We start from the raw sequence: 59,927 nt of genomic DNA, 5'->3' as shown, positions 1-59,927 counted from the left end.
CATTTTTCTATCATATCCTTAATTGCCTTATTTATCTAAATAATCATTTTTCTAAAGATGTCGCCAAAAAGTTTCGAAACGTTGTATCACAGAGCCATGAAACAATATCATTGACCTCGTCCATGAAAGGGATATCCAAGTCTGTAATAACATATGGGGTGTTCCAATTGAAAAAAGGAAAGTTTGGTGTAACACAACTTTATGAAATGTCCTGTATATGCACATTTATTAAAAAAATGATTTTAACCAGTTCTTCATCACTTTTGTATTTAACATTTCTTTAAAACCTGCTAGGTATCCAGGTAAGAGGGTGGGGTATCGGATCCCGGACCCCTGTCTATAACTCACGAAAAAGTCTCTTAACACACTCGCGAATTGTTGCCCTCGCCTGTGGCTCGTGAACATTATATTACGTTCATGCGTTAAGAGTGACTTTCTCAGATTTGTGTGTGATATCTCATTAAGTACAGTTTAGTTTATTAACCGGACACCGGGTACAATTTTAAGTTAGGCCTTGTAATATTATTGCGTAAATACTTCTCATTGAACATTAAATAAATTTCTTGAACTTTCAAATCACTAAAATGGTACATGCAGAGTAACAAAAAAATAAACACAATCAAGATCTAACATTAACATTTATACTTCACTTCCATATTTAGTTTAGATTGCTAAACTCCTTTCAAACATAAATAACCAATTCTAAGATGTTTCCATTTCTTAGCTCATATCAAACAATTTCGTACAACACAGAAGAATGTTATAATAGATAGGAACTTAAATAAATTTCTCCATCCTAACTCCTTACAGCCTTTCCTCACGGACACTTCCAGGTTTTTATTGATTCCGAATCCTCAAAAAAAGACACATATAATGGTAAATCTGCTACTTTTATTATATCGTAAACTGATTGCAATTTTACAGCCATATAAATTTTCTTTATTATTAAAGGTACTCAAGATGTTGTGAAGTCCGAAGTTGCCCGCGGGCCATTTAAGTACCTTTATAAAATAAAATGTTTAATTAGTTTAATTTAAGACTTCTCGAATGTGCGTAGCATTAAGTACGAGATATAGTTGTCCTCATAGCTCTTTTCTGTTCTTTTGAACCAGAGCCTCATAAACCGTTACCCCAAACCCTTTGAAAATATCGTAATTTTTCATAGATATATTGATATATTTTCATCAAGCTTATAATTGATTTCTTACATAAACTTTATAATATACTCTTCAACTGATAAACGAACACTATGTCCAACATTGATAATGATTATTATGATTTTATGTCTATATCTACAAATTATACGACTAACATATTTGTATATGTACTCGTTTATGTAGGAGTGGCCTTAGTTAATAAGTCTCTTGTTACCCCGTTGGCCACTCTATTTGACTAATAATAGACAATAATTTTTAATTCAAAATACTTAGTAGAGTAGGCTTTAATAAGAAGGTACACGTCAATCATATTAGCGAATACGTAGGTAGGTTGTTTTGTGTGAATTAGTGACCGATGAAATAGAGATAATTTGTTAAGAACTAATAATGACCCCTACGTTATGCTCAGTAGCAAAAGCAAGGAATAATTTTTTCCACTTCTAAGTTTTTGATGGTTTGCTTTTTTGGGAAGTTAAAATGAAATCAAGAATAGTCTTGTTGCATCAAATTTATTCCTTACTTTTTTGGCACAACAATGTATACTTGTGCACTTAACATTAGGAGGAAACATAAGTTTGAAGCTTATTTGTTGTCTTGCTTATTGGTCGTCTTTAAGGGCAATTGTGAGGGGGTTGCTAGCTGGTCATCGTCGAACATTGGATTTTTCACTTCTAGAGGACCCTCAATCTATAATAAAACGTAGGTGTAGAGAATTCTGATTTAGTGAAATATATAATAAAATAAAATATACCGGGTGTTTTAGAATTGCACGGCACTATTTGAGGCACGTATTTTTCAGTACAAAATAAAGAAAAAAGTTCATATAAATATATGTTCAATCTCAATCGGTAGCGGAGTTACAGGGCGTTAAAAGTTAAGAAAAAATTACGTTTTTATTTTATTATGCTTGATCTACTAGTTCATGCTACTTGATACAATAGTAGATTCCCTCCAAGTACTATACAAGATAGTGTATTTTCTATAAAATCCCTTAGAAAAATTCCTTCAGCCCCCACTGGGGAATTTCAATATTTTTCTTAAGTTCTTTAACCTATTACCTAATTTTTATCTCTCTTTATTTTTAGTTGAAATCTCTTCATTTTCCTTATAAATTCAATAAAACCTAAGGACTCCAGGGTTTTCGTTTTTTTTTTCAGAATTCTATGATTCTTTGACTTTTTTTCACCATTTTTCAAAAATAAAACGAATTTCATAGTAGGACTTTTAACGTTTCATGTTAGACAAGTTACATATTCGTGTGACCGAATTATTTATATGAATTTACTTGACGTTAACTATCGAAAGTACATTTGAAACGATACGGTACGATTACAATCAAAAATAGCATAAATAATAAATATACATTTTCTATTAATCGGTAACTCTCATTGAAGGAACATAAGCTCCTGACTTAGATTTTCCCTGTCTTAGGACTAAAATGCAGAATGAAGAGTTACTTACAGAAGCCAGCCCAGGACATTCATAAACTGTATAATTTCCTTCCTCATCCTCTTCTTCCTCGCTCTCCGACTGGGAACCATGTCCTTGGGTGTTTCTGAAACATACTTGAAAGTTAATTACCTCAAACCACTTACCTTCATATCTGATTTTATTGTTATGTTAGAAAAATTATCATCGAGTCAAACTCGATAATGGAACACAACAGTTAATATCCGCAAAGCAGGTGTATTGTGACAATATCAGATTGCCCCAATCTGTGCAAGAAAGTGATTCCTTCAAGTATATTGTATAAAGGGAAAAGATCAGCTCAAATTTGGATTTCAACCAGACGTGATACGGACTTTATTGATCTTTGTTTGGGACATTCAGAACTCTTGGTCAGACTTGAACTAAATTTTCTTTTATCCGAGACTTAAGAAAGTCCAGTCCTTATATGTATATGAGTAAGAGATGTTTGATTTTGGAGTGCTTGATTTAGATTAGAAAATTCTATTTTTCTAAAATCAAGCAAAAAACACAATTTTTTACTTCCAAAAGAGAGCGCAAAATTGTGGTTTTGTGAGGAATTTTTCCTGTTAAAAAAATGATATTTCTAATGAAACTGAAGCCATGAACATAGTAAGTTTGAGTTTACAACCCAAAAGTTTATATAAAAGGGCACGAAAGAACTTTTTATTTTCGCGTGTGGGAACGAACACTTTACAGATTGAGATATAAAAAAATCTCTAACATTATTGTAAGCTACTCCAATACGTTTCCTAAGAATGTGGCAATTATGTTTGTCCATTACCACTTTATAACTATTCAGCTTGTTGTCTGAAATTGAATTGGGATCATAAAGTATCATATGAAATAATGAGAGATTTGTGAGATATACTCTCGTTATTCCCAGCAGTTATTTAAGTCGCACAAGTTGCCATGACAACCCGTTCGCTCATTCTATCGCATACTGCGTTGATTGATTGCGCAGCCGCCAACGAGCTAAACGTCAGACGTCGCCAAACATCAAATATTAATTACGTTTTAGTAGACATTATCGTTGGTAATGGATAGTGGCCCTGGATAAAGTATTATAATTGCCTTTTTTTGGCTATTGTTTTCTCAGTAAACTCTTATATAAAAAAATCATATAATTAACATACTATGTATTTAATATAAAAATTTACCAATAAATCCAATTTTTAGCTCTCACTTGCAAACAAAAGATCAAACATTTTTAATCGCTCCATTAAACTTCTCTCTAAAAGAGATATAGAAAATACCCTATTCGGTTATCTGTAGTTACCGAGATTTTTTTTTTTTTACATTACATTAACTTTCATTAACTAATAAAATTTTCTACATTAACATTAATGTTAATGTAGGAAAAAGTGTTAATGTCTACCCGATAGATCTCCATAAAAAAATATAATAAAAGTAGATGCTTTCCAACCTCTTCAAATTTTGTCCCCTGACATTGTCCAATTTGCTCTGAGGCCTCAAATTAAGGAAACATGGGAAGACAAGCTCTTACCTGCCCATGGCAATAATTTGTTGCTTTTGATGCTGATAGTGGTACATTTGAGCAGACTGCGCAAGTTTTCTGTCGCCGGCCTCGTTTCTTTCCTTCTTCTCGTAGTCCTTATTTGGACCCACTATACCATACGAAGGATAATCGGTGTCTTCTGCATTTTTCATGTGCTTTTGCAAGCTGAAATAAAATTAGCTTGTAATTTAAGACAATAAAAAGTACTTTATAAAACAGTAAACGTCAAGGGTTAGAGCAATTAAGAAAAGGGACAGGGGACAGACTACGGTTTAAAAATGGACATAAATTCGTCGCAAATCGCGATAACGATAAAAACGTCAAGGAGAAAAGGGTTTTCTTTGCTAATTCGTGTCAGGTAAATCAACACATTCATGTTACAAATATTTTTCATAACTTTTGTGATTATGACATTCACCGTTTGGTTTTTGACAAAGTGGCTGTCGTATCCACCAAAATTATGTATCATTTTTGAAGCAAATATTCTATAATTATATTGACTATTATATCCATTTTAGCTTTTTCATGTTTTTATATTAATGATAAATATGACAAGTTTAAGTTGTTAAATGATATATTCAAAAACTGCGGGAAGTTTTGTCTATAGCAAGTTTTTGAAAACTGAAAATCGAAACTAATAGAAGTTAAGGCTGCGTTCAATTTTATAGGAAAACTTCTGAATTGTGTTTAATACAAATGACCACAGTAGCCATTTTGGATTACAAAATACTGAAAAAAATTTCCGGCACTTCCGGTCATACCGGAAATGAATGTTTGCGGAAAGTTCTTACTTTCACCTCTAGAACTTCCTTAAAAATCTTAACTTTTTTTAAATGATCTTCTAAGACTTTGCTTGCTGTTCGGTAGCAAACTGCCGCCTCGCTTGTAACATATTCATTACTATTCTAATAATGTAACATGTTGTTACAGTACGCAGTAGCAAGATCAAAGTAGCATTTATTATCATAACGTGAAACGAGAACCGTTTTGTATATAAATAGATTGCTGTCCCAGTAGAGGCCTACTGAGCGAGCGTATATAACTATTTATTAACTTGCACGGATTGTAATTCATTAGAAAAGTTGGCATCTAAAAAATATTTATGTACGAGGTAAAACTGTACTGGTTAAACCATAAGTGAATCACCCGGTTTAAAAATGAAATAATTTTTAAGGTGCGCTTGTTACGCCACTGCTATCAGCCGAAGTCGCCGATAATGTTGATTAAATTAATCGCTGTAGTGCGTTTAAAATTACGACCAGTTTTCAGAGCTCGATAGGAAGGAGTATTGCACAATCTCTGGTATTGTGTTTGCAAGGTGTTATCGCTGTAAGTACGTCACTGTTTCCTACGAAATTGGAAACTTTCTCTACCGTAGACATTTTAAGTTTCTGTGTAATGGCTTTTAGTCCTAACGGTAAGCTTATATAATTACATTAAGTTATCTTAATCTGTAATGTTTACTTTCGTCAAAACGTGTTGCGCAGACGAACGTCGACTTTAAGTCTAAGATTAGCAGCAGGCCAATGCGCTTATCTCTGTTAAACTGGAAGCAGCTACATGTTCTATGTAGTACAGCCATTAGTAATTACAGATAAATAGTAAACAGCACTCCATTTTAACAGTAATCTTGACATTTTTTATTAGTTCGATAATTGGCTATTTACCTGATTACCAGGGGCGTGCATATGATTTTGGGACATAGAAGCTGGGTGATCATTTATTTTTGACCAGTTGATTTGCAACACTCGATGTTTTTAATGGAGTTTCATGCAATCTAGATTTGAAACGCATTAACGGTTTTTTTCACGCGACGCAAATTCGGTTAACAAACTTATCCTTGTACTAAATTAGGGGTGTATTTAAAACACGAGATATTGGAAAATTACTGTGGAGATACATACCATAGGAGGACTAATTGAAGCAAAGCAAGTGACTTGCTCGATTCACCCAGACACATGTACAAGGTGTTTCCTGTAAAATTCAATCCATCCCCCTCCCCCTTAACTTCTTCTATAAGAATTTACTTTTGACTCTTAAAAAATGTGTGATATTCAATTCTTCTATTGTTACTGGCGATTTGTTTTCGAGGGAAATATACTAGGTGGGAAAGAAGTTGCTTTTTTTTAATGGAACGCCTTGTATTTTTTGCATTTTTGTGCAGTGTTGCATTAAAAAAGCAACTCACATCCGATATATTTCGGTTGGAAACATATCGTTAATGACAACACACTGTATGTTATTTATGTAATAAACCTCTAACACAAAGCAATGGGAGTTTGCTTAATTGAGAATTATGAAAAACATTCATATGAACATGGCTATAAAAATAGTTCAATTTTGAGTTACGGGATGTTAAAGTTTCACATTTTCGAATATTTTTTCTCTATAGTTTCTGCAGATTTTGCGATATTTCGCTGAAATTTTGAATGTACGTTAACTCTCATGGTCCCCACATTTCGACATCTCAAATGTATTTTGGTCGAACATGGAATCTAAAATCGATTGAGTTCACTATCGGTGCTGTAAAAGAAAAGAGATTAATAGGACAAACGACCACCGAATCATCCTTTCGATTTTCACAATCAGTTGATGAGTATAATTTCATAAATTCTGTTAACATATATTCAAAATTTAGGTAAACATCTCAGCAGCTGTAAGAGCTATGAAGAGAAAATACTTGAAATTTTTGAAAATAAAAACGTAAAACTGGAACACCCTGAAACTTGAATTCTGAGCATTTTCGCACATGTTCATACGAACCCTTTTTTCATATCAGAGTGGGGAATCTACCGTATGTTTTCGTTACTTTAAATCTGAACCATCCTGTATAATTATTTAATACGTCGAATCAGTATTTTTGGGTTTTCTTGTATAATTAGTTGATTTGTTCTCCTTGTCGAGAGATATTTTCCTATTTTCAATTGATACGGAACTCGGTAAAAAAAACAATTTATTCTTTCAAATGCTTTTATTGTCATTTTCGAACATTCACAGAATAGTATTTTTAGAATTTAAGATCGGGATAATAATTGATACCAGAACATGGGTGAGCTAAGGGCAATTGCACCAGTAAGATGTATTTATGTCACATATCCAATCTGTAAATGTTTTATCAAAATATACGCAAGTGCAAATAGTTATTAATATTCCTCATTTATAGGGAAAGAGTTAAGATATCTCAAACTTACAGTTAAGAGGAACTATCAGTTAAAGTGTTTATCAATTGCGGAGGTATTGCCGATAGGTGTTCCCACTATAACTATTGGTTAAACTTTAACTTCAGTTTCAAAAAGATTTTATCTGCTGATTAATTGTTAATTGACAGAGTTGTACTGGACATTAACGAACTGGTCTTATGTCAGTTCGATTATATCGGGCATTACACTTACTACCAATTCGAACGGTTGGTTTAATAGGTAATTAGTGCATTGGCCCTTGACGCCACCCATCTTTCTGATGCTACTACTACAATACAAATGTGAGTATATTGTTAATAAATAGAAAACCCAGGAATGCAATACAATATAACATGTATTTACATTTAATTTAATATAATAATACAATACTTAGACTATGCACCACTCACACCGATATGAAGTTCAAGACACGTTGATATGATTATTTTTGTATATTATTCTGGGGATATTCGCGGGTTATTTTTATTCGCCGATGCATCCATCAAGTCCGTTCCGTCGCCTTCCGCTTACAAATCTGAAACCAAAAAACGACATGATGGAAACTGATCGATGGATGCATCCATTAAATAAAAATAATGTTAATTTCACTGCTAAATTGCTACTACAAGGCCAAAAGATTCATGAACAGTAGGATCATAAAATATTGTCAGAGAAAAAATATTTGACTTGACCCAATTCAACATGAACTAACATGCTGAGTTCATGTTTTCATAGGCTGTATCGGATATGACGCTCTAGTCGCTCTAGAAGTTCTAGATTATATCTTTTTATCAAATTACATCAGGATTATAAAAGACTCCGAATTGAATGGGGCTTAACCTTGGGAAAGTTTGGGAGCTCTTTTGAAGCTTTGACGGTTGTTGAAGCTGTAAACCACTCGTTCGGGTTTAATAACATCATTTTTTCGCCACTAGCTTTAAAGGATTCTATTATCGATTGTGATGAATCATAGAGAAATACGTTTTTTTATCCTGTTTTTAAATCCACTAAAAACAGGTTAACGTGAAATAATTCATTATTTACCTAGCCAACTAAATAATATTAGCTATATACAGGGTATTTGGTAACTCGATACATTCCTTTAAGGGAGTGATAGAGCATGAGGTAAGGACTAAATTTAACCCAACTTAACTTAGTACCAAAGTCAATAATGATAAAGATACAGGGTGTCAAAGTTGAAAAAATAAATCATACGTATTTTCTTTAATATCTTGCGATTTGATTGATTGTGGAATGAAAGAGATAGTTTATGCTTAAGAAATGCAGACAAGAGAGCAATTAATATGGTGTATTGAAAAAGCTACCGTAGCTCTTAAACAAACATTTTCGGTCAGAGTAACTCATGCAGAAATTAGAAAACGGGCAGGTGCGTGTATTAGAAAAAGGATCACTTTCATCAAGACCTTAAATAATTAGAATAAAGTAAGTATTACTTTCACAGAAAATAGACAACGGTCCTTTTAAGGACTATAATATTAATGGACATAAAGAAATTCAATAAATGCTGAAATTATTTTTACATCATTAGCTTTAGATGCGTTTTTCTCGGAAACCGTTGCTTCTAGCAACTTCAATAAAGTATACCTTTTTTTCTCATTCCCAAAAAAAATCCGGATACACAATTTTACAAAATTAGCTGGAAGAAATCGCAAGATATTAAAGAAAATATGACTTATTTTTTCAAATTTGACACTCTGTATCTTTGTTATTATCGACTTTGGTACTAAGGTAAGTTGGGTTAAATTTAGTCCTTACCTCATGCTCTATCACTCCCTTAAAGGAATGTATCGAGTTAGTAAACATCGTGTATAATATACATATACAAATTGGAAATTTTGGATGCAACAGTCCATATAACTAAGATGTCGATCATATGTGGTGAAAATCCTCGGACACGTCGATTTTTATTTTTTTTTGCGGTTTTTTTTGTACGGTACTTGATTTTTGGACTACTTTGTATGCATGAATTTACCCATTATTATTTTACTTGCGGTTGCCATAGAAATGAATGTCAAATGAAACTTATCGGATTTAATTTATGCTCAATTTTGGCAAATTTACCTCAATTTTATCAAATTTAGTAAGTACATTAGCAGTTGCACCAAAAACCCAAAATTTCCTTACTCTGTGGTCAAACTAGTTGGCCAAGACTGCCTTTCTCCTAAAATTAAAATACCTCCCTAATACCTTAGTCACGTATTAAAATAAATTTATGTCCATTATTCAGTATCAAGATTGAAGAAAATTAGTGTGGATGAACATACATGAGGAAAAAGTCCGTAAGAGAGAAAGCGTTCAAGTGGAAATGATTGGGCAACTCGTCTCCGGACGGGCTGTCTAACGTCCTCTTTTCATTTCTATTTGAACGCTCATATCTTTTGCCGACTTTCCAATACTTTTTTTCCATTGTTGAACATCACAGAAGGTACCTAAGACGATGCTGCCGTGAAGCTAGTAAGCTGAGTTGATGCCTGTTTGTGGTTCTCTCCTTTTCCCTGCCATCTGTTGCAGGCTACGCCCGCATGGGTGTATGTCTTCGGATAAGCACAGCATGCCCAAAGACATACACTTTCTACGCACACACTTTGTATCCACACACTTTATACGCACACATGCCTGGTGAAGCCAATAAGTAGAAACATTTCCTACATACAATAGTATATTCTACATTAGAAGCAAAAATGACATTCTTCATGAAATTTGCAGGTTTCGGCGACGCGAAAAGCTGCAATCGATGCTATAACGATCCTTTTTCGATCACTTATGGTATGGTTATGTTAAAATTGGGGAAAAAATCTAATTTTTTTGGCCTAATGACCTTCTGACCACTTTGGCATATCTACTAATCTCTATCTTTTTTAAGATTAAGGGTTGTTAGAAACGTCGACTAAATAGACTATATTGTTGATAACTTTTGGAATTTCATCCACATACGTATGTGAGCAGAATGTTTTTGAATATGGTGATCCTACCTCGAAAATATTTCATGCGTTTTTTTTCTCATAAGGTCTTTTGCTAAAATAAATCCAAAATTACATTTGAAAGTAACTTTCTGTAATATGCGGTCCAGCACAACTAATAGAATTGAATTGATGGAAAGTATTTATGTTAAATGTCAAACTTTGGCAGTATCAAGTTTGACATAGACTCGCAGACTATAGAATTTAAATAAAGCGAAATTGCTAGCTAAATGATGAATTCAACTTTTTGCTTTTAAATGAGAGTTCAAAAAGGCTACTTTCCATGTTAGCCGTCTAAAAACGCATTATATTATATACCTGCTTTACTCTAATAGAATAATAATTTCAGCTACTTTATTGTACTAGGACCATAATGACTCAGTTTGTGGTCTTTTATAATCCAATTGGGCAGAAAAAATGTAATACTTCATTTTTAGATATCCTAAATAAGCATCAGTTATCGGAGTATTTCCTTTAAGTTAAATGCTTGCCAAATTAGATTATTGAACAAATCAAAAGTAATAGAACATTTCTTTTTAAATAAAAAAATCAATTTATATCAAGCCATTTATTTTAAGCATTTTCCTACTTAAGGAAGATTCATATTATCGGTCAGGTAATGGTCACGATTAGGCCAAATTACACGAGTAGATATTACTCAATATGAAAATTTGACATTCTAAAATCAATACAATGAACTGCTTGATGCAAGTTGAAGGTCCATTTCAATTAATGCTACATTTAGTTGATAAGATATATAAACAAAACTGTAACAAGAAAATAAACTTTCTACATTAGCGAACATATTATCTTGAGCCATGTCAGACATTCGGCTCATGTCGAAAAATAAGCCAATAATCGCTTCTACTTCGTTGAATGTTTCATATCCGGGGTTTATTAATAAAAGAACTGCAACAACTAATTCTCTCTCAAACCAATTAACCATATAAAATGTTCTTTTGTATCTGGAGGATTTTCGATCGAACATGAAATGTTTTATGATTTATGGACAATTTAAGTATACGTAACAACATGACTTATTAAATGATATCGAAATTTTTATGCCATCTTAAGGGTATTTTATATGAAAGAATAATTATTATATTAAGAAATACAGGTGCGTAGATTGAACTTACTATGACAATATTCGGATAGTTAACAGAACAATGCCATATTACATGGGAATCTTTATGAAAGTATTCAAATACAAATTGAAACCTCATTTTGTTTTCAGAACACCAACACTTGCGATACAATCCTCTTAAAGACGAATGGGTCCTGGTCTCACCACATCGGTCCTTAAGACCATGGAGTGGTCAAACGGAAAACTTAGCAGTGGAGAAAATTCCACGCTTTGATCCTAACAATCCTCTATGCCCAGGGGTGACCAGATCGTCGGGCATAATTACCCCCCAATATGAAACAACTTACGTGTTTACTAACGACTTTCCTGCTTTGCTGGAAGAAGGGCCGGAAGCTGAAGAATCCGATGACCCCTTGTTTCAAATCAAAAGTGCTAAGGGTACTTGTCGCGTGATGTGTTATCACCCCTATTCTGATGTTTACTTAACTAGGTAAGAAATAATATTCTCAGCAGTAATATGTGAAGTACTTATAAAATTACCGAAAATCATGCTGGAAAGTTTGTTGAGTAGAAACACTGAACACCATTTGTATTGTGTATTAATCAAAAGTGCCTGACCTGAACTAGGGAGCACTTTCTAGGAAAAAAGGCTTTTTTTAGGCCAACAAAACTGAATGCGATATTTCTTAAAATTTTAGTCAAGAAATAAAGGGTGTCCCGTAAATCTTCGACAATACTTCGCCTGATGAAAGGCCCATCCTTGAGAAGTCAGAAAATGAAAAAATAGCATTAATGAAAATATCATAGATGTCGAGATATTTACACTTTTTTCAAAATCGACAAAAACTAACATAACTTGATATTTCGTATTATCACACCCTGTATATTATAAAAAATATTTTCTAAATAAAAATATAGAGGGTGTTCCAAAATTGAATCTTTTTTTCTGAAAAACATAAATTTCTTATTCAATTCAAGTCTTGATCTGTGAGGCCATATGCCTGAAACTGTCCTTACAACATTTAAGCATAGTAAAATATTACATTGTTCCCATTGGTCACCACCCCAAGGCAGTTCGATAAACCAGAATTATCTGAAGAACTTAAAAACTATCCAGAGAAGCTCAATAGACCAGGACTAAGTCAGTGTCCAGTCTATACATGCATGCCAATACTCATTTTTGCGTACCTTTGATAATACTGCTTCAAATTCAATTCAGGTAAAACATTAAATTTGAATCATGTAATGATAAAATATAATTATTAACAATTTTTCCAATTAGCCCAGATAGAATCGCGCAATCAATCAAAAATCATTACAAATGTGGACCATTCGCTTTTACGAAATTAAAAAAATACTTTATGCCAACATTGATTGACTAAACCGTAAAAAAACATTTAATTTCCAATTACATAGAATTCAAATATGTGTGCGTTCGTAGAAAATAAAACGAAACTGGGGCAGATTCGGATTTATGCTATAATACTACATTTGCAGATGTATTGCTAGATACATCTGTAAACATAACACTGCACCTTCAAACACCTGGTCACATTATCAATAATGCTATAGGAGGTGCAATAGAATTACTTAAGCTAAAAGTAGAGCTAGGGAACATGGAAACATAAAGGGAATTTGCTTGAATCTAACGTTATACATTACTTTAGTTCTGGTCCTGCTCGAAGAGATACAAGAACATTTCAGTTCCTGAATTTGTTCTATATGTAGTTATGTGCTATATAGTAGTGTTGCATAGTTAATGCCTCGAAACATAATTTTCAACGATTTTAATTGTATTTAATTATAAACACATAATAAGAATCTTCTAATTAATATCAAAATAAATATTTTTGAGGTTATGATGAAACAAATGAAAGAAACGCTTGGGAAAAAGCCTGTCACTCTCTGATCCGCAGGACCTAGTAAGGCGAGACAAAGATAGAGATCTGATTTGATAAATTCGGCTCCAAGCATACTCTCATGTTACAAATATTGACGTCCTTATCTGACTTTCGTCTCGATGTTCGCGTTCTCTATCTTACCTGCGGTGACTGACTGACCTACATACCTTCAGGCTATCTCTTTATTAAATAGAACATCCCCTTTAACTGGCGCTAAAACACTTGACAGTGGAATGTCTGAAATCTAGGTCAGTAGGTGAAGTTCTCGGAAGTGTTATTGTTTTTTTTAGAGGGACGCGACCATTTAAATATTAAAGAGACTTTTAAAACACTTTCGAATTAATTTTACAGACATTTAACATACACAGTTCGTTATTATTTCGGCCTCGGTTTCTGGTGCCTCTGTATAAATATCAATATAAAATGTTTAGTACTGTATATTCATTTATATTGATTTACTACATGATTTAATAATATTTTTGTTTATACGAGGTGTTCAGTTTTCGCCGGGAAGCATATGATTATACTTTTTTAAATAGCATCCTACAGCTTTTTTAGTACTGTTCGATAAAGCCTTACTGGCCGATAAAACTTCTGACTTTCATCTATGAATTCACAAAGCAAATTTTGAAATTTCAAAAAACGCCAGTATTATGACCATTTCTTTCTGATGCTGCATTTTAAAAGAAATTATTCTAATATGGCAACGCCGCAATCAATAAAAAAAATGTAACGTATATTTCATCTAAATTCAAGCTTTATCGATCGGCGTAAAAAAACATGGGTTGCTATTTGAAAAAGTATAACTTTATGCTTCCCAGTGAAAACTGAACACCTCGTATAAACAAAAAAAATATTAAATTATACAGCTTTTCAATACAAATGAGTACAGTACTAAACATTTTATATTGATATTTATATAAAGGCATCAGAAACAGAGGCCGGAGTAATGGCGTACCCTGTATATTTGATATCTGTGATGTCTATATCATGTCCAAATATACATATGTTACCATGCTCCAGTGTGCGGCGTGGAGAGGGTCAAATGAAGAATGTAAATTATAAAAATAAAATTTCCATTTTTTTCTCAAAACTACTTCATTTGGCTGAACCCTTTATTTAAATGAACATTTTGATTATTTTCATCCAAAAGAGTATCCCCTTAAACTGTGTCGCATATTTGCGTAACACCATGTATAATCTATAATTTTAAAATATGCAATTTTCTAATGAGGCAAGAGATATCAAAAGATGTTGGGACACCCTCATATCTGTATCAGTCTTTGTTTATGACGTGATTTTTAGCTTGTCTACCGAAGAAGTAGTGGACATAATAGACGAGTGGGTTCGGCAAACTGAAGAAATGGGTAAAAAATACTTGTGGGTACAATTATTTGAGAACCGTGGACAAATGATGGGCTGCTCTAATCCTCACCCACATTGCCAAATTTGGTCATCAAGCTTCATGCCCAATGAGCCAAGAATTAAGGACCAAAATCTTAGAAAATACTACGAGAAACATGGGAAGCCGCTGCTACAAGATTACGTTGAACGAGAGCTTAAAAAACAAGAACGCATAGTAACAGATAACGAAGAATGGCTGGTAGTGGTGCCTTATTGGGCGGTCTGGCCCTTTGAAACTATGGTCCTACCTAAAAGACAAATCCAAAGATTCACAGACACCGACAAGGAGCAAAAAGTAGCTTTAGCCAAAATCTTGCAAGTCTTGGTAGCGAAATACGATAATCTTTTCAAATGCAATTTCCCTTATTCCATGGGATGGCATGGGGCGCCTACTGGGCCTGTTTTAACGGAGTATCATCCGCACTGGACATTCCATGGACTCTATTATCCTCCATTGCTTAGGTCGGCCACTGTGAGGAAATTCATAGTTGGTTATGAGTTATTGGCTCAAGCACAGCGAGATTTGACACCAGAAAAGGCTGCTGCCTTATTGAGGGAACAGGATGACAAACGATTCGAGTGACTCTTATTTTATATTTCTATGTCCTTTTTAATGTTATAAATAAACTGGAATTAAACTTTTAATGTCTTTCGCTTTCCGGCGATATTTAGGCCCAACTTATCGAGAGGACATCGTCTATTGCGAAAAAGGTCCACTATTTTCTAAAAGACATTGATTTTCAGTAATTTTGGCTTAAACTCACAAATCAGTTTTTTCTATGCATCGTTCAAATATTGGATCTCGTTAGATGCTAAATAGCTGGTTAACCTATACTGGTTAACATAAAAAAATGTTTCAAGTACTTACTTGTACCATCCGATGGCGACAGCGGTGAGTCCTACTGTTGCTGCTGCGCTAATACCAGCAACAATAGCTATGACGTATACTCCAGCGGTGTCTTCTTCTGAGTTCGGCTTGAAAGGCACCATTGCTACGTCTTTATTGACAAATGACCTGAAATAATTATCAGTGGTTTTAAAGTGTCCCAAGTTTTAAATACAAGTGTAAACGAATTTCTTATTATTTTCGTTTCTTTTCTGGAATTTTACAGGGCGTATCAAGAAATTCCTCGTCAAGAGTGCTTTGAAACAAATTTTGTTTACTGCATGTATGTATGTCGTAGCTATGTTTAACTAGTTAAACTTTGACATTCAGTGTATGAATTAAGTTACGATATACAAGCCTTGTTTGCAAATGTTTCCACAGCACTTTTGATCAAGAATTTATCGATTTACTTACTCTAACTGTAATTCCTCGTCAGGAAGAGTCTCTTGTTGATGTAGATCGCTTCTTGAATTCATCTTTGGTTTTGATATGACCGAAGGAGTATCCAATATGTACGAATGAACAGGATTGTGCACCGGTTTAATTGTTATCGTATCTTCTAAAAAATACAACTAATAATATAGGTAAACTACTCAAGATTAGGTTAATTAGTGACATTTTAGACTCATTTCTTAAAAGTGGATCATTTGGAAGCTATTCCGTTATTACGAAATTTTCGGATCATGAATCGATTTTGACGATTTCGTGATGATTTGATTTTTTCAGCAAAGTATAAAGTGGGCAAGTAAGTATGACAAAAAGAAAAACATTCAATAAATCTATTTTACGAATCTCATTTGGAAAAACATAAATTAGAAACGTCACACTTTTTTTAGGCCCCTTGTATAGTTTCCTATGATTTTAAAATATGCCCAATACTACTTTCTATAACTGAAGTATTTAACTTCTTGTTGTAAATCCAATGGTAAAACATTGGCGGCCAAAAGTTAGCATCCAATCTTGTAATAATCGCCCAATAATTGGCATCCCATATTTTTTATTCGGCTCTTGTTCTTATTTGAGTGGAGCATGCAAAGTAGACTCTTTTGTAATTCGCAGATAAAATGTAGTCTGTAGAGTCAGTTTACTCGCAACGAAGTTGAAAGGTGGAAAAATCAGGAAAAACTAAAAATGGATCATTACGCTTTTAAGAATGGGTTTTATTACCAACGTTAAAATTCAGGTTGAAGTTTGCAGATAACTTACGAAATCCATAAGCATCCTCTAATTTATTTGCTACAGGGTCTAGGGGTTGAAACATGGGAAGAAACTAAAAAAGGGTAATTACGCGTTTGAAGGTGAAGACCCAACTTACCCGCATAGAGTTTCGGGTTCTAGTTAGCAGAGGATTTATGAAGTCTATAAATATTCTCCAACTTACTTGAAATGCGGCCTAAGAGTAGGAGGGGACTAAGCTTTTCACTTTTTTTTCAACAAATGTGTGTCGTTTTATTCTTTTTTTGATGTTACGCTGTGGTCTCGTAAAGACGAAAGGTGAGAGGGTGGTAGGATGGTCTATTGTAAGGTTAATTTATCCCTAAACTTCCTAACAAAACGGCGACTAAAAATAAAATGTTATTTACTTTAAGTGGTCGTTTTATGTAATTTTGAAACACGCGCGTCACCTATTTCCATACTTTCAGAAATTATTCAACAAATAATTGGATACGTTGGCTTTTATTGGATTTTTAATCTAATTGTTGATCCTGTTCGAACCTGAATAAACTAAACTTTAATTAGCGTTTTCCATTAAACAAGTACTATTTAAAAAGTCTAGTTAAAAATATGAAATAATTTGCGGAAATGAACCAAATTTTTTCATGTATGAGATTAGTAATATTGTTACTAAGTTGTATTATATTATGCTACAATTTTCCGAACCTTTACCTAAATAAATTACCAAGAAAATGTGAAAAAAGTACATGACGTAAAATTTACGACACGCGACCGATCATATACTGAAGGATGCGCCCGTTCGAAGGTTAAAGGTGAAGGCCCAATTTACCCAAGTCGAAATTCGGGTTGTAGTTAGGAAATAATATGTAAAATTCATTAAATATATTTTTCAATTTACTTTCGATAATCTAAGGGCGGAAAGGTTGAGATGAGTGATTACCCTTAAAAAAACTACCAATTTTAAGGATTCGGTATTCATGTTTTTATTAAGTACGTGCTCCATAGAGTTCCTATTTTTTAATTTTTTAAAAATTCTTCAAAAATATACTGGGGCTACTACTGCGGTCAAACTGGAAGGGGTATTTTTTATTTTGGTCTTAGGGAAGAACATGACAAAATACTTATAGATTGGAACATCAGCAGCTTACCAATTTAAAGGCCGTTTTAATATATGTTATGTGAAATAATAAATTACAATTATCGCAAAAAAATATTGCAGAATAAACTTCAGTTTTATTTTTAAAAATTTCACGAATACCCAAAGATTATCAATTATTATTAGTGCAACTCCAAAATTTTATGGAATTTTTGATACAAATTTGCGTTGATTACTAATCTTAAGAATATACCCGTTATGACGTCCTAGTTGACGTTGCAAATCTACAGGGTTAAAATTATTTCGGAATCCACCGTTTAATTTTCCACTCTTGTTATGCCTTAAAACAACGACGCACTCTAAACTTTCAACATCCACTGTGACATATCGTGTATACCCTTAAGATTAGTAATCACCGCAAAAAGTACCCCCCTCCAATAAGATAGTCAAAATGCCCTTTAATCTAAATTGAAAACCTAACTGAATGGGTATATAAGTACATAAGTTATAATATATAAATCAGTTATGCAAAATGCCCTTACCCCCACCCCTAAACTAAAATGACCCTTAAACCGCCATCTTCTCAATTATAATTTTTAACTTGAAAACTGTTTTTTTGAAAAATCTGAACTAAATCACATATATATAGAAAACCCTCACTCATTCGCAACATTTTTTTCGTTTTTTTTCCTGCTAATTCTAAACTAAAAACGATTTTTAAAATTTCAAAATGGGATCAATCTTTTTCAGAATGGGTTGTAAGTCTAGTTTTTTCTTCTAATGATGGGCATTTTCATGGCAAATCTAAGTGTATAGAAAATGTGTAACTTTTCAGGCTGTGCCTTACTGAAAAATGCAAAAACTCAATTTTTGATATATTTTTTCAATACCGAATTAAGTATTTCGGCATAAAATACCATAAATAGATATTATTGGATTATAAAAAATTCATTAAATGCCCAAAAAAGTCGAAAATTGTGGCGAATGCGCGAGGGTTTTCTATATATGTGTAATTTTTTTCAGGTTTTTCGAAAAATCAGTTTTCAAGTCAAAAATTATAATTGAGAAGATGGCGGTTTAAGGGTTTTTTTGGTTTAGGGGGTGGGAGTAAAGGTATTTTGCACAACTGATTGGCATTAGAGGGTTAAAACTTATGTACTCATGTGCCCACAGTTAGGTTTTCAATTTAAATCAAAGGGAATTTTGATTATCTTAATGGGGGTACTCTTTGAACTAATTATGGCATAAATGTTATAAGCTCCAGAAAAAGCATTTATCAACTTTTTTACTCAGTTTCTCATTAACAAAGCATTTCCGAACTTATGCTTACGTGAAGAATCTACCTTAAAACCGAACAGGGAATTACTCTGTAACCTACCGACATGCCAGTAATTAACACCGTGCATATAACATCAAGTTTTCATCCACAAACTGTCCAGATTCCGCTATTATGTATATGAGAAAACTAGCAATTTCACTTAAAAATACAGCATTTTCATTTTATTTGCATACTACAGAAATGCAAATGCATTTTTTCCATGTTGCGACAGTTTCCATATCGTGTTAAAATTAATAAAACGCGCTGCATTATGAAGGCCAAGAAACGCAATTTAAATAATAATTTATGTATTTAAGTTTTACGCATTATTTTAATTCATAATGCAAAATTGTTACCTGTTTGCACAATTTCCCCATAAAACCTCGGATCCGCAGGCTTGACAGCGAACTCATTTGGATTCTCCACCACAGGAACTTTATTAAAATCAATGGTTTGAGCAAATTGCTCTCCTTCCTTGAACGTATAATCGTCATGTCCATGATGCATTTCATGTTTGTCTTTCTCTTTCGACTCCAAGAAGTCGTCGAAATTGAACTTAGATTGGAAATCCGGGGCCACAAGCCGAGGGAAGAAAGAAGGGGAGAAAGTCGGTTTTAGAATTGGTATTCGTTCTTCTATCTCTTCTTCTTGCATTGCTTCTTCCTCGTCTCCCTCTTCGGTGTCATCGGTAGTGTAGGGATTACCAAATTTCTAAAAACAAAACTTCGCTACAACGGAAGTAGACATCAACGAACTACATAAATTTCTCTCATTTCACCTTTTTTTAAAAGTCTATGGCCTGAGGTACGTGTTTCGCAAAACAAAACAGCATTTATTGCGGGGTTTAAATTAAGGTAATTTTCTCTTGCAATTTCTCTCGAATAAAACTTTTTTGTATTTGGGCACAAAGGGGCCTTTGTGAGAAAATTTGCATTAATAGGCACGATAAATCGCCAGATGTGGTAATTGTTGCATACACTAACTCTAGCAGGAAGTTTACGAAATTAATACCAGATTGTGATTAGGGTGCGATATTAAACTTGAGTGCTGATGGCGTTTCGACCCATTCATTATTATTTAAATTTATAAAAAAAACTTGGGCGGATTTAAGAGAGACCTTGAATGTGCAAGTTCAGTGAAAAAATATAAATTTACCTGATCGTACATGTTCTCTATCACAATCCTTGGGAAGCTTGTAAGTATAGGTGCACTATTATGTAGCCTGAGTTCGCTTAATTCCTCATCCTCTCTTTCAGAATTGATATCATCGCGATAGCCCTAAAAATTAAAATGTCAATAAAATAAACCTAAAAATACCTCAAGTAGCGGCGAAGTGATTGACGAATTAATCTATTCCCTCAATAACGTGAACGAATCAATAATCGAATTCTTCTATTCGGGACAAAAATAGTAAACTTTCAGCTTAAAATACGAAAGTGATTAAGTTGTTATGCAAATGGAATTATTTCATTTGGGAAATGGGTTCCGGCGCTTGCAGTGTAACATTTTTTATGCATTAAGTGTGTAATATAAGGTTTTATGAGACAAACTAGTTTACAGCCGAGCGAACTTTTTTGCCAAGACTCATGCAAAAAACCGCACGTGTTTTAAAGTTTCTCTATCCTTCCTGAATTAATCTCATAAAGTGCATGCTGAGACCTGCCACGACTTTTTGCCGACTTCCACAAATTGTCGTGGTGGCCTAAACATGCACTCCACATTTTAAAATCTCCAACGGTTTAAACTAAGATCAACTACCAGAGAAAGAGAGAGAAAAATCTTTATTTCACAAGAAACAGGCTATCGACCTATTGGTCTTTCTGCCCAGGTTACAATTAATTATATCTTTAATGATTATAATAATCGCAACTGTTAAACAAAAAAGTCAAAAAAAGGTGAATACGTTTTTCAATCCGAACCAGAGTTATGCTCCAAAAGGGTCGTGGGAAGGGAGAGGTATCAGGATTGTGTCGTCTGTCTTATTAGGCAGAGGATGTTAAGCATGGTCCAGTTGTGGTGGCTGTCTTTCCATTTTGCTTGCAATTTTAGTAGTCTTTCTGTTATTTAAGTTGTTTGTGCCCGTTTGTACAAGATAAGAGTTTGTTGGATGGGTTGCGAAGAAGGTTTCCGGGGTGTCTTATTTTTGTAATTAGTCTTACAAGGGAAGGGACTCAAGTGCTCTTCCCCCCGATTGTAATGAAATTTTGCAGAGAAGTGGTTTAGACCTATCTACGACTAGTGATATATATTTTATGTGCCATCTTCAAGGTTTAAGGAGTGAAAACTACCCCCAAAGTATCGCCAATTTTTTGTTCTTTGACGATAACTTTTGATCCCGATGAGTTAGAACAACAAAAAAAAGCGAAATGTTCCTTATTCAATTTGTCATCGACCTGTTAAGGTCTGAAAAAAATATCTCTTTTGGCTTTTTTTTTTTCGAAATTTCATTTTTTTTGCCTCCTTTTTTACATGCGTCAAGCTGTCTCGTTCAATTTTTTTACCATTTTATGGAGAAAACCTTTCTCGATAGAATGGTATAAAGCAGAGTTCGATACCATGTTTCTAACAAAAGTTATAATTGTTTATGTAAAAGTGCGTGCGCCATGTTCGACCGCTTATAACGTCAGAACTATAGGTCGCAGAAGAAAATTTTTCATAATAAAAAAGACTTTATTTAATGAGTATTAAAGAATTGAACCGTGAAAAATATATTTTCAATTGAAAATTAGATTAACATTCTCTCTGTAGTTAACAAGTATTATGCGTTATGCATCAGTGCAAGGCATTTTTCCATATATGAATAATATACGAATAAGAGAATATTTCATTGATATCTATGGATTATACATATGTTTTATAGTATTGATATTCATAGAAAAAATGTTTAAAACATAAATTTTATTATTTATGTGAAATTCTTAGGTTAAATAGATCTAACCCTTTTGTACACATATGTAAAAACATCTATTTTTACGACAAAGTCGAGGCACAATCAGAAAATCTTTGAGTTGTATGTAGTGATAGTGCTAATATTGTTAATTAGGTTTGGTTTGTTAGTTTAAGATGAAAGAGTTGTGAGGGGGCTGATGTTGCCCCATGTAGGACGCCTATGTATGTCGCAACCTGGTTAGAAGTATTTTCGTCAATTATTCGCAATAGTTATCTTCATGCAATTCTGATATTTTATGATTAACGTCTAACTACCCTTTGTCGGTACTTGTGGGAAAGGATAGCCGCCCTTTGTCGGCATCTATGGAAATGTACTGACCAAGTATTATCAGTACCACGGTAACGTCATAGGTGGTGTCATAAGTTGGTAATTACTTTCTAGCCGGGGTACGACACTGTTTAATTACCCTTAGTTTAGTATTTAAAAGTGCCCCGAATCTAGAGAGCTCTCTTTCTTTCGTGTGGCTCACCAGAACTATTATTCGCAAGTAGAATCCAAAGTGTATCCGTTAATATCAATAAACCCTGTTATTCAAAAACTCTAGACAACTTTAGAAAAACCTACATTTATATTTTATTTATTTTTATAATTTATGCGACCAAGTTGCAGTAGTTGTATGTTCTTGGCGTAGGAAAAATGCATGTTTTAAACTACCAGTTATCCCACATTGTTGGTTAGTATACGGTCTAGTAGTTTCCATTAGACAAAATGCCTGAGGACCGAAAAAAAGCAAAAAACAAATAGGAACTTATTAAAGAAAGGGAAATAGAATTAGTACAATGCATAAAGAGATTAAGGAAAGTCTTTTAATCCCACGATGAAATTTGTTACTCGACAGTAGCATATCGCTAAGGGATTAAAAGACACTTTAGTCTCGAGGTATATAGGATTATTCAAATGCGCTATTCACCATTGGGATCTCGAAAACTGAAAAATACGAAGTCGGTTAAATTTGGTTAAACTTGCGCATTTGTATGTCCAACAAAATTACGTTTAAAAATTCAGGATATTCCCAGTTTCCCGAAATATTTGAAAAAATCTCATATACATATGAATTAAGAGTTTTTGTTTTCTCCTGAGCTTTTCTCATCATCAGATTTTATTGCGACTTTTCAGATTTGCGCGTCAACATTACCTTAATTTTTGAAATATCACTAAAAAGAGTTGTCTGAAGATTATTAAGCTCTTAAAGGAATTTGAGGTCAAGGGGGTAATCATCACAAAGAAAAGGCGGCGAAAATGGATTTCTAAACCTTTTCATTGATTCATCAATTGAAAAAGGATGGGGTAAGTTCGGATTGCATGCTGTTAATTATAAATACTTGTCTATATTTAAATACATGTTCATATATAGGGTGTTCCAAAATTTTTGTCAAGCAGTTATCTTAAAGCCTCATAGAAACAGAAGAATTGTCTAAATACAAAAGTTATGACACATAGCCTGATTGTAATTTTAAGCATACAAAGGTACTCAAAAAAGTTTCATAGAATTCCATGTTTTTATTTTAAATGGAATGCCTTGTATATTGTTGTATTTTTGGATTCATCTAAAATTTTTAACATTATTTCGTTTAGAGTATTAGAAAATATGTCCAAAATTTGATTTTGAAAGTACTGAAAGTCGTATCTTTTAACAAACTGTTGTAGACGCAGATGGAGTTGGGGAATTAATAAAATGACATATGATGTACATAAAATACATTATTAGTAAATCTTAAGCTAATCAGAAAATCCGTCTCTGATTTTTAATCATTTTTGAATAAGTTTTTCCTTATAATTAGTAAATATAAACTGTAGTTTCTTTGAAAACAAAGTAGCATTTTGTCTAAAAACTTAAAACCCCAAGAAGAAGTACCTTATTTCAAATTTAAATAGTATTCAAGATATCGACAGTTAAAATACAGCATTTTTTGTACTTGCGTCACGTAACTTCCTAAAGCTTTGTATATGGCAAAATGGCTTTAACAATCCTATCTTGGTTTTTCAAGATAAATCGGAATACTCAATTTGACATGTATCACAAATTGAAAAAAAGTATAAAAATCAGTTTAGTAAAAGTCCCTCACTTATTGCCATCTTCTCCTCCCCCTCATCTCAAAAATTACCCTCACGAGTAAAGATTTTTAAAATTATTTTTCTCATGATTCCTAAGTGCTCAATTAGCATTTTAGAGAGAAAAGCAATTAATTCCATTCGTAGGTGAGTTCAAGCCACTGTACGCGGACTCAGTAAGTTCTTTACACTGTACCACGAAGCAATCGAAAATGGACAATATCCAGTCGGGTTTGGTAAATTTAGTTTATTAGCCCTAATATTAATGTCGAGAAATAACAATTGTTTTTTGAATAAAGATTTCATCTTACGGTAATGAAATAAAAGTTTGTGTAATAATACTGTCCAAAAGGGCATAGTTGTTTTTTCTTGGCACATGCCCTACTTGTGATGCTGTGTTGATTTTATCGTTCTGGTGATAATAAAATCGAGATTAGCAATGATAATGGGGTCGTTAAAACTGAATGAAGCAATTACTTAACAATGCTTAAGTTTCGCCTTTAAAATTCATAGCTTTAGTGCCCAATTACTTGAGATCCTATTTTCTACAGTACTTACTTTACAAGATATTACTAAATGTTCTTAGGTGTATTATTTTCTTGAAATACACTTTATTAAAACCCACTTTCCAAGCTTATACCTGGTGATCATTTTCTGAAATAGGGTAATGTAAAAATGTATTGTGTAGTTTTATAAAGTTTTATAACATATCATAAAATATGTCGGTCGTAACTTGTTACGTATAGCTTTTATTATATCTCGTCTCAAGGCCCTTTAACGATTCCGAAAACCTTCCAATTATATTGGAAATTCTGATTTTAATATTTTTCAGTTATAAAATTTCACCTTAGGATAGTTTTATGGCTAAATCAGTACTGCAGTAAATTTAGTTCCAATTTGGATTTCCAGTTATACATTGTGTCTGTAAATTTCTTTGCCAAATTTCAGAAGATGATTACTTGGGTCATTTCCTAAAGAAAAGTTCATATGAATATAGTAGGTCTGCAAACGTTTCGTTTCCTAGATACATGTAGGACGGTCAAAAATCAAATTTTTTACATTTTATTTCCCATCTTCAGTTTTTCAGATATTAAGTTGAAACTTCATACATGCCGAGGGCGCAGGCTCGGAACAACTAGATTTTAAAAAACTGTTGTTAAAACCTACAGAGAGACCTTTTACGGAGCCAAGCTCCCTTTTACATCATATTTATATCTTTTGTGTTGCGCGTACCGTTTCTTAAATTCAAATTTTTGTTTTTCACTTTTTTTTATCACCTTTGCTATTTTCGAGCTACTTGGGAAAGTGGCAAGCAATGCGCGATTTTTTTCTATTCACTACGCTCAGTTCCATACTTTTTTGTGTAAGTTTCTAACTACGGACAAATTAGGACAAAATTGTGGTGTTTTCTGTGATTTCGACAAATAGGTCGAAAACAGATGCAGATACTAAAAATACACATGAGACAAAAAATTTGTAAATTGAACAGAGTTCGAATTAAAGGAACCAGGCGGCCAGTGGTGCATGATAAAAAACTTTGAAGAGGTGAACAGAAACTTCACTGCGAAAGACAAAAAAGTGCCTAAATCGAACAAGGTATTCTAATTTTAGGAACTATATGCGCACCATTAACAAATTTTTGGGGTGACAAAAAGGGGCCTGATCCCATAAAAAGACCACCAATTTGATTTTTTGAACAGCTTAAAATATTTTAAAAAGTCGATATGAACAAGGAAAATCCATATTTAGGAACTTAAGCGTTTATGGACTTATGTTCATGTGAACAAAAAATGACTTCCTAAAATGATCGAAGCGTAATCATGTCTTGCAGTTTGGCAAAGGAATTTTTAGACACCCCGTATAATGTGTAAGAATTTTAACCAATAAAAATCTCAATCGGAAAACCTCAAATCTTAAACGAAATTGCTGAAGCTACTGCATATAAAATGCAAAACTGCAATAATTATTACCCTAGCAAACTCAATTAACAACTTCCCAGCCTCGTTTGCGTCTCAAAGTTTCACATGCAAGCTGGAATTTCTGCTCGAAAAATACTAAAGCTCGCGTAGGGTAAACCAGATGGTTTAGAATATGTCTAGCTTTGCCAGGCAATATTTTTGGAGTTTAATGGAGAACAAGAAGCTATAAGACAACCAAGCCTTGGAGCCAATTAAGAATAAGATTAAAACGGAAGAGAAACGTCTAAAGTGCTAAAGGAATTAGCTGCGATGATTATTTAGAATTGGAAATTTGTACAGTATAATTGGCTTTAGGTTGATATTCGAATTTGAGCGAGGGGCTTTTAATTAAGTCTTTAAATTAACGGGTTTTAGTTGCCCTTTTGGTGAAGCAATATTGCGGTAGTTTGTCTGAAATTGTAGCGATGTCGGAAATGCACAGCATAATGTTCCCTACATTCTCTTCATTTTAACCATTTACACCAAGAAAATGCCAATAAAGCTTGAAAACGATGTAATGTTATCTTATCGAATATATTAGTAAGGAAGAGGTCCGTCACAGAAGTTCCCATAGGGTAATTTTCCTACTTCGATGTGATAATTATTGTTTACTGTTGTTACATCATTAAATTGTAAATATTGTTATTAAGACACGGTTATTATACAGGGTGAGTCAAAAAGGCTGGACCAACACGAAACTGGAGATACTGGTCACCAAAATATTGTGATCAAGCTTAACATGGCTTATACCAATGTCGCTGATTTAAGAAACACCGTATCTTCAAAGTTTAAATTTTATTCTGAAATTTTTCAATAATTAAAAAAGATTTGAAATTGCAAATCTTAAAATTGGTAGTGTTATGCTTTTTGGCGTGAGAATTGCGAATTTTAAGATTATTTTGATGTTGCTCCTAGAGGATATTGGTTCCACCATATTATTTAAGTAATTTGAGACATATTTTTTACCTGTTGAGCCATGCTTGAAGCAAGTCGAGAATTTAAAATGAACGCTCAATTCTACAGAGAAAATGTACTCTTGTTCAAGTTGTCTAAATCTATAGGTTTTTAAGTCATTTGCATTTAAAAAGTTCAATGTATTTTGTTATGATTTTAGGACATGGTACATGAAATATACTTAGAATTCGATGCAGAATCCAAAAATGAAATAAAAAATAGGTGTTTCCTTTTGAAAAAATGAAGTTGGTGATCGCAACTTATTTTTGGATCACCCTGCATACATAAGTTTACCAACAGAAAAACCGCAGCCAAAAATAAAAATCGACGTCTCCGAGCGTTTTTCCAAAAAACAAACCCCTGAATTTTAAACGAATTTATTCCATAGTTTTCACTCTCACTGTATAAGAGAGCACATTAGCGCACAAATTCAGTTAATAAGTTATGACAATGAATATTGAACTCTAGGGATTTCGTGACACGACATTGTAACTTTGAAAATTACTAGGAAATCAGCACAACTACGCGTAAATGGAATAAATTATATGTAAGTCCGGAGCTGTACGTGCTAAAAAAAAATTCATCAATATTTTAAAGGTTTTGAGAAAGCAAAACAGGGCACAATTTAAGGCTAAATTACACGATTTCTTCCAACTCGATACGAAGGTATAGAAATTTCAACAGGAAACACAAGTAACACCTCGTCTTTGATATTTTGATTCTCTCAAGTTATTCTACGGGCCTAAGTAGTGAGATTACAGACGAAAGACGAATGTTTTGACGCCTTCTTCGTCACTACTGGCCTGTTTTCCGTGACATTTCTCGTTAAAACAGGATACAAATCCCGGGCACGTAGCAGACATCTTCCAATACTTGAAATTGCATGCATCCATAAAGTTTTTTCCACTTCTGGACCGTATTTGTCCACCGAATGAAAATTTGAACTAAATTTTCTGGAATTTGCATGCTTTGAATTTCCTTCATTCCTTGTTACCTCTTACCTTCTCATCGTCTTGATATTTTACGTCTTCCTCCTCAGCGGGTTCAGGATAAAAGCGTCCTGACGGGTATTCTGGATCTAGAGGTTGTCTCCTATATTGTGCTATTTGGTCGGCTCGATCTGCAGTATCCCGCATATGCTGAAAACCATCTCCTAAATGTAACAGTCTGTCCAGGAAGTTTTTATTATTTCTGAAAATAAGATTGAAATACAATTTATCGCAGTTGAGCGAACGCGTAAATATTAGGTTGTTCGGAAAGTAATTTCGTTTTTTCCCGACAGAGGATTTAATGGTATTTTTTTGCACTTAACCTCACACTTAAGCCATATAATTTTTATATGCTTTGAGAGCTCATATAACAAGGCTTGTGTGTGAAACATTTCAATTAATTCTACGCAGTAGTTTTTGGTTGGTGCCCTTTTAAATATGGAGAGCGATAAGCAGCATTTTCGACATATCCTACTGTTTTACTACAGAAAGGGTAAAAATGCTGTTCAAGCCAGAAAGAAATTGACCGATGTGTATGGAGAAGGTGTGTTGACAGTACGCCAGTGTCAGAACTGGTTCTCTAAATTTCGATCTGGCAATTTTGATGTCGAAGATGCACCACGTTCGGGAAGGCCGGTTGAAGCTGATAAAGACGCCATAAAGGCATTAGTTGATGCGAACCGTCGAATAACAACACGTGAGATCGGATTGAAGTTAAATTTATCGAATTCAACAGTTTATGACCACTTGAAAGGCCTGGGATTATCCTCGAAGCTCGATATATGGGTTCCCCATGTTCTCACAGAGAGAAATCTGTGTCGCCGCATTGACGTCTGCGATTCGCTTCTCAAACGTGACAAAAATGATCCGTTTTTGAAGCGCATCATTACTGGGGACGAAAAATGGGTTGTATACAACAACGTCAAACGCAAGAGGTCATGGAGCAAAAAAGATGAATCGACTCAAACCATTTCCAAAGCCGATATTCACCAAAAAAAGGTGATGCTGTCTGTTTGGTGGGATTTTAAAGGAATCGTTTTTTTTGAGCTTTTACCGGATAACACAACGATTAATTCGGAAGTCTACTGCCAGCAGCTGGACAAACTGAAGGATGCACTTCAACAGAAAAGACCCGAACTAATCAACAGAAAAGGTGTAGTGTTTCACCAAGACAACGCGAGACCTCACACAAGTTTGGTCACTCGCCAAAAGCTTTTACAGCTTGAATGGGACACAATGCCACACCCACCATATTCTCCAGACCTGGCACCATCGGATTATTATTTGTTCCGGTCACTCCAAAATTTTTTAGACGGTAAAACTTTCATCTCAAATGATGAGGTCAAAAACCACCTCGATCAGTTTTTTGCCAGCAAAGACAAAAAATTTTATGAGCGTGGAATTATGCTACTACCAGAAAGATGGCAAAAGGTGTTGGACCAGAACGGCCAATATATAATTTAATAAAGCATTTGTTTATTATACGAAAACTGTCATTCATTTTCACATAAAAAAACGAAATTACTTTCCGAACAACCTGATATTATGGAAACACTAGTAGCGTGGTAGAAACACATCGCAAACTCTATTTTAATTAAAATCCACTTCAAATGGCTTCAATCATAAAATTTAATTGAACTGCTCGAAATGTGAATTTATTTCAGCGAATAAAATCTTCGAAAGTACCAGCTTAAATGCAATTGGTGAAATTGAATTTTGTGGCCATTATTTTCGATTAATTTAATTCAGTCGATGGAAACTCGCTATGTGGAAACCAAGGAATCAAAAAAAGTCTATGTCCACTTTTTTGAGATTTTTTGGTATCACGTGCAGTTTTGGGTGAACAAAAATATTGACGTTTTAAAGAGAAGTTCCAGTCAGATTGGATTGGAAATATTTCTAAGAGTGATTTTTCAAAGTGGTTATTTCTTTTGTCTGGAAATACTGCTAATAACAAATAACTTTTTAGGTGCGAAACAGAGACTTTCTGGGTAAAATTCATTATTTCCAGTGGTGTTGGTATTTCGGCAAATCGCCAAATACAAAAAAAAATGTGTACCTTTACTTTCTGGTAAAAATTACCCAATATACAGGGTATTTTCTAAGTGTTAGGCAAAAATTTAGGGGGCTATTTTCTGAGTAATTTTAAGCATTTTTTGTCCTTTGACGATTTTATGAAAAATGCTTTGTTTCCTAGATATAAGGCCATAAATGTTTATTGACTAAATTTTTTATCAGGGCATTTTAGTAGGATTGCTCGCGAATTTTTAATGGAAACATATGGAGATCGCTGGATTGGCCATTATAGCCAGCTAGATCCCCAGATTTAAACCCTCTCGACTATTCCCTATGAGGTCATTTAAAATCATTAGTTTACATTAATCTAGTGGGAAATATGGAAGGTTTGAGAAATTGCATAATTGATGGGTGCAGTTCAATAAAAAACAGTCATGGTATTTTTGAAAGAGTTTGGCTGTCAATGAGAAGATTAGAAGCATGCATCCAAGCTGGTGGCTCTCATTTTGAACAATTATTGTAGCTTTTAATAAATTTCATGAAAAACATTTATCACCTTGTAACTAGGAAACAAAGCATTTTTCTAAAAATCATCGAAGGACAAAAAATTTTTAAAATTACTTAGAAAATAGCCCCCTAAAGGTTTGCCTAATATTTAAGAAACACCCTGTATATAGAATATTATTTAAGTATGTGGCCAAACTTCACACACACAAAAATGGTGATTCTTTGAGTTATTCTAATACGAAAAATTTATATAAACATAGGTTCAGTAATGCTTCATTTTTAAGATAGAGTGTCAAACTTTTTTTTAAATCGTTTTTTCGTAAAAATTTTAATAATCTGTTAGCCGATTTTATTGACATTTGGTGCTGTTATTTATAGTTATTATTTTTATTTATGGGCTACTGACTTTTTTAAAACTTTTATATTTTTTTCGCATTAAGCATAGTCATGGCCAGCCAAGTCACCAGATTTAAATCTATTAGATTTTTTCCTTTGAGGTATTTAAAGTCCTTCGTTTACAGAATTCCGGTAAGCATTGAAGAAGAATTAATTTAACGGATACGAAATTATATAATCAGAAAAGATATACGCCTGGAATATTTCAACGTGTTGGGTAACTGATGTTATGACGAGCTAATGCTTGCAATGAAGTTAAAGGAGGATATTTTCAGCAACTATTATAAGTTTCATGTTACTTATTGTTAGATGTTTTTTCCTTAAAAAAATTGTTTACCATTTGTTTAAGTGCCGTTTTAATAAAGCGTTTTTCTTGTTTGATTTTTCTTAAATTTCCGGGGTTACGCTTGTGTACGTCATTAGCAAAAGGAGACAAACAACTTCTAATTTAAAAGATTCCTTTGTACTACATTAAAAAATGTCATCAAGTTTAAACGTCATATTAGTTTGTGTTTTCTTGTTATTTAGGAGTTTTTTTTTTTAACTTTAGCACACCGTATTTTGAACCGGACCTACGTATGTGTATATTAACTTTTCGTCTTAGAATCACTTAAAAAAGCACCTTTTCAAGTTACACTACGTATTTAAACAACACCCTTTATAATAGATTAATCCGAATGATTTAAATGTGTGGTAAATAATTGCAAACCACTTACTTATAATTCGACAATTTTCTGGACAAAATTGCTCCCGCCTCCATATCACGATGGGGACCTTCCTCCAGGGGATCGACTCCAAGGCCGAGTCCGGTTTTGGCCTGTGTCAACGGTGCTCGATTGCCAAAGGGCCATTGTTCATGAATGTCGTCGAATTCTACGTTTCTCCTATCAAGATCGTTCAGATATTCTAAATATTGACGTTCTGCAATGAAAAGAGAAAATACTGTATTGTGCAACTGGTAATACCTTCTGAGGAGCTATTAATATAAAGTTAACCAGTTAATTGGCTCGACTTTCAGTTTTCTGAAGGACATACCTACTAAGAGGGGTTTCGTGTTTAGTGGTTTTTTTAAGAAGTTTTCTCTGAGTTACCTAAGATTGTGTAGTACGCAGTATTTTAATGAAAAATTCAATTTAATTTAAGTTTCCTTGAAACTCGACCGACGGCGTAAAGTATTTATTCAAGCGGAGGAGATTGGTAACAAGTTTCTGTAGGGAACTTAGACAAAGGAAAATATGGTCTCGTTCATGAAGAAAATTCAAAAAAGATTATTCCCACGCGAATCTTTGTGGTAATCGTTAAAAGTAATAATAACTAGTGTTCTACAGAGTGGGTCAAATCTCAATTAGAAAAATTTAAGTGGCCATAGAAGTCAGAAATATAAAAATACAAGTTACATACATGTGTGATTTAAAACTTCGTTACGCTTATCCAGGATGTTAAAGATTCAAATTACAGCTCCCACAGATTTTGAGATATTTAAGTCACATTTTGAGCACATATATATTATAATTTTAGGGCGTCTATAATAATTCGGTTTTCCAAATCACAGCGAAAATTCGCAGGGTGACTATTTTTCTGTGATTAAATCCTCCTTTACTATCCCAATAGTTTTTGTGATACGACACTGGCTGATTACATTCTAAAATGTGATATCATTACTTAATTTAAAAACTTGTTTGGCTCTCGAATTTGTCTCGTAAACGTAACCGCTTTCGTGCTTTTTGAGAAAATATGCATGATTTTTTTAAATCCTTGATTATTGACCCAAGCCGATGTATTTTTCACGTTTTCATGTCTAACATTAAAAAGTTTTCAATTACTGCAAATTTTTAAATAAGCGGCAGCGACAGTTTTTTACTCCAAGGCAATAAAAAAATATTGTATACACATAAAAAGGATTTAAATCGATACGAATTGGAGAACAAATGATCCGCTGGACTATGAATATCGTTGCGGCAGTAAAATTTGCTATTTTTTGCCTCGTGAAACATATAACGATTTTTTAAACGTCTTTACCTTTCCGGCTCTGTATAACACGTAAATGACATACTACCGGCACGTAAATTATCAATTACGGGTATGTGAAAAGTAAACTGGGAGCGCGTAAATTATAAACTATGGCGCGTGGAAAAAAAATTAGGGGCACGTAAAAAACTACGAACACGTGATGCTGAATAAAAAAAATTAAAGCATTCATTAATTAGATTTTAGAGTTCGGTAAGACGTAGTGAGGTTCGTTGATCCGTTTTAAAATTACGAAATTTTAAAAATGACCCAAAAATTTTTTAAAAATCAAAAAATATTTTGACCTTGTTTGGAATGACGAGCAATTTATTTCAATATAACCGTAGGTGCCATTCAAAACGAGCAAAAAATGCACATAACTTAAAAATTACACGCATTCACTAATTAATTGTATTAACCCTCGACAGCCTTTTAGCAAATGCTGGTAATAGAAAATCATGCGAGCTGACGATAATATATTATTTAATATAAGCCCTATACAACCTGAAAATGGATGTGGGTGTGGTAGTCATTGATTTTGCCCTTTAAAGCAAATCCTCTTAAAGTTTCCGATGAAATATAATATTATCCCGTAATTAGCAGTTTCCTGGATCAATAATTACCAGCCTGCAAATAATTAGCGTCAGGCTTCCGTTGCTTTGTCAATGCAATTATTATGGGTGCCATCCATGGTTTTCGACCTGAATTAATGCGAATATAACTAAATAGCACTATATGGGACATATTTGATTAACAGCGATTGATGAGTTTCTATTAGGTATGATTGATGGTGGGATGACCACCGATCTTAAGTTCAAAGCTTTTTGCCCGTGCAGCGAATTTCCCCCAGTTTATTCTGAAAATTGAGTAGTGCGGTATACGGGGTGTCTTGAAATTGGGTGGGCAAAATTAAAGAGCTAAATATTGAATAAAAATGTTACTAAATATTATAGTTTGCTGTACAAGCCAGTTTCTAAACACGACTCGTTATCGAAATACTGAGTGTTAAAGTTTCAGATACTTCATAGATTTATTTCGTAGCTCTTTTTTAGTAATTAAATTGAATCTTCATACTTTCAATAATCTTTAAAATCCGCACGATTAAGACTCCTAAAAAAAATTAAGTTTTCATTCCGATTTCCTTCCAATTTTTCCACTTATTTTTAACGAACACAGATTAATTGAGAGCAAACAACTCTGAAGGTAGCAAATTGCATTCCTATCTTAAAAAATATCACCCTGTAGATTTAGAAAACTCAAATTTTCAATTCAGTACCTTCCAAACTCTAGAACTTATAACGATTGAGAAAAAAGAATTGAAATTAAACTTTAACACCCTGCATATCCTAAAGTTGCAGGAAGTAAGAATTCAATTTGCTGCTCTTAGAATTTGATCATATTCAAGGAATGTGTGATTGTGGATTGCTCCTTTTTGGGGACACCCGGTATGCAGATTCTGCAGAAATGTTTTCTTACTTACTCCTTGTTCCTCAACTGTGCCACGTAGTAATGTGAACAATGCAGTAATAATTATGGTACTTGTTAACTGCCTGCCATTAAAAAGTTATTTTTAACATCAAACGGAACGTTAATTTTGCATCTAAAAACCTAACGTCCTAGTGATATATTTTTTGTGACTCTCCAGGCGCCCTCTTCTGTAAGACCAAGTGACAGTGACAATTAGATTTTTGGCCATGTTGATTGGTCAAACAATTGAATTGGCTAATTTCATTGGACAACCAAGTTCATTATCGCTCATGTTCTTGTAGAAGTTCCTGTGCTCATGTGCTCATGTTCCTGTAGAAGTTCTTGTGCTCATGTGCACATGTTCCTATAGAATCTGGTCCTTGTAGCATCACATATTACTTGCAAGCCTTCGAATGATACTTTGACGGCAAGACGTAATATTTCACAGTAAATGAGCTATTGTCAGGTTAAAATTGATGTTGGAAAATAATCAAACTGATCACATTACCCCGTCGTCACTGATAAAAGTCAGGTTTTTATTACGATAAAAAACATGTTTTCATCGATCTCAAGTCACTTTATTTGGTAGTAAATTGTTACGATGGGCTCAAAATCTAACGTTTTCATGGATGAATGCGTTTGTCCTGTAAACACCATCAGGCAAATTAGTATTGTTCAATTTCGTGCTTTTTTTAAATTAAACTAAATCCTAATCCTTTTAACAGCAAACACCAGAAGCAATTCTCTTTCCTGAAAATACGTTTTAACTCTTGGGATCCCTTTTGCTGCATCTTTTGCACCATTAAATTTTATGGACAGTATGCAAATCTCCTGGGGCAATATGCTTATCATTAATGTTGTGATTAAGCCCATGAAGCTATGTACATAATGCCATTTTTGTACTAGTTCATTTTACGGTAACATAATATTCCTTCAACGTGGGATGTGTGTGTTTTTGCAAATATCATGCATTTCACTTTAGGTTAACCGTTTAATAGAATTATATGTTATAACTTCGTTTATTCATATAAAGCATAATCATATTCATATTCTCCATACATAACATAACATATAATATATAATAACATACATACATAACATAATCATATTCTAACGGGCTCGCTCACCACTCCTCATCATCTAGCACCCTGTGGGTGTGGTGTATAACGGTCCCGAAACCATCTCTTTTCGCATACAGCTGGAATGTCGCTAGATGACCATGTCAGGGCCACATGAGCCTCTGGAACGTTCCACCGCATATCATCTCCCTTAAAGGTAATTTTGAATCATGAAGAACCCCACGTTTGAGCACTGAAGCATTTACTTCTTTTAGGGCGTCAGTCAGAGTGTAGTAAACACTCAGAACACTAAACGCTTCTTGTACCGTTAGGTAACTGTTTTGGAAAACTAAAATAGCTTTTCCGCTTTATTTCCTCACTCAAGTGAATTTAGTTTCATCTCGGCATCTGACATTTAGCTGTAATAAAGAGAAGAGAGAAAACACATGAAAACGACGATAACTGACTAACATAATTTCACTTTGACCTTTCCGACGTGTCGAGATGATTACTCCAAAAGAAATAAGAACAGAAACTAGCTTTGAGTCAACTTGTCCAATCCTCTGGCTGCAATACCAGCTCGTTTAAAGCAAAATGACTACACAAATCAGAGAAAATGGTCCATTAATCTTTTGTTAAAAACCACTGAAGCCGATGTTAAAAATGAATTATATTGAAGTCAAAAATTATGACTACAACTCACGAATCTAAAATCCGGAAAGTTTTCCAAACTTTAAAGGGAATAAATGCTGGCCATTATTCCTATTTTAGATAGCCAGAAGTGAAATCCCTGATGCTAACAGTGTTTAAATGTTTCAGAAATTAAAAGCTGTTTAAGTCCGTCAGTGAGAAGATCCGAAGGAGCAAAATTAAATTTGAATGCTTAATAATGTTTTTCAGATTGTTGCTAACGAGGCTGTCTAGCCAGGTGTAGGAGGATGGAGGATTTGATACTTTGAGAGCAATTTTAAAAGATCAGGTATTTTCACTATAATAGATCAGTTGTGGGATTAAGGAAAGAAGGAGTAAAAGGGAGGTATCTGCTAGCAAACTTTACGCTAGCGATATTTGCGATTAATTATCTTAACGTGTTACACGTGCTGCCAGTCTTCATTTGCGTTGCAGCGGCTGCCTTTGAAATATTAATTCCCCTCACATTCTCAATGAACGGAGCGCCTAGGTCTGGGTAAATATGTATAGGGTGTCCGGGAAAAACGTGGGTTAAAACACACTGCTAATTTCTGAGGTAAAAGTAGGACGATTTAGCTAATTTACCTACAGCGTGACCCACCTAAGAGAGGGACACCCGTGTAAAATTTTTATTTGTGATCCGATTTTGATCATTTTCTTTATATGTTGTAGATCAACAAAAACAGGCGCGTCTCAGCTTTTTGCATAGTTTTTCTCTATTTCTGAGACGGTTTTTATACACTTTTTGCCCAAGAGTACCTCACAAAAAGAAATCTAATAAGGTCAGATCCGGCGATCTGGGCGGCTATTGTGTTAATGGACTATTCCGTCCGATCCATTGATTGAAAAAGTTTGTATTTAACCACTCCGCAACAATTCTCGCGTTATTTGATCTGACCCTATTAGATTTCTTTTTGTGGATACTCTTGGGCAAAAAGTGTATAAAAACCGCCCCAGAAATATAGAAAAACTATGCAAGAAGCTGAGACGCGCCTGTGAAGGGATTACTCCCTTATCTCTCAGAAAAGTGATGCGCAATACTAGAAGATACGAGAAATGTATCCAGTTGAACGGTGGCTTAATCGAAGCAAGTGCTTTTTAAAATGAAGTAAACTTCTTTTCGTTATATTTTTTTTCACATTGAATGATTCATTAAAGACTTTACAGGGGTGTCCTACTCTTAAGTGAGTTAAATTTGATTGTTCTATAACTGTTTTATGAATAAACATTTTTTAACGAAATTTAAGATACAACCATTTTGAATGATTTTAAAGCTATCACTAAAGTTAAATTTAAAATAAAAAATTCCCTAATGTCTTTTCTTGAATTTTCGCCATGAGAAGGGGGCAAAGTAGGTCTTGGATTTTAAGCGAGCATAACAAGAACTTGTTACAAACTAAAGTTTTTGATGCCCTACAACACGTAAAAAAATTATCAAAATTGGATCACAAATAAAAATTTTGTATGGGTGTTTCACTCTTAAGTAGGTTACACTGTATGTATATATGCAATTGCTTCGTTTTCGTGTTAGATGGCTTTAAAGTATTTTAAAAAGTGTCTTTAAAATCATTTTTAATTTTTTTTCTTCATGTTTAATAAATATGTACATTTTAACAAAGGCACTAATAGCAGCTAAAAAATCATCTGGATCCACAATGGGCCATATTAGCTAGACAGAATGTTTGAATAATCCAGTAACGTCCCACTTTCAGCTTTAGAATCAGAGCACAATGTTAAATATGATAGTTATAAAAAGAAGTAGTGCCCACATTTTAAAACTATGGTAAAATATGGCTTATAGGAGAAGCCTTTTATAAAATTTAGAGCTAAACTCTCGGATATTTGAAATTATTTTTAGAGGGTGTCCATTTGAAAACTTGGGTAGGGTTTGGGGATATGGAGATAAAGTCAGAGCATAGAGAGATATTTATAGAAACGTTACATGGAAAGTAAAGTATTTTGATATAGCATTTGAAAAAGTATCTTTTTAATTACATTTCTCAATTACTATTCTTTAAATTAGATCATCAGTGACCAAATAATATGCGTTTTTTTCTAATAACTATATCACCTATATCAAATGTAGTATCGGGTTTGATACTACTGTAGATATAGGATGATGTTTATATCTTATAATGAAATCACAGATAGGAAAGGACTATAAGTATACGTTTATTAATGTAAAGTGAACAAAAGAGAATATAAAGTAACTTGGGAGTTTAGCGAGCGCGGACGCGACTTCTGAGTTACCAACGATAACCGAACCCAGAAGAAAAGAGAGCTTGTACATGCCCTGCAAAATCTTAAATACTAAAACCCATGGTGATAAACCATGGGCGTACCCTGGCTAGGGTGCTATCTGCACCACCCGCCGCATCAAACCATTACGTCTTAGCTGGGAATTGGAACTGCCACTATAGGGCCAACGGAATCTATCAAGGGCAATTCAAATGCCGACAAAGTATATGACAGGCAGTTCCAATGCCGACCCGGTTTATTGCGGAGATTTCCAACACCGACAAGGCATGGCATGGGAAGTTCCCATGTCCCAACTAATGCCCACCAGGATCGTACCCCAGGGGTATGATAATCTTAAGGTTAATTCCTACTATCTAACATGTATCCAACTTAAAAGTAACACCTATCTACAAGGGACGCGATCCTACACAAATTTACTGTTTTTCTCGATTTTGTAATTGACTCTCTCAGAGCCGATATAACTTCTCATTGTTTCACACTAAAACCAACATTCTTTAGCAGTAATCATGGCAAAACGAAGACAATAAGAACTAATGTTCCTTTTGATTAAAAAATATTTTCAAATGCCGTGTCGAGATATTTTCCTTTAGTCTTTTAATAAATAAATTTTTGGGATTTAGGGCTTCGCCTCGAGAGTATACAGGGTGGGCGAAGTGGTTTATCCCACATGTTAAGCGATGGGTGCAAGCAAAACATGGTAAAATAGACCACTATCTCAATCAAGAGATGACCGGACACGGCGTGTTCAGCACGTATCCGAAACGGATCGGCAAACAGACCGAGGGTGACTGTGAGAAATCGACATTGCGGAACGTTGCATACCCGAATGCGATCGATTCCTGAACGAAAGACAAGAGGCAAATTCCAAATGTGGACAAAATATCATAAAAGAACATATCGGAACCTTGATAATAAGCAATAAGAAAAACTGAGAAATAAAGATATCGTGAAGACAAAAGTCGAAACCCAATGAAATCGCAATTAAGGCCGAAACGGAGTCCCTGAAGAAATGCCTCACGGCGGTATCGAGGAAGAGGGAAGGAGTTTGGTCAGTTGGTGGACCTGGATTGAAGTGAACCTGACACTACGGTATGACTGCAACCGAGATCGCCTGTGGGTCAAGCTCATGTGTCTGTAAGGCAGATTCTCTAATCTTCTTAAAAAAGGTTGTTCAAGTTGTTTTACACCAGTAAAACAGTTGACTTCACGAACTAATGTCCAACGTGCCTCGGCGATGTCTTGCTCAGCATACAAGTAATAGAAAAGAACCAAACACTATCATGTAACGGCCCTGTCATGGGTCATTATGCAAAATATAATCATGAGTCGCTCGACAGTGGCGGTCTTAAGAGAAAAAACTAATATTGCTTTGAAATATAGATGATTCCTGATGGCAAATGCACAAATTTTCATTTTCTGCTTCAGTTCGTTCCATTCAATTTCAGCGCGCAGGTAATAACTTTGCTTCATTTTCACTTCGCGTGGAATTATTAAAATGTATGAACCTATGAATTTTTTTTTCTCGATCTCTTCGCAGAATTCTGATAAGGCGCCCGCCTCTCATTACTTTATTTACCCTCCGAAAAGTACGTCAGCTCATTTCAACCAGAGATGACAAAGGACATATTCGAATAATCGTGCAACCATCAACAACTTTAGAATAGAGAACTCAACTTTTATTAAGCATGAAAAGCGGAAAATGCATATACATATATATATATATATATTTTTTAAAGCAAATTGAAACTTTATTTGCTTCAATTTATAACTTGTCGACGTAAAAAAGGAATGGCTTTTTTGTTTTAAACGCAGTTTTACATTTTCCTGTTCACTAAGTGAAAGGAAACTCTTAACATAATTGTGCGGAATATAAGACTTGGGCGAAACAAGTTGTTGCACTTGACACTGAGGAGTTGCACAATTAAGAAAACAATTACGTTAGACAGCCACAGAAAGCAAGGAAAAATACTTATTTATGATATGAGTGTTAAAACTTATTTTTCAGTATGAAGTTACAGGATACTTTCATAAAGTTCACACTTTTTATTTGTCGCACTATACCGAGTGATTCAGGAAGGTGGCTCGCCCTTATAACTTTTTTGTTTTAAACTTGAACTTGAACTTGTTTTAAACTTGAAAGTTGAAATTTGGAGGGAAGCTAGATGAAAATAGAGCCGATTGATTGACATATATGACGTTTATCTAGCACTTCCGGTTTAACCGGAAATGACATTAACTTTCAATTTTTAAATGTAATGGTCTATAATTTTTTTCTTTTTGGAATCTAGACGTCATTTTTAGTATAAAAATATGTCATTTAAAAAATATATATTTTTTTATGGTTTTTTGATGTCGAGCTACGCCACTGAGGTATACGTATTAGGCACAATTTTAGGTTAAAATTATGAGGAAAAATACTAATTTGTCATTGATTGAATACTTTTTTTATAAGCAATTTAAATATCGAAAAACAGTTTTTCCCATTAATTAAAAATTAATTATTTAAATTGCTTATAAAAAAAAGTACTCAATAAAATGACAAATTAGTATTTTTCCCCAAAATTCTGACCTAAAATTGTGCCTAATACGTATACCTCATATGTGGTGTAGATCGTATGTGCGTAGATCGACATGAAAAAACCATTAAAACAATTTTTTTTAAATGACATATTTTTAGATTAGAAATGACCTACAGATTCCAAAAAATAAAAAAATTTATAGGGCATTACATTTAAATATTGAAAGTTGAGGTAATTTTCGGTTAAACCGGAAGTGCTAGATAAACGTCATTTATGTCAATCAATCGGCTCTATTCTCATCTAGCTTCCCTCCAAATTTCAACTTTCTAAGTTTAAAAACAAAAAAAATTATAAGGGTGAACCACCTTCGTGAATCACCCGGTGTAGCGATTTTAATAAAATAAACTGACGACTCTATTCCGAGTAAGTCTCATTTTTTGCTTCACAATGCGGTAGTGAAAAATTCTATTGCCACGAAATGTCGCATAGTTTATGCTGTATGCTGCGAAACGAGTAGGGGAGTTTGCCTGAACGACACTCCTTTTTAGGTACTTCGCATCACTCGACTCGAAAGTTGCTCTTTGCTCGCTTTGTCTCGTCATTCACGTAAATTATTCGTTTTTTACAATATTGCTTTTTACAACGCGTATTATTGCTCGATACCAATAAACCTTAGCTATAGTCAGAAAGGATGTTAGTTTTTTTTCGCACATTATCTCTGAAACTTCAAACTCGGGGTGGTCCGAACGTGAGTATTCAGTTCGTGGTCAGTTTGGCGAGCCCCTTTATAAATCCCGAATCGCGGTAAACACCCTCGAAACACGATCTTTCGGTCTGTTTTTGAAACCGAACCATAATACACGTGGTGAAAAACAATGTGAGGAAAAACGAGTAATTTACGTCGAGACGTAGCGAGCAAAGAGCAACTTTCGAGTCGAGTGGTGTTAAGTGCCTAAAAACCTATTTAAGCTCATCAAGCACACAGTCAATGGAGTGATATTGGATAAAACTTTATTTCAGCATGTTTTACCAAGACGGTAAACTCATCTCTTCGAATTTTGCTTTTTGGTCTGCAAAAGAAGATACGGATGATTTTCAAAAACTATGTACTTTTTGTTAGTTGCGTTGTATGGCAGACGGCAAGCACCCTTTTCAAGTAAAGTAGATTAATCGTAGGATCTTATGAAGTGCTGAACCAGTGGTATAGAGCATCTGATGATCCTGCTCAGTCCACATATATTTACGTTTTTCTGCAGAATCCCTTTTAGGTTCATCGACCTTACATATAATTTACAGTTGGTCTCCTACGTGTCAATGGTTGGGAGCTGAAGACATGGGTGATCCAACTTAAGGGTAACAATTTATGATGCCAAAATTGCTTACACATGTAAGCTCGCTTCTTTTATTTCGGGTGAAACAAAAGTACCCTTAAGTCGGATCACCCATATCTTCAGCTCCTAACCATTGACACGTGGGAGACCCAACTGTAAATTATACGTAAGGTTGATGAACCTAAAAGGGATTCTGCAGAAAAACGGGAACATTACAGTCGTCCAGATATACAATGGTTAAACTTTAACAATTTTTTCCAAAAATTTTTCTTGTAATATCTACTTAGTTTTTCATGACAAACCTATCCCTAAAATTTTATAGATAAGTTATGAATCACCCTGTATATGTGGGATTCGCTTGTCAGACCGCTTAGTTATACATAGCTTGTAAATATTATTCTGTAAGTTAGGATTAAGGAATGGGGCAGGAGGGCGATTTACCCTTAAGGTACGCCCATGGTTGGCGTTACCCGGTACCCTGTCTCTGTTGGCATGGAAAGTGCAATGCTAGTTCCCTTTGGCGAAGTCTTCGCCGAGGGCTGGGTGCCAGATGTGGACGCAACGGCTCCATGCGAAGCACTGTCCCGATGCCTTTAAGTATTGCCTAGACATGGTACGCCCATGGTTTACGACCATGGATGTTAATACTTAAGGCTAGAGAGAACGCGGATCGCTTTCTTTTTCTTGGCTTCCTCGTGGATTGAAGACTCCAGGAGCCGCACCCACGCTTTTTAAGCTTGCGCTAAGTTTTATATATTAGGTGTACAACTTTGCTTCCGCCGTTTTTTTTCCGAATTTCGCGATTTTATTGTAAAAAACTAATTATACCTTTAGGATCCAAAGTATTGTCCATCGCTGGCCACTACTTTCTCCCATCTTTCGGGCAGCATACGAATCCCGTGTTGAAAAAATTGGACATCTTTTGAAGCGATCCACGATTCTATCCAATTTCTTACTTCTTCATAAGACCGGAAGTGTTGGTCAGCTAGCCCATGTGCCATGGATCGAAACAAGTGATAATCAGAAGGAGCTAGGTCAGGAGAATATGGCGGGTGGGGTAGGACTTCCCATTTCAATGTTTCCAAGTATTTCTTGACCACTTGCGCAACATGGGGTCGAGCATTATCGTGCTGCAAAATCACTTTATCATGTCTCTCGTTGTATTGCAGCCGTTTCTTTTTCAATGCTCGGCTCAAACGCATTAATTGGGTTCGATAAAGAGCACCTGTGATTGTTTCAGTTGGTTGTAACAGCTCATAATATATTACGCCGAGTTGATCCCACCAAATACAGAGCATGATTTTGGAACCATGAATAGACGGTTTGGCCGTCGACGTGGAAGCATGGCCGGGATATCCCCAAGTCTTTTTGCGTTTGGGATTATCGTAATGAACCTATTTCTCGTCCCCAGTCACAATACGATGCAGAAATCCCTTCCGTCTTTGCCTTGCAAGCAACTGTTCACAAGCGAACAGACGCCTGTCAATATCTCTTGGTTTCAACTCGTACGGCACCCAATATCCTTGCTTCTGAATCATTCCCATGTCTTTGAGGCGTTTTGAGATTGTTTGTTGAGTCACTCCCAATGATTGTGCCAATTCTTGTTGACTTTGACACGAGTCTTCGTCAAGTAATGCTTCCAAGTTCGCATCTTGGAAAACCTTCTTTCTTTCACCGCTATGTTGGTCTTCGACGTGAAAATCACCGTTCTTGAAGCGCTGAAACCACTCACGACATGTCCTTTCACTAATAGTGGCTTCCCCATAAGTATCTGAGAGCATTCGATGAGCCTCAGCAGCAGATTTCTTCATATTGAAGCAGAAAAGTAAAACCTCCCGCAAATGACGAGAATTTGGCTCGTACACTGACATTTTCAATTGCGAATAACTTTATGATGAAGACACAAATAGACTAATATTTTTATGAGGTTATGTTAACAGGTGCCCAAGGCTCCTGCATGCCCACATGGGGTTATTTATTTCGATCATTACTTACCGCTACATACATCTATTCAAAAACGGCGGAAGCAAAGTTGTACACCTAATAATATATTCGTATCGTTAAGTTAACGCGGCTATCATTGAAAGGCCTCTAACTATCCCTAACACACCATTACCGAAGCTTTCCAAATCATAAACCCTTAGACAACGAAGAAAAACCTACACATATCACTCGTAGCTCCAGTAGTGTGACTGCAAAACTTTCATTTCTATGGGCTCAACACGCATTTTCCGTGTTAATATGTTTTCCATTTTTATTTTAGATCAGCAGAAACTTAAAAGCCCTCGAGACAAGTGTCGCCGTTTTCTTATCAATACACAATGGACTGCAATCAGCGTCGCAAAAGCTAAAGAATTTTTTAAACTGAATGTGAATTTCCTACAAAATTATTTAAAATATTGCCACATTAATCGGCTCTGTATATCTCTCGTGTTTTCTAAGGTTCCAATACATGCATCGCCAATTTGGAGCACGCTGTATGCACAGGAGGCTGTTGATGGCTTCCAAAAGCAACAACGCAAACACTTCTCCGAAGAGGGTACATAATATGGGTTCAATTTCATTGATTAATTATTCTAATTCGGCGAAAAGAAACCCCTATATGTTCCTCCCCACTTTGAATTCGCAGCAAAACCCATTTCAGCTAATGTGTTTCGTAACCATTACGGTTAAGAAAGAATGAAAAAAGGAAATTCTATGCACGAAACAGTATAATATGCTAGATAAGCTGTTTTTCCCTGAACTTAAATCGAAATGCGAATTTACGTCCACTGGAATTCTAAACGCCCCATTTATCTTTGTCTTAGCTATATTATCAGATTATAATAATAGCTAGAATGCCACTGCAAAACGATATTGATCCGATACTATAATTCGTACTAAAGTGGCAGTTGACCAAGCCCACTGGGGCTCCAGGGATCCCTAAAGATTATAATTTGGAGACGAAAATCTTACAGTAAGCGGATATTTTAAACACCGTGAACGCCCCTTTCCTGTTAAGAAAACTTTTGCAGTATTAAACAATGGTTGGACCGCATAGAAATTTCAGGACGAGCAAGTCAACGACCGATCCATGCTTCTGGCGAAAGTTGAAGGTGGACGGCCCGAGAGGTAGCTGGCACAAGAATTCCTTCACCGGTACTGCTGTCCAGGGGTCACCTGTAGATTCGGCAGGGTGTAAACTCCAGACCATGTGGTAAAATAGTTCATAGCCACCAATTATTTGATGACTGCCTCAGTTGATGGAAGCGACCGGCGACATCAACTATTGGTCTGTCCAGTGGGAACTGTACCATTTGACCATTTGGTATTATTCGAGATCACTTTCTTGCATAATAGACTTCGTCCCTTCACTCGACGGAATCACTTTTTAATATTGACCAAAGCTTTATTCACTCCAAAGTCACCTCCACTTATTCTGTTGTGCATTTCCTTCAGTACCCCTGGTTCTTGTCTCTCAGGAACCATCACTCGACCGAAAATGGATTTTAATCCACCATTCGCAGAACAAATTGTGTATTATTCGGTTAAAACGCAAATTTGCCGCCTTAGCGTACTTCACATACCTTCGTCTTCAACTCGGCTATGCACATCGCGGAGGTAGTAATTTGCTACTTTTCCGCCTTGTCAAAGAAATATCTATTGTATATGATTTTAGTGTAACAATATTGAAGAGAGTTATATTAATTAGTACAAATTAAAGTATTAGATCGATATGTTTTTATTGTGGCATTCTACGTATTTTTACAATCTGATAATGTAGCTGGGGCAATGATAAATGAGGGATTTGGAACTCCAATGGACGTAAATTCTCATTTCGATTTAAATTCAGGAAATGCCAGCTTATCGAGCATATTATACTGTTTGGTGCATGGAATTGCAATGGCTGGCGTGGTATTTGATCTTTGTTAACCGAAATGGTTTCGAAATGCATTAGCTGAAGTGGGATTTGTTGCGAATTTAAAGTAGGGAAAAACGTAAAAAGGTTTCTTTCGCCGAATTAGGATTTTGCCAATGAGATTGGACTCATATCATGTGGCCTCTTCAGACAAAGGTTTGTAGCGTTGCTTTCAGAAAGAAAGTGTGGGACGTCATTCTTGAGAAAATTCAATGAGATATACAGTAGTGGAAAAATGTAGAGCAACTTTTGAAAAATTAATATAATTAGAGTTGTAACAGTTATAAATATTTAGGTATAGGTTCAATATGAAGCCAGTGTATGTCCAAATACTTCTACAAAAAAAATCTTTATTTTTATTTTTTTGTGGAATTTTATATTAACAATAGTATTTTTTGGAGGAAAAAAGTAGAGCAACTTATCAACTTATAGCAAATATTTGCCTTAAAATTGATCAAAACAACAATTTACATTAAAAAATGTTAATATTTTAGAAAATATCCATTATTTTTAATTACAGCATCGCATCTTTTTGCCATAGACTTTACTAATTTGGTCAGGATGACTGGATCCATGCTTGTCCATGCGTCTTTTAAAGCAGTGAACAGTTCGTCTTGATTCCTACAGGTCCTATCTCTAATTTTCCGATCTAAGATTTTCCAGAGGTTCTCAATAGGATTTAGATCGGGGGATTGCGAAGGCCATTCCAAAAGGCGTATTCCTTCCTCCTGAACCATTCTTTCACATATTTGGACGTGTGTTTTGGATCGTTATCCTGTTGGAAAATGTGTCTTAAGGGCATAACATCGTCCGCATATGGCACCATTTGATTCTCTAAGATTTCCTTATATTCAAATCTATTCATATGACCATCTATTTTATAAAGGGGGCCAACGCCATAGCCGGAAAAACAACCCCATACTATTACCGACCCACCTCCGTGCTTCATTGTGGGATAGGTGTATTTTGGATTGAGTCTTTTGGATTGAGTCTTTCATTTTTAGGACGCCTCACGTAGGTGATACCATCACTATTAAATAAGCAAAACTTTGATTCGTCACTCCAGATTACTTTTTCCAGTCCTGTTCTGTCCAATGACAATGTTGTTGCGCAAAATTAAGTCGGGCACGTTTATTTCTTTTGGATAAAAGTGTTTTTTTGGCTGGTCTTCTTCCAAATAAATTACCTTCGAGTAACCTGTTTCTTACTGTTCTAGATGTTACTTCAACACCGAGCTCATCAGAAATACGGCCCTTAATTTTGTTCGATCCTAGAAATGGTTCATTCTTCGCAATTTTTAAAAGTTGTTTATCTTGATAACGATTGGTTTTTCTGGGTCTGCCACACTTCTTTTTTACATCAATATTCCCGGACACTCGATATTGTCGGATAATTCGACAAACAATGGATTTGTTCAAATTAAATGTTTTTGCAATATTTGCTTGCTTTTGGCCACTTTTATACAAATTAACAACACGTTCTTTTATTTCCACTGATAAATGTTTGCCTCGAAGCATTTTGACCAACGATATACCACCATGAAATAAATTTTAAGGCAAATATTTGCTATAAGTTGCTCTACTTTTTTCCACCAAAAAATACTATTGTTAATATAAAATTCCACAAAAAAATAAAAATAAAGATTTTTTTTTGTAGAAATATTTGGACATACACTGGCTTCATATTGAACCTATACCTAAATACATATTTATAACTATTACAACTCTAATTATATTAATTTTTCAAAAGTTGCTCTACATTTTTTTCACTACTGTATATATCCACGTATTTCCTACGAGCGTGAAGTAAAGTGGCTTTCCCGCATACTTTTTCGAGCCGAATGGAAAACTTTGCCAAGGCAAATCAAACTGACATGTGTCAATGTCAAACATTTTTGTTATACTGACATTGACATGCGGGCGCAAAAGCATTTTATCGCACGTGTGCGTATAAAGAATTTAATTGAACTTAAGAAAACAATGAGTTAACCCACATGTAAGTAATTTTTTTTACACCCTCGCGTGATTGTAATATTTCACTCTCGTGTGTTAAGAATAACTTTCTTCAGTTGTTATGTGATATATTATTTTGTAACATCATATTGTTATTTACAAAAGTGGTGTAAGAACAAAACAATTTTTAAAACTTTGTAGTTTTTGTAGGAGAAAATTCATGGAAGACCCCTAAAACCTTTTTTTTCACTTACACTTAATAGGAATTGGAAAGTACTCATTTGAATAAAACACCGACGTTTTTTTTTAAAGTAGTGTTTCATTTTGTACTTTATTTTCGGCACAAATGATATACTCTGACATTAAAAACGTGACATGGATTTTTCCATTAGTACTATTATCCATTAAATTTGGGACGCAGCGGGATAAAATAATATTTCTTCCACCTAACCCTACTTACCTTAAAATAGACACTGGAAACGGTTCTTAACGGACGGTGGCCGTTAAGAGTTCTTAATGGACACGGACCGTCAAGGTTCAAAGCACCCATAAAATGAATATTTATTAAATAATTTACTACTATATTATTTTTCTCCTTGAGTTTTTAGTTCTCTATTTTATTACTATTGTACAGTAAATCGAATTCTTTCTAGAGACATACAGCTTTAAACACATCAATGTAATAAATTTTTGTCACTGGTGTTAAAACTAAAATGACAATTCAATTTAAAAAATTTTGATCTAGTTTTTTTATATGTTCACAAAAAAATATATAACATTTTGATACTTATTTTTTTTTTTTTAAATGAACATTTATGCAATAACTCAAGCGATGAGTAGCATGGGCTTCTACGGAGTTACCTCACTGATGATATTGTTGATGATAATCATATCCGGAAGTAAGGCTGGAGGATTATAACCGCCCTCCTTTTCAGATCTACAGCGCAGATGTATTATTTTGTCTTTTCGGTAAACGTGAGTAAGGGGCGGCTCATGGGAAGCCGGCGGTCATGAGACTTAACGAGGAACGTTTCTATTTAACGAGGAACATTTGAAGCTTTTCAATGAGATCGTCTCGTAGTCGGATAAGGAGGGCTGCACCAGTGGCATGTCAAAGCCGAATTTTTTTTTTTCCAGTTGTCAGGTCGTCTCGAACATGCCAAAACTTAGGCCAGTGGTAGATCCGAGGACGTATCTTAAGGAGTGCGATTCAGTATATTTTTTTTTAGAATCCCGAAGATTCGACCTTTAGGAGTGCAGTGCTTTGTGAGGGCGAAAAGCTCCCCTCTAAAGAGATGCGGGGAGGCCCGCGAAATGTCCACGCTTGTTTTCCCGCACTTAATAATTTCCCGAGAGTGCCTTTTCAAGAGGCGTAAATTTGGCTTGAAAGTTTGGATGGAAAAATTGACAAAATGTTAAGCGCGTTTTTACCCACACCGAAGTCGCTAAAGGTCTAAAACGATTTGTTTTTGCGGTGATGGAACGCAGCTTGGAGAAAGGAACAAAAAACCTATAACAAGATTTCGTGTAACTGTCATACTGAGCGAACTGTTTAATTTTAATTTTTCACTTTTGAGGTCCGTTTCTGGTCCTTTTATCATGTTTCACCTCATAGCTTTAAAACGGGACGAGCTAAAAAATCGAAAAAGTTCCCGAATATGTTCTATGTATTATATCTGTATTATTCTGCAAAAAAAAGAAACGAAGTTTATGGGATGAAATTTTAAATTATGGCGACTTTTTGAATTTTACTTTGCGAAATTTGACTTCTAAAGTTGGAAATTGGCGGCAATTTTTTCCAGGTTTTACTTGTAAGTCATACAAAGACATCCCTATAATATACAGGGTGTTTTAAAAAAATGGTTCAGGAATGAAAGGTATGATTCCTTGGCCCATTCTAAGAAAAAAAGTTCCTATTAATACGGGTTCACATACGTACCGTTTTTGGGATACAGGGTGTCAAAAAAAGAATATCGGTGTTGCTGTCTTTGTTGTTGTTGTTATAGCTTTCTGTTCATGGAAATATAATGTTGCAAATGTTATTTAGTAACTGGTAATAACTGGTATATTCGAGGCCAATTAATAATGTGGATGAACTACAGCAGCGAATAGAAAATAAGTGCCAAACAATTAGACAAAATCCAGAGTTGTTCGAAAGAATAAGAGCTTCTTTTAGGCAAAGATGTAAATTCTGTGTACAAATGGCAGATGGACATGTAGAACATCTTCTTTAAGTAAAGAAAAAAGTTAAAACTGTTTTTGATCGTGTTTTTTTATCAATCTTTTTTTTGACACCCCGTACCTCGAAAACGGCGCATTTGCAGACCCATGTTAAAAAGAACTTTTTTTCTTAGAATGGGCCAAGGAATCGTATCCTTAATTCCTGAAACCTTTTTTAAGACACTCTGTATTTAATTTTTGTTTGAAACAGAGTTAGCGATGAAAACATGACATATCGCTTCTTGTGCATTAATACAGATATTGACATTCGTTTTAACATTATATAGGATGATTTATTAACAATGTGACAACCGAAATCTGAAGATACAATACATCAAATGGTGACGATTGGAGAAAATATGCCAAAAGTTGATAGTTTCAGGTATATACAGGGTGCTAAAAGTTGAAATTTTAATTAATTTTTTTGGTATTATTCTGAAAATATTTAGGATAGACACATGAAAATTTGTAAATTAATATATGCTTAGATGAAGAATTATGTGTTCTAGAAAATGAAAATACATTTGGTTTGTTTCGCTTTTAATTTTTCGTATTAACAAATTTAAACATAATGTTCGTTAAATAGATTTTTCTCGAAAACAGATCGATATATCGAAATGAAACACAAATATATAATGAATGAATGAATGATTGCTCTTTCGGATTTTCAATAAAATCTCAAGTTAGACATACAGGGTACAAAGTTATTAACTGTAAATTCTGTAAAATTGACCGTAAGTGACGTTCTCCATTAGCAACGTGAAATTGCGAAACGTATCTTATTCGTCGCCAAAAAACATAACTTTACAAATTTTCAAGTGTCTAACCTAAATATTTTCAGAATAGCGGCAAAAAAAACTTATTAAAATTTTAACTTTCAACACTATATATGTCCGAAACTATCAACTTTTAGCATATTTTCTTCAATCGTCACCAATTGACTTGTAGTATCTCCAGCTTCCGGTTATCGCATTGTTAATGAATTACCCTCTATGTGGGCGGCAATGTAGGATTGTTAGGCTGTGCAATCACTATTAAATATCATGGGCTTTATTTGCCAATTCCAATCTACAAAGGATTATCAAATAATGTTAGTAAAAACAATTTTATTGCTAGGCATATTAAATTGATGGCCCTGATTATGGATGTAATGAAAATAATAAACATATATTTGCATATGCCATTGTCTGGCATTAATAAAGAGAAAATTAAATCGTTTCGGACGTTTACTCTAGCTGCCAAAATGAACTACCAAATTAAGCCGGTGGGAGAAATCCCTAATTCGACTGGACAAGTTGGTAAATATGCGCATAATAATCGAGGGACCAAAATAGAGGGGCGTCCACAGTAAAGACGGATTAGCCATTTATGTGGAAATGCGGTATACCAAGATCATATATGAAGCGTCTACATATGTTAATCTTAAACCTTTGGGCTTCAAATTTTTCAGTGCAGAAGGAGGGAGCAGGTCCTTAGCATCTGAAGTTGAATACATTTACATTACACCATGCCTGATCGAAATTGATCCTGAAGAATTCACCTTCTATATCAGTTGATATGGTAGGTCTCATCCTTGAGCGAATACCAGTCCCGTCTTACTACTCATTTGGCTCATCCCAATATTTTCAACGAGATTGTGTTCCAAGCATTGGAAGAATCAAAAAATCTTCTTGCTTTTAGACATGTAGTATTAACAGTTATTGAAATATTCGATTAATCGTCTAATATTTTTAGCTTCCCCTTTTGACGCTTCTTTTTTAACTTCTGTGCATTTTTGGCGCTTTTCCCTACGCGTTCAAAAGTTCTAAAGTTTCACGAATACAGACGTAAATGACTAGCGTTCGATTTCAAAAATCTCGTTCTTTTGAAAGAGTTTCAAACACCTTCTGAGCAACATTTTTTTGGATGTTGTAAATGTACAGTGTGTTTAAGATAAGGATGACTAAAGCAGTTCACACATTGTCTTTTCCATCTAATTTTGTTAGACATCCCAAATCTATTAGAAAAAAATACTTTTTTTTCCAATTTTTAAATTAAAACTATACACTTCAATTCAAAAGCAAAAATCGCTGACATTGGAGACCAAAAGAACGGGAATGAGGCTTATGTCTTATGTTGTATCGCTTATTTAATATTTTTTCGAATAACAATTATGCTGATTCATGTCCTAAAAAAACCAGTAGATGTGCACTTTATGTCTATTCGTTCACGCCACTCCCTACATACAGGATGACATTTTAAAAAACTTGCAATGGCTATATCTCAGAAATTAAAAAAGAATTGAAAAATTCCTCGAAACCGTCTCTATAATAAGTGGGAGGAACCAAAATTGTGTACTAACTAACCTACACACGTCTACCCTCTAATCCCCAGCCACCCCAACTTTGTAATTTTAAATGTCAAACTCCCTTTTGAAGCAGCTCATTTTAAAGCTCTTTAAAAATGCTTTACGATCGTATTAACTGGCATCATAGTTACTTAAGCAGCCATCAAACTGTTGAATAATAGGAGAGTTGGTTAACGGATACGAAGTAGGTAGATTCGACAATAAAGATGATTCAAGTAAATAAGTGTTTATTAACCTATATTATATTTTTTTAATTTATTATATTAATTGATAATATTAAATTTATACGTACATTGTAGCCACCTCGTAACCAGTAAATTGTGGAGGAGGAAGAATTAACTTTATGTCACAAGAGTTAACCGTTAATCTATCCTGAATAAGCGGAAGAATAAAGGGGGAAATCCACCTGATTTGTTGCTTTTACTCATTAATAACACATCGCATGAATCTTTCTTGATTTGCTTAATGATTTTTGTCAGAAAGAATGTTTTGGATCATTTTATTGCATTGATATCAATTAACTTGATCAAGACGAAATCTTCGATTTTTAGCTTACGGTCCAGCTCTTCAAAATTTTTAATTTGATTAATAACTCCTGTAAAAAACTTCCACGATTACTATCGCCACTTTTAGATTTTTTCCTCATTCTGTTTCAAATTCGATTAATAGAACCCGATTTGTCCTTTTCTTAGTCGTTTTATTTTCTGCTTCTCCACATTTTTTTCTCTTTTATTACCCTCTTTTCCTCTTCAAGTACTTCCTTGACTGGTTTCTGGAATAATAGCCGTTGTCTTTCTTTTGCGTTTGACTGTCCTCGTTCAAGTCGGTGCTTAAGGAAATGGTCTAATAATTTCAAATGGCGAAGAAATCAGTGTAGAGGGACCTATTTTTACTGTCGTTATATCCAGCTCAAATACTGAAGGAACTTCGATTGATTTATGCTCCTCATTATGCGGCCAAACGGCAGTCATGTTTTCAGGAGTTTATTTATTCAGACACGGCTGATCTGTCGCATTACAAGGCACGCACTCATGGTCTGCGAAAATCAATCGATTGAACGAACAAATTCCTGACACCTGAACACCATTGGTAATATTGAATTGCCTTGTAACTAATGGCAGAGTTAGATAAATAATTCCAGGCATATCATAGTCAATGGTTTTTCCTAGATTATTTCTCATTCGAGCATTACATGATGTATTAATGCATTTTATTGATGGCCCATACACGCTCCTATCCAGAGATTAAAGTTTGTGACTACGGTGGGGAGGAAAGGATAATACACTTACGCCATTGTTCTTAAGGGAATTCAAAGCATTGAAGGACAATTCAGAAAAGCTGCATAACACGTAGTTGTGGTATTTCAAATGGAAGTCGAATAATATTATTTGCTATTCGGATTCTGCTTACAGTGCTCAATATATTTCATATAAAGCATTATACTCCTAGCAACAACGCTCCTTAAAATATTTATTAATTTTTTAGAAACGACGAAATAACAGTCATATTCGGCAAATGTTACAGTTATGCAACAGTTGAGCAGCAGTTTAAAACTCGCAGCAGCCAAAATGGCATCATTGGCATTTAAATATTGTATTTGAAGGGTAGCGTGGTATTTCGCAGAAAGCACCAAAGTTGCTCAACTGTCTCTTAACTCTACATGTCTCGTTGCTTATATGTGAAGTTAAATTCTATATCAACTCTGTGCACAATGTACCCCCATAAAAATGTGTCCATCAGTGTTAAATCTGGATTATTTGCTGGCCAGCCAATAGTTCCAATTTTGCTAATCCAAAAAAATACATATGTTATTTAAATACTGCCTGACTAATGCAATGCACTATGTATTGGAACTCTATCTTTGTGTCGAATTATGTCGTTAATATTATTTCCATGTGCATCAATTGGGAGACCATTGATAATATTTTTAATGATATTTAGATATTTAGTGGTGCTAAGATTTTCATCATAGAAAACTAGACCGCACCTTACCATTCAAGATTCTCCTTCAAATATAAACTGTTTGTCTGTAATAAACCAGAAAATTTAATTGATTGGATTAGATGAGGGTTAGTACAATTCCATTAGCGCAAATTTATTCTCTGAAATACACGCGTTGGGCTAAAAGAAGATTCTCGGTTGATTTTCTGACCAAAAATTATCCGAGCTTTTCGACTATGATCGTTTAACTATTTTTCTCCTCTTGGCATGCGTAAGTATGCTACTTATGTCTTTTATATTTTTTCAGTGTTCTTAGTATTTTCGAATATGCTGCCCCAGTGGTGATAATACTATTTACATTATATTTAGGTAAACTATAATATTAATTAGGAATTACTTACTATGAAATTTCAACATCTTTGGTTCCAACAAAATGTTGTGGCAGAGTGCCATTTTGTTGGAAACAAAAATTATTTAAGCAATTGAAGCAAATGTTGTCCGTACGGTAGGCCCCTAAACCTATCTGCGATCAAATTGTCTTCGGAAATGGTTGGGCCAATGATTGCATCGACAAATAAATCAACCTATACGTTTAGCCCTAAACGTGCTTGTGGTCGACGTCCTTGGTGTTCTTGTGGATCTTCAGTAGACCAGACATGTTCAGCCTAGGCGTCCTTTGCAAAAACAAGATTTCTGATATTTGCACCAAACTATAAGACTGAATCTTAACATGTGATATATCATCGTTGTCAGAATAGAAACTTAATTCAAAAATATAAAAAGTCGAGATGGCGTCCATAAGAAAAAACAAAGTTGATGATGGTTGCTGAAAATAGACACATCGGATTACAAATATGACATAGCCACGTTATAGCAGAAGAAAAGTTGCAATGATGAAGTGTCAATCGTTTTGAGTTACTTCAGTAAATAAGTTATTGTAAAATGCGACTTAAAACGCGTTAACCAACCAGTAGTCTTCCATTATTCCGTCACTTCGAAAAAATCATAATTATTTTAGTAGGTATTGAGTTAGTATTGAGTAGTATTAAATTTAGGTACATACTACTCTACACGAAATAGTATAGGGTTGCTCATTAGTGCCAAAGTGCGATATCTCAGTAAATATTAATTTTAGAGGGAAATGTTTCTTATCAAAGTTTTTGGTCAATATGAGAAATATATTTTAAAATTATTTTTAAATGTACAGGGTCCGTTAATAAAGTGCGGTAGTAACAAATTGTGTTTTTTTATGGAAACCTCCAATTTTTTTGCCATTTTCGGACTTATCGTTAAATTTTAAGATCAGTTTATATAAAGGATATTATGTTAAAAATTTACCGTTTTCGATTTATTCGTGAAAATTCGAAAACTTTGATAGCTACAAAGTCTTACGGAAATCGATGGTATACCCTAATCGCTGCGAATTTTGGAATCGGTCTTATGGGGCTCCAATAGGACCTAATAGAATACGTTTTGACGTGCTTTAATTTAAAAAAAAAGTCTAACCCCCAAAAATGGCATCCGAAGTTACATGACTTCAAACCTCAATATCTTGCTTATTTTAAATAGAATGTCCCAATTGTCTCGATGGCACTGTGTTCAGAATCCACAAATGCATAAAACTACGGGAAATTATTTTATATCTATACAAATGAGGTTCTCACAACAAATTCTCAAATTGTCCTCTATTTCGTTCAAAACACAGTTATAGGCTTGCTAGAAAAGACCTATTTACTTATTAATTAAAAAGATAATATTAACGAAAAATGCATTACAATTAACGTGCGATTCCGAAAACAAAATAAAAATACAGTCAACGATAGTCACGAAAAATGTCAAAATGACACTAGACGTCACAGGGCATGGCGTGACATTTGCCTATAGTCACCAGTGCGACTTTTGAAACATTTGGAAGCCAAAATGGGCAATTTTCGGGAACTTAGAAACGGCTGTGTTTAGGAATAGAGTAATGTTAACAAAAATTGTAGATTTTTGGATTCTGAACGCCATGCGGTAGAGAAAATTGGGGCATTTAATTTTAAATAAGCAAGTTATTGAGGTTTGAAGTCATGCAACTTCGAAGATCTATTTCAGAGTTATGGAAAACTTTTTTTTAATTAAAATCAAACGCAACTTATTAGGTTCTCTTGGGCCCTGAAAACCGATCCCGAAACTCGCAGCGATTAGGGTGGAGCACCAATTCCTAGGAGACCTTGCAGCTATCAAAACTTTCGAATTTTCCCAAATAACTCGGAAACGGTAAATTGTTTGTATTTATAAGACCCTTTCCATAAACTGACCTTAAAATTTGACGATAAATCTAAAAAAGGCAAAAAAATTGAGGGGTTCCATTTAAAAACATAATTTGGTACCGCCATATTTTTTGACGGGCCCTGTACCTTTGAAAATAATTGTAAAATACACACCTCTTAATGACCAAAAACTTTAATATGAAACATTTCTTTCTAAAATTAATATTTTCGGAGATATTGCACTTTGGCGCACTAATGAGCAACCCTGTATATTGACAATTTTAAGTAAAATTCAAATAACAAATAAAACATCAGGGCTTCTATTCCAAATATCGTAACTTCGTGTCGAATGACTTTTCTGAAATACCCTGTATATGGAAAAATCCATCATGGGACATCAAAGCCATCAACTTTAGGAGGCGTACAAGAACTTCCGTATTTAACATTATTTGATAATGTTAGGAGCTGATCGGATAAAAATAGAAAGAAATGTAATCAACCACCCTGCTCATGAGGTAAATAGTGCAGGAAACAGCATCATAACATGACTTTTCACACTAGTGAGACTGTGTTACTCTCCTTTTCTGCAAAATGCGTTATGATTTCTTCGACTCCAAAAAAGATGAAAGTTGAAGATATGGATAGTATCTTACGTACTTATCTGAGTGATTTCATTATTTAAATTGCGATTTTTTTTATATGCGTTATGTTTTTTAATATCGCATGTACACTAGCATAACATCTCTTCTCAGTGTTCGGATGAAAAATGGTAGGCATAATCAATTTTAAGTATTATTGTATATTTTTTGAGGCACGTTAATGTTAACATTGTTAATGGCGCTTGTTCAGGTTAATTATTATTTTTTCTGACTATTAAACAGGACATTTCATTCAGACAGTCCGTCAATGATCAATTATCGTTTTTGGTATGCCTAATTACCGGGCGATATTAATTTGATAAAAATAGTGAAGAAAAGTAAGAACAGCATTCAATTCATACAATCCAAAGTTGTGGTCAAGTTTCTTATTGTCTAAATCTCAAGGAAACTTGCAATATTAATTCTGTTCCGAATTTACATCTGTCACTAATAAGCAAAGTTTTAATGGAGTTGATAGATCCTCATTCCGACAATTTCAATACTACATATAGAGAGATGTGGGCGATTCTCTGACCACTACATAGAGTTTCCGAAACAGCTTCAATAAACATACTAACAAGTGACTATTTTATACATATTAAATGTAGAGATAGTAAAGTTTGTTCTCCCGCATTCGTGACATCACAACTGATAATATGTAAATCATTTGTGTAGGTAGTGCGTCGCGTTGGAAGAATATTTACAGAAATAGACGGAAAGTGCCCCATTTCAATTCGAATTACATAAAAATGTTCAAAAGTGCTTTTAAGTAAAAGTTTGACAAATACTGGTTTTCAAAAAAAAAAAATCAGTTTTGGCGGCACATCATCAAACCGCCCCTGTTAAATAGAGGCGGTAATCTTGAATCTCAGAAAAAGTGTAAAAGTGAGCAACTTACCGTTCACGATCTTCGAATCGACCTTCTTAATGAAACACCAAAGGAAAACGAGGCCGATGACTATTATAAATGGAAACTTCATCGTGGTTCGCACTTTTTTCACTCCATATGTTTTCAGATCATCTCCATTTTCTCGACTGATCAATAAAGTACGCCGCATGCCATTGGTCGGTGCCAGTGACGTCACTGGGAAAAGCTCCGTTTTCCCGACGGTCTTAGGGAAGGTTTTTCATTGACTAAACCAAATTGCGAAAACACTGAACGGATATCTGGTTGCGGGCCATGCGCTTGATGGAAATACGAGGGCTTCTGCATTAGTGGATATGTGGGGGCGGCTTTTCCTCCAATCTCCTCCAACCAAGCAATTCTAAAGGCCACGCATTAAACTGTTGCATTTTCGATAAGCTTTGTAGTCGCTGGGGAAAAGTTAATGGGCTGTCATTGCTGTTATAGAGACGACGTATTAACGTTGATGGACATACCTTTTTGCATTGAATTGCCATTGATTTGCTAATAGAATCACTGAGCTATTAGGTTAGGCTCGTGTGTTGTTGGATTGATGGATGTATATCGACATTATGTGAATAGAGCTTGGAGAAACTTTGAGAGTAAATAGGTATACGCACGTTCGGACATGCTTTCGGTCCTACATGAAGAGCCAAAAATGTGAGTACGTACGAAGCCAAAATTTGCATTCGCACATTCATGTACACTGATGTACAAAATTTCTTTTTTTCGGTTAATGAGGTTAACAAATTTCCTCTGTTCCAGCTCTTGGTTTCACAGAATTTATTCTTCATTTGGATTATTCTCCAACGCAACTATTTGTCGAATTGATTTTTCTTATTACATATTCTGTTACAACATCTGGATTGAGTTTTTTTTTCTCCAACAAATCGTATTTACATGCAAAAATCTTTTTATTTCTGCACACGTGCAGGGTATCTCATTTTCGTTGTTTTTATGGGTTTTTTTCGGTTGCTAACAGAGACAGATGGGCGTAGTTTTCGCAAAGGTTGGCTACTTTTTTAAGAAGCACATGATACTGTCAAAACATTTTTCTTAGCCTTTTCAGGTTTTAAGATAGGCGAAGTTTTTCAAAATGATCAATTTTGGGATAATCCTTATAATAGGTGTACAAAAAGAAACTGAGCAATGAAGTTATATGCAATAAAAAAACATACTTAGACACGTTCAATTCGCCTGCAATTGTAAGCAGGTATTGTTTATTTATGACTTTTTATATGATAAAAGTTTCAGTTGTTTAGGAGCTGTAGTTCAGTGCACAAAACGTAAATAGAGACATGGATATTTCCAAGCAATATTTGAGAATATCAATGTTGTTCTGTTTTAAACTGAACAAAAATGCTGCTGAAACAACAGAAATGGTTAATTCGGCTTGGGGAGATAATTCTGTTGGTGCATCAACTGTTAGGAGATGGTTTAAGAAGTTTCATGAG

At 34.5% G+C, this 59,927-nt stretch overlaps 2 protein-coding genes across 3 annotated transcripts; one reads left to right on the top strand and one right to left on the bottom strand.

The window, feature by feature from the left end:
* Window positions 1–871: 871 nt before the first annotated feature.
* LOC136414245 (protein cab-1) lies at window positions 872–58,758 on the bottom strand. Of its 2 annotated transcripts, XM_066398147.1 has the most exons (10): window positions 58,468–58,758; window positions 31,707–31,911; window positions 28,084–28,273; window positions 20,324–20,446; window positions 19,525–19,879; window positions 15,993–16,137; window positions 15,561–15,707; window positions 4,132–4,308; window positions 2,619–2,712; window positions 872–1,844 (listed from the first exon to the last, which is right to left on the bottom strand). In XM_066398147.1, exons 1-10 carry the CDS (start codon window positions 58,625–58,627, stop codon window positions 1,740–1,742), a joined length of 1,701 nt encoding a protein of 566 aa, XP_066254244.1. In that variant the 5' UTR covers window positions 58,628–58,758; the 3' UTR covers window positions 872–1,739. The 2 variants fall into 2 exon arrangements, with proteins under 2 accessions (XP_066254244.1, XP_066254245.1); XM_066398148.1 differs by lacking the exons at window positions 872–1,844; window positions 2,619–2,712; window positions 4,132–4,308 and adding an exon at window positions 7,096–7,857 and having other exon boundaries at window positions 58,468–58,757.
* Galt (Galactose-1-phosphate uridylyltransferase) lies at window positions 5,393–15,337 on the top strand. The gene is made up of 3 exons (XM_066398159.1): window positions 5,393–5,560; window positions 11,538–11,877; window positions 14,594–15,337. The coding sequence occupies exons 1-3, from the start codon at window positions 5,542–5,544 to the stop codon at window positions 15,273–15,275; spliced, it is 1,041 nt and encodes a 346-aa protein (XP_066254256.1). The 5' UTR covers window positions 5,393–5,541; the 3' UTR covers window positions 15,276–15,337.
* Window positions 58,759–59,927: the final 1,169 nt, after the last annotated feature.

The sequence above is a fragment of the Euwallacea similis genome, chromosome 17 (assembly GCF_039881205.1).
Source record: "Euwallacea similis isolate ESF13 chromosome 17, ESF131.1, whole genome shotgun sequence".
Classification (NCBI taxonomy): Eukaryota; Metazoa; Arthropoda; class Insecta; order Coleoptera; family Curculionidae; genus Euwallacea; species Euwallacea similis.
Note: the sequence above shows the minus strand (reverse complement) of the source record. Positions and strands in the feature narration are given on the sequence as shown.

Excerpts from the sequence above, each read along its gene's own strand:
- Galt (XM_066398159.1), top strand. Across the intron at positions 11,878-14,593 it reads TCTGATGTTTACTTAACTAG|CTTGTCTACCGAAGAAGTAG; the intron begins GTAAGAAATAAT and ends CGTGATTTTTAG.
- LOC136414245 (XM_066398147.1), bottom strand. The coding sequence starts at position 58,627 with ATGCGGCGTACTTTATTGATCAGTCGAGAAAATGGAGATGATCTGAAA. Across the intron at positions 16,138-19,524 it reads TGGGGAAATTGTGCAAACAG|AAGATACGATAACAATTAAA; the intron begins GTAACAATTTTG and ends TGTATTTTTTAG. Across the intron at positions 1,845-2,618 it reads AATGTCCTGGGCTGGCTTCT|ATTGAGGGTCCTCTAGAAGT; the intron begins GTAAGTAACTCT and ends GTTTTATTATAG.